Raw genomic sequence first — 71,801 nt, forward strand, 5'->3', positions numbered from 1 at the left:
TGACACCGGCAAAAACACATATACACACACACACACACACTGACACTGGCAAAAACACACACCCGAACCACTTACAGTCAGTCACAACTATCACCCCGTCGCATGATGCTAGACTCACTTGTCCTTACACCTCTCATATCGTGTGTCTCCACAAGATTAAACCGTCACTCTTTGAAGAGGTCATTTTCATAATAAGAAACGCTAGCATTTTAAGGAGGACATCATCTCGGCACAGTCATATGACTTGGCATTTCAAAATAGCAAATCGACCTATCGGTCCAACCACCCGCCAAGTCGGAGTCTCCTCCAAATTGAGAAACCAGACTCTGAGCTGAGACCTCCAGACAGGCCTCTCTGTGACCACCGCCACCGTCAAGGTGCAGAAATATTTATCTCCAGGTTCCAAGGGGACACGTTGCAGCAACGTGACATGGGTGCACGAGCACTAGGGATGCATCTGCACTTGCAACCCCCAATGCTGATCCGGGGTGGGGGGGGGGGGGCGGGGGTTTGGGGATAGCACATGGGCTCTCATCTAAACTCTTGTTGGTCCTGAAAGGTGTACAGTTGACCCAGCGAACCAGCCCTGGATGCTGCTAACAGGGGCCTCCTCCTCCTCCTTGTCCTCCTCCTCCTTGTCCTCCTCCTTTTCCTCCCCCTCCTCCTTCTCCACCTCCACCAATCCCCAACCTCCTTGCCATCAATTAAATTTGACTGCAACGCTGCTCGCTCCTCTCCTTTCCCTGGTTTGCGGTTTATTGAAGTGCCGTCATACCCAGGTCCCAGATACCAACAGCTGCTCTTAAAATGATCAGCGTAAATATTTATTCACGTTACCCCTGTGGGAAAGAGCTGGGTAATTGTTCTGAAGGAAGAAGAGACTGCCACTCCATTTGATTAAGGGCGTAGGAGCTCAATGGAGGATAATGCATGTGTCTACAATAGTAATAGAATGGAAAATAACACATTCTAGTTCTGTGGTTCCAACACCCCTAGATCCATTAGATCAGATACTTAAAGCTGGAATCCTTAATAGTGAAACGGCCACGTACGTTTGCGATATGACAACAACAAAGAAGGTACTGCAAACAACCAACACTGTTCTTCCCCCCCCCCCCCTCTGTTTCATTTAGCCAGTCAGTCCACCTGTTGTGTGTGTGTATGTGTATGCACGTGTTCACCCACCACCCTTGTACTTTTTCTAAGGATGTTTACTGATTTCGCTCTCTCTCACTCTCTCACACACACACACACACATTGATTGCATGTGACCCTCGAGTCTAACCGGCACAAACACACATCACAGCACCACACAATTAAGCTCCACCATAGCTCCCACTGTACTGACGTCTGGGAACTGGGCCCTACTCGGGGACCTCAGCCTGTAATGGAACTGGGCCCTACTCGGGGACCTCAGCCTGTAATGGAACTGGGCCCTACTCGGGGACCTCAGCCTGTAATGGAACTGGGCCCTACTCGGGGACCTCAGCCTGTAATGGAACTGGGCCCTACTCGGGGACCTCAGCCTGTAATAGAACTGGGCCCTACTCGGGGACCTCCGCCTGTAATGGAACTGGGCCCTACTCGGGGACCTCAGCCTGTAATGGAACTGGGCCCTACTCGGGGACCTCAGCCTGTAATGGAACTGGGCCCTACTCGGGGACCTCCGCCTGTAATGGAACTGGGCCCTACTCGGGGACCTCAGCCTGTAATGGAACTGGGCCCTACTCGGGGACCTCAGCCTGTAATGGAACTGGGCCCTACTCGGGGACCTCAGCCTGTAATGGAACTGGGCTCTACTCGGGGACCTCAGCCTGTAATGGAACTGGGCCCTACTCGGGGACCTCAGCCTGTAATGGAACTGGGCCCTACTCGGGGACCTCCGCCTGTAATGGAACTGGGCCCTACTCGGGGACCTCAGCCTGTAATGGAACTGGGCCCTACTCGGGGACCTCAGCCTGTAATGGAACTGGGCCCTACTCGGGGACCTCCGCCTGTAATGGAACTGGGCCCTACTCGGGGACCTCAGCCTGTAATGGAACTGGGCCCTACTCGGGGACCTCAGCCTGTAATGGAACTGGGCCCTACTCGGGGACCTCCGCCTGTAATGGAACTGGGCCCTACTCGGGGACCTCAGCCTGTAATGGAACTGGGCCCTACTCGGGGACCTCCGCCTGTAATGGAACTGGGCCCTACTGGGGACCTCAGCCTGTAATGGAACTGGACCCTACTCGGGGACCTCAGCCTGTAATGGAACTGGGCCCTACTCGGGGACCTCAGCCTGTAATGGAACTGGGCCCTACTCGGGGACCTCAGCCTGTAATGGAACTGGGCCCTACTCGGGGACCTCAGCCTGTAATGGAACTGGGCCCTACTCGGGGACCTCAGCCTGTAATGGAACTGGGCCCTACTCGGGGACCTCAGCCTGTAATGGAACTGGGCCCTACTCGGGGACCTCAGCCTGTAATTGTGTGCTTCTGTTTGTTTAACTTTGCCTGTGCTACTCATCTACCCACCTAGAATCGCAGTTTGTCACTTCACTTTAAGATTATAGGTTTGGACTTCACTGTTTTTTCAAGCATGATTGTCAGGGTGGTATAGAATAGGTTTTCCATTTTACTTGTGGTTCAGTTGCTTGGGCATGCAAGACAGGTAGAGGCCAGGCCTTTCGAACTGTATGGCTAATGGTTTAGACGGGGAGCTCAGGGGAAAAAGAGAGAGCTGCTGGACAGATGAGGCATGAGCGGAGGCAATGAAAATCACAGATGGGAAAGTTAGATCACTTTACTCTCATTGTTTATTTGGAGTGCAAATGTCCAGCCAAACATGTCATGGATTTATTTGGTGGGGGACCCGACCCCTTTATTGTCTGTTTTACTGCTCCCTCCCAATGCTCTTTTTAAGGACTCAGGGTGTTTTCCCCTGGGTCCTCATGAAATGTCGGGTCAGCATTTTTCTCCAAGCAACCCAAATCCTTATGTTGCTTAATCTAGCATGGGCTGTTATATCTCCCTTCTTCAAATTTACTTTACTGGTTGTTTATTTATTTGGGTCCTACGAGGCACTTTTAATGTTTAAAATGTGACCTCTTTCAAGAATATCTCATTCACAACATGTCAAGAATTTATGTAACATTGCCACAGATATTAAGTGTTTGGGAATATAGAAGCGTTCTCCATTCGCAAATTCACTCTCTCGTAATCTCAACGAACTCGGGCGACATGAATGCGTAAAGTAGCATAATCGGTGGGGATAAATACAAGAGTTAGTAGTGGCAGACAGTTTAAGACTTTCCTGACCATGTTGATTTCTTGCTGCAAGTGAGAAACTTTTGGCGGTTTCAGCGACAGATACTGAGATGAGAACTGAATAATGGAAATGGGGTGGAATAGATAGTGGTGGGCGGCTCTCCCTCCCTCCCCGCTCGTATGAGCAGAGGAGGCTGTGTCCGCTTTGCTGTGATAGGAGCATCAGACCCGACGGAGTGGAGCTGAGTAGGCTACAGTGTGCTACGTGCCATAAATCAAGTCTGAACTATCTCAACCGAGTCAGAGAAAAGGGCATTTGGTGTCGGCTGTAGAGACTGTTTACCTCCTCTTATTCTCTTGGGAACAACAGGCTGAATTCCGAGCAGGGAGCTGCGTAAGGTAAGTGGCACAGGGAGGGGAGGGGAGAGAGCAACTAGAGAGAGATAGAGACGGGCGCATAATCTAGTTTGGTCATATACGTCTCTTCTCTCATATGACCAGTGTGCGCATTTTCGTTGAGGGTTATGTAGGGTTTATCATCGACCCTGTACAAACTGAAAGCGGTTCTGCAAGATAGCTGTTTGGTCTGTCTGTGTCGTATTCATTATTCGAGGAGCGGTCGGAAGATTCGGTGGCTGTGGACCAGAGCCATATTTATCTTAAGTATATGGCTATGATGTGGACTATTATTATGTTTTGTTCACACCGGGAGTTTTAAATCGCCGGAGTGAACAAAGGTGCGACTTTGCGGGGGTGGTGGGGGGGAGGCTACAGTAGGTCGGTCAGTATGTTATAACAGTGGTGCTTTTGATTGCACAGGTTGAATTAGATTTTTAGGTTATGAAGTTAATCTGTATGAATGTGTGTGTGTGTGTTTTGTTATCAATGCAATGTTCCATAAGGCATCACTGTAGGCTAGGCTAATGTTATATTTGAATCAGGACTAATGTGGGCAATTGTAAACAATGTTTTTCAAATGTTTTTTTTTTACACAAGACAAAATTGTAAGTGGTAGAGCAGATGATAAGCTCAGTTTTCTGTGATATTTTTTTATAATTGGCATGCTTGTTATTATGTTGAACCTTGAGAATGATTTCCAGCATATCTAATGTGGCAAATTAGTTGGGGAAATTAAAACTGACTGAAGGTGAAATGAATGCACTTGTTGCTCATTGAAACATTAGACCATTAATTGATGTTGCACATCATCAATCATAGTTTATTTACATAGTGCTAGTTGGGGGGAATGAGAGAAAGTGAGGGAAATATCATTGTGTAATCTGTTCTCCAGACAGCCCTTCATCAGGAGGCAGCCAATGGGTCTCAGATTTATCAGGTCTAACTCTATTTTCTGTCTTTCTTTGCCCCTTCCCCTTTGGCACCACACAGTTTTACACCCTTGGCACTGTGCTTTTGATGGCGTTCTTGCAGAAGACTGGAGACTACTGCCACGCTCAACATCCCAGAGCATAGGCTGATCCAGGGGAGGATGCCCACTGCTTTGCCTTCTCTACCTACTACCCTGCACTGAAGGGCTCCCTGCCTCCCAGGACTCTCCACCCCCCTAGATCTCTCACCTTAAGACCCTCTCTCAGGAACTCTAATGGGGTGATTGGACTAACTATTCCACTACTCTTCAGTGAAAGCCCCAAGACCGCGGCTACGCTCTTCCTCATCTAAACCAACCATAGTGACCCCAGAGGATCGACCAACCCGAGGACGGATCTTTTCAAAGGAGGGTAAGAACTGATAACGTCTGCAGGGTTGAAGAGGAGTTTTCGGAGGAGTTTAGCCCACCAGCTACCGTGGCGACCGTGGTCCACCAGTTTGTGTCCCCTGTGCGTCCCTGTCCGTGTTGCATTCGCCCCCCCAGCTGGGTAACGGTTGTCAACATGGCCCGTATGAACCGTCCGGCGCCGGCCGAGGTGTGCTACAAGAACATGCGGCTGCTCATCACGCACAACCCCACCAACTCCACCCTCAACAGCTTCATCGAGGTGAGGACCGCTCTATCCCTCTCTTTCTCCCTCGTTCTTTTCTCTCCTTTCTCTCTTTCACTCTCATCCTCCCTCCTATTTGTTCTCTCTCTCTCCCCGTCTCTCTCTCTCCCCGTCTCTCTCTCTCTCCCTGTCTCTCTCTCCCCGTCTCTCTCTCTCCCCGTCTCTCGCTCTCTCTCTCGCTCTCTCTCTCTCTCCCCGTCTCTCTCGCTCTCCCTGTCTCTCTCTCCCCGTCTCTCTCTCGCTCTCTCTCTCTCTCCCCGTCTCTCTCGCTCTCTCTCTCTCCCCGTCTCTCTCTCTCTCCCCGTCTCTCTCTCTCCCCGTCTCTCTCTCTCTCCCCGTCTCTCTCTCTCTCTCCCCGTCTCTCTCTCTCTCTCCCCGTCTCTCTCTCTCTCTCCCCGTCTCTCTCTCTCTCCCCGTCTCTCTCTCTCTCGCGCTCTCTCTCTCTCTCTCTCTCTCCCAGTCTGTCTCTCTCTCTCTCCCCGTCTCTCTCTCTCTCTCATGCGCTCTCTCTCTCTCTCTCCCAGTCTGTCTCTCTCTCTCCCCGTCTCTCTCTCCCCGTCTCTCTCGCTCTCTCTCTCTCTCCCCGTCTGTCTCTCTCTCTCTCCCCGTCTGTCTCTCTCTCTCTTTCCCCGTCTCTCTCTCTCTCGCTCTCTCTCTCCCCGTCTGTCTCTCTCTCTCCCCGTCTGTCTCTCCCCGTCTCTCTCTCTCTCTCTCTCTCCCAGTCTCTCTCTCTCCCCCCGTCTCTCTCTCTCGGCTTTGGTTGCACTATCACATTTTCTCGACACTGCTCCAAGCCCCCCCCCACACACACACAGTGTGAGTTACTTTTAACCTATCCCCCCCGTAGGACCTTAAGAAGTACGGAGCCACGACGGTGGTTAGAGTGTGTGAGGTGACCTATGACAAGGCTCCACTGGAGAAGGACGGCATCACCGTGGTGGTGAGTACAGACCACAGTGTCACATGTCCCTCACATTTCCCCGTGAAGAGAAGGGGAGTGTCTCAAACAGGACTTCCCTTACTGATTCCCAGAAGGACACGACGGGGGAGGGAAGGAGGGGGCAAAGTGTTATCAAACAAACTGCTCTGTGTTCAGTCGGGGATGGGGGCAAATCCCTGGAGCACGCCCGGTCCTTATATGCACGTAAACACACACACGCACACATACATGAATAAATACTGATATACCCCCAACATCCTGATAACAGCCAACATCTGTATCTGAACTCGAAGACACACAGTTCCTGATTACCCATACGTCAACGTTCCGCCGTTGCCATGGCAGCTGCAGAGCCTGGTTATTCCGCACAGCCTCCACATCTCTCGTTTTTTTTCTCTCGCTCTCTCGTTACGTAAGCACTAATCTTGTTGCCAGACACTTCTACCCAAATGCGTGAAGAGTCTGGTTGACCAACGTGTCAACTTGGCCTTCGTTAGCCAATGCAGAAAGGCATTGACTTCATCTCCCACAACACACAATGATGACAAATACTTTACTCAGTAGGTCACCCCCATAGAATTCTATGGTCACTCCCACTAAGGCCAACCTTTAATCGTTGATATCCCAGGCTTATGTGCGCAATTGCCTGGGGACGAGGTTACGTAAACACAAGACCCTGGATTGCTGTTTATGTGAAGGCCATACTTAGCTTTCTGCCAGAGCGCTGGAAAACATTGAGGATCATGGCAATTGCCAATAGCGTGCCAGCATCCAGAAGTGAGTGACTGGGAGGGAGTAGCCTTTCTCTCGGGGGCGACATGCACCCCAACAATCTGAGGGGGCACAAAGTACGTGAGGATGGCTGGGGGGTGGTCCGGAGAAGGGCTAGGCCCCTGTCCTGAAGGTGGAGAATTTAGAATTTTTCAAACACCTGAAACCGCTTATTCCTGCAGCTCTACAGAGTGGTCACTAGCTGGCACAGCCACAAAGTCATACAATCTGATTCTAAACCTAACCTTAACCACACTGCTAACCCTAAAGCCTAACCCTAACCTTAAATTAAGATTTTAAAAAGCACATTTTTGTTGTCATTAATTTTTACGATATAGCCAGTCTTGACTTTGCAGCTGGTCCATCTAACGGAAATCGCCCAGTTCTGCCTCCACGGCAAGATTCATGACAATAAACATAAATCTGCGCAATCTAGAGCCATAATCATTACGCTTAATTCTAGGTAATTTTTTTCTGCATACCTAAGCATACCTCTTGAGTTGTCTGTATCCTCCTGACTGGTGGTTATTTTGTTTAAGAAACAAAATATGCTTCTCTGTTAAAATCTAGGTCAAAGATTGAAAGGAATTTGCCAGCTAAGATGGTTAGACAAGCTAGCTACTATAACTTGATTGATAGCCTGAAATGGCTTCTTGGTAGTTATGAGGTTGGGAGATTGGTTCCCAATCTGGGCTAGCTAAAGCCAACTTCATACAATTGCTAGGTGGCTAGTAGTATTACAGAGAAATAACCAAATTCTAAACAGGACAGATCTGAGGGGGCACTGTGCCCCCTATGGGAATGACACCTCTGCTACCTCCCACCCTCTCCTTTATCTCCATAGGGATATTGGGGAAATCTGGAGAGATTTACATTTTACATTCTTAGTCATTTAGCAGACGCTTTTATCCAGAGCGACTTACAGTTAGTATCTAGTTAAAGGGCTTGTACTCGATCAAGCAATCAGCTGTCCAGTTCCCAAAATATCGACAACAACAATGAAGCTAGGGCCAGACAGATGGATAGAGCTGTATTCTGTTATCATAGCTCTACCTGTCTGGCCTGATGGATAGAGCTGTATTCTGTTATCATAGCTCGACCTGTCTGGCCTGATGGATAGAGCTGTATTCTGTTATCATAGCTCGACCTGTCTGGCCTGATGGATAGAGCTGTATTCTGTTATCATAGCTCGACCTGTCTGGCCTGATGGATAAAGCTGTATTCTGTTATCATAGCTCTACCTGTCTGGCCTGATGGATAGAGCTGTATTCTGTTATCATAGCTCGACCTGTCTGGCCTGATGGATAGAGCTGTATTCTGTTATCATAGCTCGACCTGTCTGGCCTGATGGATAGAGCTGTATTCTGTTATCATAGCTCTACCTGTCTGGCCTGATGGATAGAGCTGTATTCTGTTATCATAGCTCGACCTGTCTGGCCTGATGGATAGAGCTGTATTCTGTTATCATAGCTCTACCTGTCTGGCATGCAGGGTGTGTTGCCTAGAACTCCACTCACATGGTGGGAGACCTGGGAGGATGGCTGTTATTCTTTAAAGGCTGCTTCAACTATTGATTAACTGTTATAATATGTAAGAAACAGGGGATGTGGCGCTTTTCAGTTGAAGTCTAAACTCCATTGGCATATCACTGTTAACTAGGAATTGATTATAGTGAATTGTATGTTTATTCAATGTATCCACTGTGAGTTGCCTTGGCTACAGGATTTCAAAGCTAGGGTCTCATTGGATAGTTAATGTGAACAGTGTGTTGATGGCATGGTATTGGAGCAGGTCATCTTGTGTCTATGACATTCTAAAAAGCATTCCGAGGTCACTTTGACCGGAACGGAACCCTGGGGCTGTGTGTGTGAGTGTGTTTGCCAGCATCCGAGGTGAGCGTGTGTGTGACCATACCTCGTTTCCGAAGTAGGCCAGTACTCCTGTTGTTCCTGCCCTGTTGAGCCCACATTACCTCAGCCAGCATCATGCAGCAGTTTACATGATGTACATGATGTGGTCCTCTGTAGCTCAGCTGGTAGAGCACGGCGCTTGTAATGCCAAGGTAGTGGGTTCGATCCCCGGGACCACCCATACATAAAAAAAATGTATGCACGCATGACTGTAAGTCGCTTTGGATAAAAGCGTCTGCTAAATGGCATATTTATTTATTTATTTATATTTATGTACCACACTGCAAATATTTAGCCTTCATGAGCTGATGCTAGAAAGCCTAGGAAAACAGTAAGACATGGCCCAAGGTAAATGAAATAACCTAACCCCTGTTTTGGTGGTGGCTGCCACCCCAGCTGCCTGCTAGGGATTATGTGTATGTGTGTGGGCTTTGTGGAGTCCAGTGGGGGTAAGAGGCTCTCGGTCTCTGCTTCCTAATCAAAGGCCAACTCCCTACTCTCTTAGGAGGTGTTACTGTGGTAATTCCACACTGTTTACTAGAAATGATAGACACCTGCTGATGCCAAATGGTGTGTTTGTGTCTCACACTGTTTTGTTCTTATACCTGTGTGTGTGTGTGTGACTGTATGTGTGTATGTAATGCTAGCCTGCATGTGTCTCTGTTTGTGGTTGCATTGTGTATTTGTTGTAGCTATGTGGGACTATTGTTAAGAGGAATGAGTCAGTGGTGCATTATAAAAGCTCCCCAGACAGCCAGCCAGGTTTGTCCCTCCCTCCCTGGAGATACTGTGTGACTGTAGATCAACAGGCCCTGGGTCCAGACTACTGTGGCTGATACTGTGACTGTAGATCAACAGGCCCTGGGTCCAGACTACTGTGGCTGATACTGTGACTGTAGATCAACAGGCCCTGGGTCCAGACTACTGTGGCTGATACTGTGACTGTAGATCAACAGGCCCTGGGTCCAGACTACTGTGGCTGATACTGTGACTGTAGATCAACAGGCCCTGGGTCCAGACTACTGTGGCTGATACTGTGACTGTAGATCAACAGGCCCTGGGTCCAGACTACTGTGGCTGATACTGTGACTGTAGATCAACAGGCCCTGGGTCCAGACTACTGTGGCTGATACTGTGACTGGAGATCAACAGGCCCTGGGTCCAGACTACTGTGGCTGATACTGTGACTGTAGATCAACAGGCCCTGGGTCCAGACTACTGTGGCTGATACTGTGACTGTAGATCAACAGGCCCTGGGTCCAGACTACTGTGGCTGATACTGTGACTAGATCAACAGGCCCTGGGTCCAGACTACTGTGGCTGATACTGTGACTAAAACAACAGGCCCTGGGTCCAGACTACTGTGGCTGATACTGTGACTAGATCAACAGGCCCTGGGTCCAGACTACTGTGGCTGATACTGTGACTAGATCAACAGGCCCTGGGTCCAGACTACTGTGGCTGATACTGTGACTAGATCAACAGGCCCTGGGTCCAGACTACTGTGGCTGATACTGTGACTAAAACAACAGGCCCTGGGTCCAGACTACTGTGGCTGATACTGTGACTAGATCAACAGGCCCTGGGTCCAGACTACTGTGGCTGATACTGTGACTAGATCAACAGGCCCTGGGTCCAGACTACTGTGGCTGATACTGTGACTAGATCAACAGGCCCTGGGTCCAGACTACTGTGGCTGATACTGTGACTAAAACAACAGGCCCTGGGTCCAGACTACTGTGGCTGATACTGTGACTAGATCAACAGGCCCTGGGTCCAGACTACTGTGGCTGATACTGTGACTAGATCAACAGGCCCTGTGTCCAGACTACTGTGGCTGATACTGTGACTGTAGATCAACAGGCCCTGGGTCCAGACTACTGTGGCTGATACTGTGACTAGATCAACAGGCCCTGGATCCAGACTACTGTGGCTGATACTGTGACTAGATCAACAGGCCCTGTGTCCAGACTACTGTGGCTGATACTGTGACTGGAGATCAACAGGCCCTGTGTCCAGACTACTGTGGCTGATACTGTGACTGGAGATCAACAGGCCCTGGATCCAGACTACTGTGGCTGATACTGTGACTAGATCAACAGGCCCTGTGTCCAGACTACTGTGGCTGATACTGTGACTAGATCAACAGGCCCTGTGTCCAGACTACTGTGGCTGATACTGTGACTGTAGATCAACAGGCCCTGGGTCCAGACTACTGTGGCTGATACTGTGACTAGATCAACAGGCCCTGTGTCCAGACTACTGTGGCTGATACTGTGACTAGATCAACAGGCCCTGTGTCCAGACTACTGTGGCTGATACTGTGACTAGATCAACAGGCCCTGTGTCCAGACTACTGTGGCTGATACTGTGACTGTAGATCAACAGGCCCTGGGTCTAGACTACTGTGGCTGATACTGTGACTAGATCAACAGGCCCTGTGTCCAGACTACTGTGGCTGATACTGTGACTGTAGATCAACAGGCCCTGGGTCCAGACTACTGTGGCTGATACTGTGACTAGATCAACAGGCCCTGTGTCCAGACTACTGTGGCTGATACTGTGACTGTAGATCAACAGGCCCTGGGGCCAGACTACTGTGGCTGATACTGTGACTGTAGATCAACAGGCCCTTGGTCCAGACTACTGTGGCTGATACTGTGACTAGATCAACAGGCCCTGGGTCCAGACTACTGTGGCTGATACTGTGACTAGATCAACAGGCCCTGTGTCCAGACTACTGTGGCTGATACTGTGACTGTAGATCAACAGGCCCTTGGTCCAGACTACTGTGGCTGATACTGTGACTAGATCAACAGGCCCTGGGTCCAGACTACTGTGGCTGATACTGTGACTGTAGATCAACAGGCCCTGGGTCCAGACTACTGTGGCTGATACTGTGACTGTAGATCAACAGGCCCTTGGTCCAGACTACTATGGCTGATACTGTGACTAGATCAACAGGCCCTGGGTCCAGACTACTGTGGCTGATACTGTGACTTTAGATCAACAGGCCCTGGGTCCAGACTACTGTGGCTGTTACTTTGACTGTAGATCAACAGGCCCTGGGTCCAGACTACTGTGGCTGATACTGTGACTGTAGATCAACAGGCCCTTGGTCCAGACTACTGTGGCTGATACTGTGACTAGATCAACAGGCCCTGGGTCCAGACTACTGTGGCTGATACTGTGACTGTAGATCAACAGGCCCTGGGTCCAGACTACTGTGGCTGATACTGTGACTGGAGATCAACAGGCCCTGGGTCCAGACTACTGTGGCTGATACTGTGACTGGAGATCAACAGGCCCTTGGTCCAGACTACTGTGGCTGATACTGTGACTGTAGATCAACAGGCCCTGGGTCCAGACTACTGTGGCTGATACTGTGACTGTAGATCATCAGGCCCTGGGTCCAGACTACTGTGGCTGATACTGTGACTTTAGATCAACAGGCCCTGGGTCCAGACTACTGTGGCTGATACTGTGACTAAAACAACAGGCCCTGGGTCCAGACTACTGTGGCTGATACTGTGACTTTAGATCAACAGGCCCTGGGTCCAGACTACTGTGGCTGATACTGTAACTGTAGATCAACAGGCCCTGGGTCCAGACTACTGTGGCTGATACTGTGAATAGATCAACAGGCCCTGGGTCCAGACTACTGTGGCTGATACTGTGACTAAAAGAACAGGCCCCTGGGTCCAGACTACTGTGGCTGATACTGTGACTTTAGATCAACAGGCTCTGGGTCCAGACTACTGTGGCTGATACTGTGACTAGATCAACAGGCCCTGGGTCCAGACTACTGTGGCTGATACTGTGACTTTAGATCAACAGGCCCTGAGTCCAGACCACTGTGGCTGATACTCATTCCATAATCATGGGCATTAAAATGGAGTTGGTCCCCCCTTTGCTGCTATAACAGCCTCCACTCTTCTGGGAAGGCTTTCCACTAGATGTTGGAACATTGCTGCGTGGACTTGCTTCCATTCAACCACAATAGCATTAGTGAGGTCGGGCACTGATGTTGGGCGATTACGCCTGGCTTGCAGTCAGCATTCCAATTCATCCCAAAGGCATTCAATGGGGTTGAGGTCAGGGCTCTGTGCATGCCAGTCAAGTTCTTCCACACCGAACTTGACAAACTATTTCTATATGGACCTCACTTTGTGCACAGGGGCATTGTCATGCTGAGACAGGAAAGGGCCTTCCCCAAACTGTTGTCACAAAGTTGGAAGCACAGAATCGTCTAGAATGTCATTGTATGCTGTAGCGTTAAGATTTCCCTTCACTGGAACTAAAGGGCCTAGCCCGAACCATGAAAAACAGCCCCAGACCATTACTCCTCGTCCACCAAACTTTACAGTTGGCACTATGTATTGGGGCAGGTAGCGTTCTCCTGGCATCCGCCAAGCTTGATTCATCACTCCAGAGAACCCGTTTCCACTGCTCCAGAATCCAATGGCGGCGAGCTTTACACCACTCCAGCTGACGCTTGGCATTGTGCATGGTGATCTTAGGCTTGTGTGCGGCTGCTCGGCCATGGAAACCCATTTCATGAAGCTCCCGACAAACATTTATTGTGCTGACGTTGCTTCCAGAGGCAGTTTGTCCTCAGTTGCAACACTCACTACCGAGTTCCAGACGAGTTTTACGCGCTTCAGCATTTGGCGGTCACTTTCTGTGAGCTTGTTTGGGCTACCACTTCGCAGCTGAGCTGTTGTTGCTCCTAGACGTTTCAACTTCACAATACCAGCACTTACAGTTGACCGGGGCAACGCTAGCAGGGCAGAAATTTGACGAACTGACCTGTTGGAATGGTGGCATCCTATGACCGTGCCACGTTGAAAGTCACTGAGCTCTTCAGCAAGGCCATTCTACTGCCAATGTTTGTCTATGGAGATTGCATGGCTGTGTGCTCGATTTTATACACCTGTCAGCAATGGGTGTGGCTGAAATAGCCAAATCCACTATTTTGAAGGAGTGTCCACATACTTTTATACAGTGCCTTCGGAAAGTATTCAGACCCCTAGACTTTTTCCACTTTTTGTTACGTTACAGCCTTATTCTAAAATGTATTAAATAAAAATGTTTCCTCATCAATCTACACAAAATACCGTATAATGACAAAACAAAAACAGTTTTTTAGACTTTTTTTTTTTATTTCCGTAAGTATTCAGACCTTTTGTTATGAGACTCAAAATTGAGCTTGGGTGCATCCTGTTTCAAATGATCATTCTTGAGATGTTTCTACAACTTGATTGGAGTCCACCTGTGGTAAATTCAATTGATTGGACATGATTTGGAAAGGCACACACCTGTCTATATAAGGTCCCACAGTTGACATTGCATGTCAGAGCAAAAAAAAGTCATGAGGTCGTAGGAATTGTCCGTAGAGCTCCGAGACAGGATTGTGTCGAGGCACAGATCTGGAGAAGGGTACCAAAAAATTTCTGCAGCATTGATGGTCCCCAAGAACACAGTGGCCTCCATTATTCTTAAATGGAAGAAGTTTGGAATCCCCAAGACTCTTCCTAGAGCTGGCCGCCCGGCCAAACTGAGCAATTGGGGGATAAGGGCCTTGGTCAGGGAGGTGACCAAGAACCCGATGGTCACTTTGACAGAGCTCCAGAGTTCCTCTGTGGCGATGGGAGAACCTTCCAGAAGGACAACCGTCTCTGCAGCACTCCACCAATCAGGCCTTTATGGTAGAGTGGCCAGACGGAAGCCACTCCTCAGTAAAAGGCACATGATGCACGCTTGGAGTTTGCCAAAAGCCACCTAAAGACTCTCAGACCATAAGAAACCAGATTCTCCGGTCTGATGAAACCAAGATTGAACGCTTTGGCCTGAATGCCAAGCAAAAAAAAAAAGAAGGGGAAAAAAGCATAATGTCTGGAGGAAACCTGGCACCATCCCTACAGTGAAGCGTGGTGGCAGCATCATGTCTGGAGGAAACCTGGCACCATCCCTACAGTGAAGCGTGGTGGCAGCATCATGTCTGGAGGAAACCTGGCACCATCCCTACAGTGAAGCATGGTGGCAGCATCATGCTGCGGGGATGGTTTACAGAGGCAGGGACTGGCAGACTAGTCAGGATCGAGGAAAAGATGAACGGAGCAAAGTACAGAAAGATCCTTGATGAAAACCTTCTCCAGAGCGCTCAGGACCTCAGACTGGTGCGAACCTACACCATCCTACAGTTCAACGACCCTAAGCACACAGCCAAGACAACACTGGAGTGGCTTCGGGACAAGTTTCAATGTCCTTGAGTGGCCCAGCCAGAACCAGATCGAACATCTCTGGAGAGACCTGAAAATAGCTGTGCAGCTATGCTACCCATCCAACCTGACAGAGCTTGAGAGGATCTGCAGAGAAGAATGGGAGAAACTCCCAAAATACAGGTGTGCCAAGCATGTAACGTCATACCCAAGCTGAAGCTGTAATCACTGCCAAAGGTGCTTAAACAAAGTACTGAGTAAAGGGTTTGAATACTTGTGTAAATATGTTATTTCAGTTCTTATTTTTTGCAACATTTTCTAAAAACCAGTTTTTGCTTTGTCATTATGGGGTATTGTGTGAATATTGATGAGGGGAAAAATCTATTTTAATCCATTTTAGAATAAGGCTGTAACGTAACAAAATGTGGAAAAAGTCAATGGGTCTGAATACTTTCCGAAGACACTGTGTATAAGTAGTTTATCTTGCTGTGTTTTGTAAATGCAGATCTAAAATGCTTCTTACTGTAATTTCTGCTCGGAATCAGACTGTGCTTCAGTTGCACTTCTGAACTCAGATGAGAATTCACGAACGGGCATTCTATCTGCAGACAGCACTCTGACTGTGTAAGTTTCTTCTCCGTGTAGCCACTAGGCAGCCTACTTTCCTCAGGTAAAATGCAAGATGAACTCTAAGCAAAACATTAGGAAATGTAGCTGGCTACATTCTTTCTATGATAGGCCTAAACTATGATGGCCATGCATAGTTTTTGCTTTTTCATTGAAAGCTCATTTACTTGTGGCTGCCAGCCAAATAGCGTTGCACTTCTGTTGTCATCTGATGAAAATGAATCTATTTTCAGCCAAACGTGTTGCAATAATCTATTTTCTGTGACGAAAACTATAGTTGCACATCCCTGATCACTCTGTTGAAGCAAAACAACACTGTTAACTTTCAATATAAAACGCGACCTCTGTCAAAACACAGCTGGACTAGCCTGCTTCAGCTTTCTCCTGTTGTGCTATTTACAAACAAACACTTGACTGGCTCAACTGTGCTGGGACACTAAGTAAGCATCATAATGTAAAATAATGTGACCGGTGAAATAAGAACCCAATCTGCTTTATCTCCGAACGCATTGCACAAGTTGACTGCAGGTATTTACTAAACAAATAGCTACAAATGTTAAAATGTATTGAAAAACTTCAAAGAAATAGTTTCGATGGTATTGAAAAACCATCCCAAATACCCCGGTATACCGTATACTAGTGTGCTTGGCAGTGCAGTGGCATGCAAACCAATGTTTCCACCACTGTGGTCGCCTGAACTTTCATTTGAAACAACTTTATTTGTATGTGAAGCTTAGATAATGAACACTTCCAGTACAGTCAACACAACATTCCAAAGTGATGTGTATAAGATTCCAAACCATACCATTTCCCAGAAGCATCGTGTCATTAATGCTCGCACACATCGCACCGACTGTAGATCTAGCATTAGTCTGCCGATCGTTCAGCGCGCTGTGTTTTAGGGACCAACCGCTGTAGACGTCTGACTGCCAACATTTTTCACAAGATTCTATATGTAAAATCGGTGCGCTAATTATGTTCAGAGGTTCTAAGTTCTACTCTCAGCCAGAAAACACTACTGGTGTGTCTGAATCTTAAGGCCTCAGTCTAACTCTCTCTCTCTCCCCAGGACTGGCAGTTTGACGACGGCGCTCCTCCTCCCTCTAAGGTGGTGGAGGACTGGCTGAGTCTGCTAAGGTCCCGTTTCCTAGAGGATCCGGGCTGCTGCGTAGCCGTGCACTGTGTGGCTGGACTGGGCAGGTGAGGGGACCAGCTCAGTTGGTAGAGCATGGCACTTGCAACGCCAGGATAGTGGGTTTGATTCCTGGGACCACCCGTATATAAAATGAATGCACGCATGACTGTAAGTCACTTTGGATAAATGCATCTGCTAAATGGCATATATTATTGATACTCTGTATTAGGGGACCAGTAGGATACTCTGAAGGGGACCAGTAGGATACTCTGAAGGGGACCAGTAGGATACTCTGAAGGGGAACAGTAGGATACTCTGAAGGGGACCAGTAGGATACTTTGAAGGGGACCAGTAGGATACTTTGAAGGGGACCAGTAGGATACTCTGAAGGGGACCAGTAGGATACTCTGAAGGGGACCAGTAGGATACTCTGAAGGGGACTAGTAGGATACTCTGTAGTGAATGGACAACAGTGTTTGAGTCGTCATGCAAATCATTGGCTATAATCAGATCAAGGAGACCTTTTTGATTAAGGTTATCAAGGTATCACGGGGAACAGGTTTCAAAGAGGTTGTGTTGACTGTCACTGAGCTTTGTACAGTGCTAATCAAGATGATCTGACAGTCAGTTGGTTAAACCTGGGTTAAGGGGGGCTCATTCTCACTGTACCGACACCTCTCCAGGTTCAAGGATAGAATAGGCACCTCTGGTTGTGTCCCAAATGGCACCCTATTCCCTGTACACTATATAGGGAATAGGGTGCCATTTGGGACACAGCATTTGTCTCCTCCTTTGTTAATCTCCAGGGAAAGGAGAGAGGCCTTCTGGATAAGACAGATAATGGCGGCGAGTATCCTCCTCACTCAGCTCTTCAGCGTGAGTTTTCCCCGTACCCACTCTCCCTCTACACAGCCACAGTGAGGGAGCCTGGTCCCAGATCTGTGTGTGCTGGTGTAACAATGACCAAAGGAGTTGGCAAGAAATCACAAACAGATCTGGGACCGGGCTAACGGTGAGGTGCCCACCCCAGCAAACTGAACCTCTTCTCTAGACCTGTGTCTGTAGACTCAGACCCCCTCCCTGTCTCCCCCTCTCTCTGAGGGATAGCTAGCTAAGCTAGCACTGGGCCAAAGTCAATACCAAAAGTCCCCTTGGTTCCCCCGTGCCGCAGTAAGGCAGTAATCCCACAGTATTTTTAGAGGCACCGGGGGGTGAAGTCTGAAGACGAAACAGGAAGGAGGCATTTGTTTTTACGGTCCCCTCTTCACTATACGTACGCTGGGCTCTTTCCGTGACCTTTTAGCTGGGATCAGGCCCGGCCCAGTTGGAGCGGAGTGGGGGCCAATACCCTATAATTGAATCTGCTGTTCCATCCCGTTCCATCTAGTGTTTATATCAGGCCCTAGCCAAACAGTCCAACTCTGAGTAAATGGTAACTAGAGATGACCCTGGATCCACCCCTCTGTCTGCAGCAGGGATAGGCTCACTTTCTCCCTTCACAGCTTCAAAAAGACGGGAGGGAAAGTGAGCCTATCCCGGCTGCAGACAGAGGGGTGGATCCATTCTAGCTAGCAACCGCCCAACTGGGAAGTTGGTGTCCCTCCCAACTGGGACATGTTTTTGAACAATAGGACAGTAAGTGTCCCTCCCAACTGGGACATGTTTTTGAACAATAGGACAGTAAATGTCCCTCCCAACTGGGACATGTTTTTGAACAATAGGACAGTAAGTGTCCCTCCCAACTGGGACATGTTTTTGAACAATAGGACAGTAAGTGTCCCTCCCAACTGGGACATGTTTTTGAACAATAGGACAGTAAGTGTCCCTCCCAACTGGGACATTTTTTTGAACAATAGGACAGTAAGTGTCCCTCCCAACTGGGACATGTTTTTGAACAATAGGACAGTAAGTGTCCCTCCCAACTGGGACATGTTTTTGAACAATAGGACAGTAAGTGTCCCTCCCAACTGGGACATGTTTTTGAACCATAGGACAGTAAGTGTCCCTCCCAACTGGGACATGTTTTTGAACAATAGGACAGTAAGTGTCCCTCCCAACTGGGACATGTTTTTGAACCATAGGACAGTAAGTGTCCCTCCCAACTGGGACATGTTTTTGAACAATAGGACAGTAAGTGTCCCTCCCAACTGGGACATGTTTTTGAACAATAGGACAGTAAGTGTCCCTCCCAACTGGGACATGTTTTTGAACAATAGGACAGTAAGTGTCCCTCCCAACTGGGACATGTTTTTGAACAATAGGACAGTAAGTGTCCCTCCCAACTGGGACATGTTTTTGAACAATAGGACAGTATTATACTGATCAGTCTTTGTGTAAACACACACTGTGTGGCTGCTGCTATTCTTATTATATGTACACGTGTACACACACACACACACGTACACATACCCAAACAGCCCAACAGACTGTAGTAGGGGTAGAGTCATAAACTGAGTGACGTGGAGGGAAGGGTCCGTATAATCCTTGCGGTCTGGTTTGGGGGCAGTATAACCCTGGCGGTCTGGTTTGGGGGCAGTATAGCCCTGGAGGTCTGGTTTGGGGGCAGTATAACCCTGGAGGTCTGGTTTGGGGGCAGTATAACCCTGGAGGTCTGGTTTGGGGGCAGTATAACCCTGGAGGTCTGGTTTGGGGGCAGTATAACCCTGGAGGTCTGGTTTGGGGGCAGTATAGCCCTGGAGGTCTGGTTTGTGGGCAGTATAGCCCTGGAGGTCTGGTTTGGGGGCAGTATAACCCTGGAGGTCTGGTTTGGGGGCAGTATAACCCTGGAGGTCTGGTTTGGGGGCAGTATAGCCCTGGAGGTCTGGTTTGGGGGCAGTATAGCCCTGGAGGTCTGGTTTGGGGGCAGTATAGCCCTGGAGGTCTGGTTTGGGGGCAGTATAACCCTGGCGGTCTGGTTTGGGGGCAGTATAACCCTGGAGGTCTGGTTTGGGGGCAGTATAACCCTGGAGGTCTGGTTTGGGGGCAGTATAACCCTGGCGGTCTGGTTTTGGGGAAGTATAGCCCTGGAGGTCTGGTTTGGGGGCAGTAGAACCCTGGCGGTCTGGTTTGGGGGCAGTAGAACCCTGGAGGTCTGGTTTGGGGGCAGTAGAACCCTGACGGTCTGGTTTGGGGGCAGTAGAACCCTGACGGTCTGGTTTGGGGGCAGTATAGCCCTGGAGGTCTGGTTTGGGGGCAGTATAACCCTGGAGGTCTGGTTTGGGGGCAGTATAACCCTGGCGGTCTGGTTTTGGGGAAGTATAGCCCTGGAGGTCTGGTTTGGGGGCAGTAGAACCCTGGCGGTCTGGTTTGGGGGCAGTAGAACCCTGGAGGTCTGGTTTGGGGGCAGTAGAACCCTGACGGTCTGGTTTGGGGGCAGTAGAACCCTGACGGTCTGGTTTGGGGGCAGTATAGCCCTGGAGGTCTGGTTTGGGGGCAGTATAACCCTGGAGGTCTGGTTTGGGGGCAGTAGAACCCTGGAGGTCTGGTTTGGGGGCAGTATAGCCCTGGAGGTCTGGTTTGGGGGCAGTATAACCCTGGAGGTCTGGTTTGGGGGCAGTATAACCCTGGAGGTCTGGTTTGGGGGCAGTATAACCCTGGAGGTCTGGTTTGGGGGCAGTATAACCCTGGAGGTCTGGTTTGGGGGCAGTATAACCCTGGAGGTCTGGTTTGGGGGCAGTATAGCCCTGGCGGTCTGGTTTGTGGGCAGTATAACCCTGGCGGTCTGGTTTGTGGGCAGTATAGCCCTGGAGGTCTGGTTTGTGGGCAGTATAGCCCTGGAGGTCTGGTTTGGGGGCAGTATAACCCTGGCGGTCTGGTTTGGGGGCAGTATAGCCCTGGAGGTCTGGTTTGGGGGCAGTATAACCCTGGCGGTCTGGTTTGTGGGCAGTATAGCCCTGGAGGTCTGGTTTGGGGGCAGTATAGCCCTGGAGGTCTGGTTTGGGGGCAGTATAGCCCTGGAGGTCTGGTTTGTGGGCAGTATAGCCCTGGAGGTCTGGTTTGGGGGCAGTATAACCCTGGCGGTCTGGTTTGGGGGCAGTATAGCCCTGGAGGTCTGGTTTGGGGGCAGTATAGCCCTGGAGGTCTGGTTTGGGGGCAGTAATGGCGGTGGTTTGGGGGCAGTATAGCCCTGGAGGTCTGGTTTGGGGGCAGTATAGCCCTGGAGGTCTGGTTTGGGGGGCAGTATAACCCTGGAGGTCTGGTTTGGGGGCAGTATAGCCCTGGAGGTCTGGTTTGGGGGCAGTATAGCCCTGGAGGTCTGGTTTGGGGGCAGTATAGCCCTGGCGGTCTGGTTTGGGGCAGTATAGCCCTGGAGGTCTGGTTTGGAGGCAGTATAGCCCTGGAGGTCTGGTTTGGGGGCAGTATAGCCCTGGAGGGTCTGGTTTGGGGCAGAAGCCCCTGAGGTCTGGTTTGGGGGGCAGTATAACCCTGGAGGTCTGGTTTGGGGGCAGTATAGCCCTGGAGGTCTGGTTTGGGGGCAGTATAACCCTGGAGGTCTGGTTTGGGGGCAGTATAACCCTGGAGGTCTGGTTTGGGGGCAGTATAGCCCTGGAGGTCTGGTTTGGGGGCAGTATAGCCCTGGAGGTCTGGTTTGGGGGCAGTATAACCCTGGAGGTCTGGTTTGGGGGCAGTAGTCTGGTTTGGGGGCAGTATAGCCCTGGAGGTCTGGTTTGGGGCAGTATAGCCCTGGAGGTCTGGTTTGGGGGCAGTATAGCCCTGGAGGTCTGGTTTGGGGGCAGTATAACCCTGGAGGTCTGGTTTGGGGGCAGTATAGCCCTGGAGGTCTGGTTTGGGGGCAGTATAGCCCTGGAGGTCTGGTTTGGGGGCAGTATAACCCTGGAGGTCTGGTTTGGGGGCAGTATAGCCCTGGAGGTCTGGTTTGGGGGCAGTATAGCCCTGGAGGTCTGGTTTGGGGGCAGTTAGACCCTGGAGGTCTGGTTTGGGGGCAGTATAGCCCTGGAGGTCTGGTTTGGGGGCAGTATAACCCTGGCGGTCTGGTTTGGGGGCAGTATAGCCCTGGAGGTCTGGTTTGGGGGCAGTATAACCCCATCTCTGACGCACGTCTCCCTTCTCCCCAAGGAGCTAGCCTCAGCTTTTGAAAGGGTGCCAATGTTTTCTTGGCCCAACTTATTTATTTTCATATGTTTCAGATGGGAAAGACTCTTTCAGCACTTGCACAATTTTTGTCTGAGCGGAGGCTCACTAAAAGGGGGTTGCAGGCTTAAGTTTAGGTTAAGTGTTTTGGATTTGTGTGTCTCTAACAGTAAAAACCTTGATGGCCCGTGATTGATTTGTTTTGAAACGTTCACAGAATATTCTTGTCCTGGTTATTCTGAGAATTGCCATGTTTTTGTGGAGACGTACACATCTTTATCCCCTCATTAAAAAAGGGTTAGGGTTAGAGTTTATGGTGGAACGAGCCCCCTTCACCCTATTAGGAAGCAGTGTTGAGATTAAGCTTTTTTAACCAGTTACTGGAAATGGAAGGTTGTCTGCTGAGAGCACATGGCTCTCTCTGTGCCTCGTGAGGCTTGAGAAGGTTGCGAAGGTTGTGAATGGGAGAGTGTATACACACAGCCAACTACATGCACATTGGGATTGTCTCAAACACTTTGCCTTTCTATGTCCCAAACACTCTGGGGTGAAGTTTTCATCTGGGTACAGTCTAAAACTAGCTTCCCCTCCCCCAATCCTAACCTTAACCATTAGTGGTGGAAATGCTAAACTGATCCCAGATCAGCATCTAGGGGCAACTTCACCCTCCACGTCCCAAGCTCTCACTGTTTCAGTAAAGGGCAACACTAACCAGCCATACTCTGGCCCACATATTCAGGAGAAGTCACTGTCCTATCCATCCACAGGTTATTCTGTTCTGTACAGGAAGGTATAGCACAGTGTGTCCCCTACCATTGTATAGATGGCCTGAGCCCCCTATCTATACCCCCTCTATTGCACCCTGCCTAAGATAATTTGGTTTCAATAGACCATTTTCTTTTATTATTATTTTTATTGTGCCGGGGAGGCTGAATGAAGCTTTGGGACCCTTTGCATCCCATCTGGAAAGTAATCTAAGAAAGAAAGTAATCTTTCTATATCAGTTAGTGTAGTGTGATGTAGCTAGTGGTTGTTTCTGACTGGGCTGCTGTGGGTGTTCTGTCTTGGCAGAGCCCCGGTGCTGGTGGCGTTGGCACTGATCGAGAGTGGTATGAAATATGAGGACGCCATCCAGTTCATCAGACAGTGAGTATCCTTCCATCCCTCCTTCCATCGCTCTGTTCTTCTCTTCTTTATTCTGCCAAGCTCTCTTGATCATCATCTACTGTGGTCATGTTATGAAACTTGTTGCTCTTGAGTAATATTACGTTCATTGTCATGGCTGTCAGACACACGTTTTCTTACTCTGATTAAATGAGTGTTATGTATGTGTTTTGTATGAATAAGTGGCCCTATTATTAGAGAGGATATTAACCTTTTCAGATGAGGTCTGTTGAGTTCAGATCTCTCACTGTAGCTACTTGTTCTTGAATATCAATGTGTTTTTTGTTTTCCAGGAAGCGTCGAGGGGCGATCAACAGCAAGCAGCTGACCTACCTGGAGAAGTACCGACCCAAACAGAGACTTCGCTACAAAGACCCACACATCTTCAAGAACAAGTGCTGCATCATGTGACCCCCCATTCCCCTCCTCCTCCACCTCAGCCAATCAACTGCCTGCCACCGACCGATCTGACCCGAATGGATACCGACGACGACGGACGAGTCCACAGCCGATGCACTTTGACTGAACTTTGAGATTTATAAATCATGAACTGAGCTGAGCAGCTCCACCAAGGGAAGGGTGTGATACGTCTCCCTGGTGCCTAAAGACAGCGCTTACTGAGGGGGTCGATGGATCCAGCCCTCCTTGAATCTGACTTTTTATCCAAGACAAGGTGGAGGTAGCTTGGAGTGGATGTGGCATAGGACGTTGACTCTCGCCACATTGAACTCCATCATAACCATTGGGTGGTGCCTCGCTGCGAAATGACTTGACTTGTAGTTGAGTTGGTAATTGTACCTCCAACGCCCCTTGCTACCAAACGGTGGTAGCGCTTCAACTCATGGTCTGAAAGACAGCCAGCTGTAGCCGTATGAATATAAAAACAATGTGAATCATGGGATTTTTTTAGTGTGCCTGGTTACCCTTTCTCTCCCTGCCTACAGTGGGGACTGGGCTGTTGTCTGTTCACTCCTTGTTCCAATGACCTGAATGTTTACTGTAATATATTTTTGTCATAATGCCCCCTTCTAGCTTGAATATTCAGTGGGCTTGCAGATGAGAACAGAGGGGTTGGGATGGTTATAGGAATAGGGTGGGGTGCACTTGGATGATAACCTACAGGTTTATTTGTACTGGATCTCCACTTTGTAACTGATGTTAGGCTAGGTAGGACTGTTATGCACTTACACTGGCTCACAGGGCTAATGGGTGTATGGGAGGAAGTAGGGTCAAATTGCCCCTGGACTCTGATCTTGGGTCAGTTTAGCATTTCCCCCACTAATGGTTAAGGTTAAGATTTGGGGAGGGGAAGCTGATCCTAGATCTGTACCGAAGGGAAACTACCTAAGGGACATAGACTGTGAGTGGAGCACTGGGTGGCTCTATGGTCATATCCTGTACTGAATACATGTCCCTTTCTTTCGCTCTCTGCACCAAACTCTTTGTTACACGGCAGCTGTTTGCTGAGTCTATTCACATGGAGTAAAAAGCTGTTGCTGAATTCAAGGGTCACCATGGCCTGTCGAAGCACTTTTGATTTGGTTTATCCCACCCGCCCCCATCGGCATAGTTGGTTAGGCCTACCAGAATGAATGGACGTTCTGCGTTGTTTTCTAGTCACTAGCCCAGTTTCTCTGATATATCAGGTCAACTCTTGTACAGGGTGTAGTCAGTTTACACCTCACCAGACACACACAGCCTTGTCTCTGTTCTCCACATTGAAGTCGCCTTCTTCTGTCTGCCTTTTGAAGAAACCACCTTCAGCTGTATAGAAATAAAGTATGTTTGTCATCATGTCTCATTCCTGGTGCTGTCTGGTGTAAGAGCTGAGTGGGAGTAGTGTGTGACATTGGATTATGTAAGAGCGTGGTAGCAGTCATCCACTTTGTTTTGATTGACTCACTACTTTAATTACTCTTGAAGAAATGATGCCACCTGCTGGACGCAATGAGTAACTACAACCGGTTAATGGCTGAGCGATTTCTGCATAGTACAGTCTTGGTCAAAAGTTTTGAGAATGACATATATTAATTTTCAAAAAGTCTGCTGCCTCAGTTTTTATGATGGAAATTTGCATATACTCCAGAATGTTATGAAGAGTGATCAGATGAATTGCAAAATCCCTCTTTGCCATGAAAATGAAACTTAATCCCCCCCAAAAATGTCCACTGCATTTCAGCCCTGCCACAAAAGGACCAGCTGACATGTCAGTGATTCTCTTATTAACACAGGTGAGAGTGTTGATGAGGACAAGGCTGGAGATCACTCTGTCATGCTGATTGAGTTAGAATAACAGACTGGAAGCTTTAAAAGGAGGGTGGTGCTTGAAATCATTGTTCTTCCTCTGTTAACCATGGTTACCTGCAAGGAAACACGTACCGTCATCATTGCTGCTAGTAAGATTGCACCTAAATCAACCATTTATCAGATCATCAAGAACTTTGAGAGAGATTCAATTGTTGTGAAGATGGCTTCAGGGCGCCCAAGAAAGTCCAGCATGCGCCAGGACTGTCTCCTAAAGTTGATTCAGCTGCGGGATCGGGGCACCACCAGTGCAGAGCTTGCTCAGGAATGGCAGCAGGCAGGTGTGAGTGCATCTGCATGCACAGTGAGGCGAAGACCTTTGGAGGATGGCCTGGTGTCAAGAAGGGCAGCGAGGAAGCCACTTCTCTCCAGGAAAAACATCAGGGACAGACTGATATTCTGCAAAGGGTACAGGGATTGGACTGCTGAGGACTGGGGTAAAGTCATTTTCTCTGATGAATCCCCTTTCAGATTGTTTGGGGTATCCGGAAAAAAGCTTGTCCGGAGAAGACAAGGTGAGCGCTACCATCAGTCCTGTGTCATGCCAACAGTAAAGCATCCTGAGACCATTCATGTGTGGGGTTGCTTCTCAGCCAAGGGAGTGGGCTCACTCACAATTTTGCCTAAAAACACAGCCATGAATAAAGAATGGTACCAACACATCCTCCGAGAGCAACTTCTCCCAACCATCCAAAAACAGTTTGGTGACGAACAATGCCCTTTTCCAGCATGATGGAGCACCTTGCCAGAAGGCAAAAGTGATTAAGTGGCTCGGGGAACAAAACATTGACATTTTGGGTCCATGGCCAGGAAACTCCCCAGACCTTAATCCCATTGAGAACTTGTGGTCAATCCTCAAGAGGCGGGTGGACAAACACAAAACCCACAAATTCTGACAAACTCCAAGCATTGATTATGCAAGAATGGGCTGCCATCAGTCAGGATGTGGCCCAGAAGTTAATTGACAGCATGCCAGGGCGGATTGCAGAGGTCTTGAAAAAGAAGGGTCAACACTGCAAATATTGACTCTTTGCATAAACTTAATGTAATTGTCAATAAAAGCCTTTGACACTTATGGAATGCTTGTAATTATACTTCAGTATACCATAGTAACATCTGACAAAAAGATCTAAAAACACTGAAGCAGCAAACTTTGTGAAGACCAATACTTGTGTCATTCTGAAAACTTCTGACCACGACTGTAGATTACCAAATCTACAGGTCATCATACCGGGCCACCTGGGTAATGTTCAGTAGCGCACACCGAAGTGAAATGTTTTGCAAAAAAATAATAAAAGTCATCTCTTATTGGACAAGTTCAGGTTGTAGCTCCCAGTAGTAATAAAACAAATATTTTAAAGAAATCATTCTGAACACAATCCTCAATTTCCCCACCTGACAGATACTGAACCCTAGACCTACCTTACATGTGTAATTTAACAGACACTCTTATCCAGAGAGACTTACAGTAGTGAGTGCATACTTTTTCACACTGGTCCGCCGTGGGAATCGAACCCACAACCCTGGCACTGCAAGCGCCATGCTTTATCAACTGAGCCACACAGGACCTGACATACTGAACCCTAGCCCTACCTGACAGACACTGAACTCTGCCTCACCCACTGTTTGAGCTGCAGCCTCTCACGACATCGCTTTCAGTAACTCACTCGGTTAACCAAATTGAATCTCAGAATTGGAACTCGTGATAACCCTTTAGCTACGGAGTGAGCGATTCCATTCCGGGGCTCATTGATATCTACTTACATGGTGGTCCTCTGTAGCTCAGCTGGTAGAGCATGGCGCTTGTAACGCCAAGGTAGTGGGTTCAATCCCCGGGACCACCCATACACAAAAAATGTATGCATGCATGACTGTAAGTCGCTTTGGATGAAAGCGTCTGCTAAATGGCATATTATTGTTTAATTGTACAAAAAAGGAGATTCAATAATTTATCTGGGTGCTTTTCCAGAAGGTAAGAAACTGTAGCAGACCTAGAGAAACCTAAGTGTATGATCTTTTATCAAGCCAACTGGACTTTTTCCACGGTCTCCATTTTCCATCTCAGCTTCAAACATGTCAACAACTCATTTAGTAAAAATGGGTCAGTGAAGTCTCAACTAGCCAGTAAACTACACTGTGCATAGTAAAAAACAACATGGGCTTATTGAATACATTTTATAAACACAAAGTCAGATGTCACCTTAACTCTTGTACAAAATGGGTGTTCAATGAGCCTCAAATAGCCACAACTAAATAACAAGCATAATCTTTGTGAAACTGCCTCGTGATAAACACATTACGGATGACACTGAAAATAACTACCGGGGTGCCGTTCTATCGAGAGAAATTCAATGTTGAAACCATATGACCAACAGAATAAATGTATTTAACAAACAAAGTATGACAAGCAGCCCATGAATAATTTCATGTGACCACTAACGGTTGATTAAAAAACAAAAACACACTAGAAAATCAAGACAAACAACCAAAACCATTTATTTTTATTTGTTTTAAACTGACCCATAAAATAAAACTCAAACAAAAGTACTTTAGGGACATATAAAATAAATTTTATTATCCATTTTGCTTAATTTCTACATTGTAGTTGCATTTCTAGACACTGTCATCAGGAAAGAATGCAGCTACAGTTTTTATCCGGACACAGACGCAAGTAATGTTTATTTTTTCTTCTTTTCCCTCTCATTGTGCGCCCGGATCTCAATATATCATTATGGAAAAGAAAAGGGGGACCTAATATCTTCTTTTTTCTCTCTCTCTTTGTTATACTCAACATAAAAATGATTGTTGCCTGGCCCTGCTGAGGGCTTGGTAGTCCGGGCCAGACAGGGGCAGCGGGTCCATCCCGGGCCCCAGGCTGAGAGCACCGTTCAGGGCTGGGCCCCGGCGGCTGGGACCTGCGTGGCCAGAGCACTGGGGGAGGAGATCACAGGAGAGCCCGCCACGTTAGCCAGGGGCTGCGACGAGGATATGGAGGTGATGCCTGGTGAAGAGGGGGGGAAACAGGGTCAGCGGAAGAGTCTGGGGACTTCCCTATGAAGAAAATGATCACATAAGAACTGATACTATTTTATATAATGAATGGTCCTCCTTGGCCAGCTGTAGAATCATCTCTTCAGAAGAGCAACATACTGTTATGACCCCTGCAGACACCTGATATCATCAGACCCTGTGTGTTACCTGTCATCATACTGGAGGAGCTGACTGGGGTAGAACCAGTCGACAGCCCTGATATAGAGCCCATCCTCGCCTGGTCTTTCACAATGGGGTCTGACACAGACACACAGACAGAAAAGCCCATCAATGATAAGCAAACAAGCTAAGGCCACAGAGATGCAGCAGATATTTCATACAAACGCAGCTATGCATCACAACCGTGACCTCAGAGTTCAATACATTCCTGTGCACCATGGAAAGAAACATATACACTGCTCAAAAAAATAAAGGGAACACTAAAACAACACATCCTAGATCTGAATGAATGAAATAATCTTATTAAATACTTTTTTCTTTACATAGTTGAATGTGCTGACAACAAAATCACACAAAAATTATCAATGGAAATCAAATTTATCAACCCATGGTCTGGATTTGGAGTCACCCTCAAAATTAAAGTGGAAAACCACAGTACAGGCTGATCCAACTTTGATGTAATGTCCTTAAAACAAGTCAAAATGAGGCTCAGTAGTGTGTGTGGCCTCCACGTGCCTGTATGACCTCCCTACAACGCCTGGGCATGCTCCTGATGAGGTGGCGGATGGTCTCCTGAGGGATCTCCTCCCAGACCTGGACTAAAGCATCCGCCAAGTCCTGGACAGTCTGTGGTGCAACGTGGCGTTGGTGGATGGAGCGAGACATGATGTCCCAGATGTGCTCAATTGGATTCAGGTCTGGGGAACGGGCGGGCCAGTCCATAGCATCAATGCCTTCCTCTTGCAGGAACTGCTGACACACTCCAGCCACATGAGGTCTAGCATTGTCTTGCATTAGGAGGAACCCAGGGCCAACCGCACCAGCATATGGTCTCACAAGGGGTCTGAGGATCTCATCTCGGTACCTAATGGCAGTCAGGCTACCTCTGGCGAGCACATGGAGGGCTGTGCGGCCCCCCAAAGAAATGCCATCCCACACCATGACTGACCCACCGCCAAACTGGTCATGCTGGAGGATGTGGCAGGCAGCAGAACGTTCTCCACGGCGTCTCCAGACTCTGTCACGTCTGTCACATGTGCTCAGTGTGAACCTGCTTTCATCTGTGAAGAGCACAGGGCGCCAGTGGCGAATTTGCCAATCTTGGTGTTCTCTGGCAAATGCCAAACGTCCCTGCACGGTGTTAGCTGTAAGCACAACCCCCCACCTGTGGACGCCGGGCCCTCATACCACCCTCATGGAGTCTGTTTCTGACCGTTTGAGCAGAAACATGCACATTTGTGGCCTGCTAGAGGTCATTTTGCAGGGCTCTGGCAGTGCTCCTCCTGCTCCTCCTTGCAAAGGCAGAGGTAGCAGTCCTGCTGCTGGGTTGTTGCCCTCCTACGGCCTCCTCCACGTCTCCTGATGTACTGGCCTGTCTCCTGGTAGCGCCTCCATGCTCTGGACAGACACAGCAAATCTTCTTGCCACAGCTCGCATTGATGTGCCATCCTGGATGAGCTGCACTACCTAAGCAACTTGTGTGGGTTGTAGATGCCGTCTCATGCTACCACTAGAGTGAAAGCACCGCCAGCATTCAAAAGTGACCAAAACATCAGCCAGGAAGCATAGGAACTGAGAAGTGGTCTGTGGTCACCACCTGCAAAACCAGTCCTTTATTGGGGGTGTCTTGCTAATTGCCTATAATTTCCACCTGTTGTCTATTCCATTTGCACAACAGCATGTGAAATGTATTGTCAATCAGTGTTGCTTCCTAAGTGGACAGTTTGATTTCACAGAAGTGTGATTGACTTGGAGTTACATTGTGTTGTTTAAGTGTTCCCTTTATTTTTTTGAGCAGTGTATATAGTAAGGTACGAATGACTTGCAGCTCACAGAAGTAGGAGGAATCAATGGCCTCCACTCTAACCATGCATGTTAAGTATGTATGCTATTTAAGAGGTGCAGCTCACAGAAGTAGGGGTGTTCCATGGCCTCCCGGGCGGTGAGGCGGGCGTGATGGTCGTAGCGCAGCAGCTTGTCCAGGAAGTCCAGTGCCTCGGTGCTCACCAGGTGCTGGTTCTCACTGTGGACAAACCTCTCCCACCGCTTACGGGAATGCCTGGGAAACAGACTCAGCGGTCATAGACAGAATACAACATGGACACAGCCTCTCCTCATGGTCATAGACAGAATACAACATGGACACAGCCTCTCCTCATGGTCATAGACAGAATACAACATGGACACAGCCTCTCCTCATGGTCATAGACAGAATACAACATGGACACAGCCTCTCCTCATGGTCATAGACAGAATACAACATGGACACAGCCTCAACTCATGGTCATAGACAGAATACAACATGGACACAGCCTCTCCTCACGGTCATAGACAGAATTCAACATGGACACAGCCTCTCCTCATGGTCATAGACAGAATACAACATGGACACAGCCTCTCCTCATGGTCATAGACAGAATTCAACATGGACACAGCCTCTCCTCATGGTCATAGACAGAATACAACATGGACACAGCCTCTCCTCATGGTCATAGACAGAATACAACATGGACACAGCCTCTCCTCATGGTCATAGACAGAATACAACATGGACACAGCCTCTCCTCATGGTCATAGACAGAATACAACATGGACACAGCCTCTCCCCTCAAACCTCTCCCACCGCTTACGGGAAAGACAGACCATAAATGGTCACAGTGCGTGTTTAAGATTGACTATCGCAGTCGGAATGCGCAGAATCGCTGCTCTACAAATCACATTGCATCCCAAATAACTACTCATTGTGATTCTATGCCTCGTCTTGCTCAAACTGACACACTGACAGACGCAACACTAACATAACTTCGGCGATTTGAGACCAACCTACCTGCCCAGAATGTCATTGAACCGTGGGTCTAGCTCGATGTTGTATTTGTCGATGTAGTCGTACAGGTCTTCTGTGCCTAGGACTTTTGCGATCCGTACAAGCTGCAAAACAAATAGGACATGACATGCATTAAACACTGGAGGGCAGCCCCTGCTGTCTGAATATCACTAGGACCACTACTACTAGTTGTGTTTCAGAGGGGATAAAGCAGCAGACACGCCATTGGACAATAAAGTCATATTCTAATCAAATCAAATTTTATTTGTCAAATGCGCCGAATACAACAGGTGTACCGTAACGTAAAATGCTTACTTACAAGCCCTTAACCAACAATGCAGTTTTAAGAAAAATAAGAGTTAAGAAAATATTTACTAAATAAACTAAAGTGTCTTCTCTTTGGGGGTTAAGGCCGGGGTTACTATTAAAACAATTTGTGACAAATATTTTTGTTAAAAGCACTATAAACAAATACAATACAATTGATTGATGCATAGTTTGGTTGATTTGATAGGGTGGCTGAGCTCACCTGGTCGTAGTTGTCGTGTCCATGGAAGAAAGGCTCCTTCCTGAAGATCATACTGGCCAGCATGCATCCCAAGCTCCACATGTCTAAACTGTAGTCGTACATCTATACAGGGACACAGTCAACAGGGAACGGTATCAGGACACAACGTTAAAAAACGTACATCAACACATCACCGAATATGTCAAGGAAAAGGAGACAGTAGAATGAAATTAGATGTGGGTTATTGAGGTTAAGTTTTACTAGAAAAAGAAACCCCCTTTTATTTTTAAAAACGTGATTTTAGGGACGGTGTTCTGGGCGAGTTGTGAAATGACATCTGCTCTGACTGTACAATTTATTTCCTGGATAAACCTGTTGTACAGAACAGATGCATCTAATTCAATCTCCTGAGGATGAAAGTAACCAAAGAAGAACCATAGCTATATACGACTGAGTCAACCGTTCCCCAGCTCACGCAGTAGGAAGATCACAGGGGAATATAGTCTCTAGGAGAAAGCTGAGAAAATAGGGCACTGACTGACCTGGTAGTCGACCAGCAGCTCAGGACCCTTGAAGTATCGGGATGCCACACGTACGTTGTACTCCTGAGCAGGATGGTAGAACTCTGCCAAACCCCAGTCTATAAGGCGAAGCTAGGAAACAGAAGAAGAAATACAGTTAGTTTGAAAACATCATTAGAATCCAACAGCCAGGACTAACATTCATCTAGATGGTTTAAATCAACACACAGGAGTTTGTTTAAAATTTAGCAGATGTGGGGGGTGATGAATTGTCATTTGTGTATACAGAATCAGATAAATTATCAATTAATGAACGAGATTTCTACGTTTTCTAGTCACAATGGGGGACCGAACCTTAGTAAATAAATATGATTAATGTTTTATACCATATTAGAAAAATATACCAAAGACTATCTCTGGAATTTGTCTTACCTCATGAGGCAACATGAATTATCCTACCAAGTGAATGAAAAGGTCCCATTAGACCCCTCAGAGGGGTTGTGCTGAGTAGTTCTCTATTGGGGAAAGATTCATGTTGAGCTTTCTACTGTGGTGGTTAAACACTCACACGCTAGTCAACAATTGGCTAAATGCCTTGTATGGCACAATTGGACCAATCACAGATGAGACAGGGTGCTTTGTGGACCTACTAAACCCAACGGCAGCAGACTGTCGGGCAACACTCCGCCCATAAGTTGGTCTCTGTGACCATACGTACATTAGCCAATCAGAGCAGAGAAAGGAGGGAGGGAAAAGAGACTAATAGGCCAGTACCTTTCTGTGTTCGTGGTCGATCATGACGTTGTGTGGCTTGACGTCTCTGTGCATGATTCCCATACTGTGACAGTAGTCCAGGGCCTGTGGGTGGGAACAGAGAGGAGAAACAGCTGACAACTGGCTCATGTTCACTACGGCACACCGTGACAAAAACAAGCATTTCTCATTGGCCATGTTCAGATAGTACCTCCCAGTTTGTGAGCGTTTCCTTCAGTTTTGTGCTTACTGAACTCACCCCGGAACATAGCCACGGTGCTCACAGGTCCCGCTCACGTATTCCAGCCAATTAAGTGGGGAGAAAGGCCTTGCCAGTCATCTTTATGGCTGCATTAAGTCCCACTGACATAAACATAATGGAAAACACTTGGCTAACACACCTATTGTGCAGATGAAACATGAACATTATAGGCCAGTGATCCTCATCAACCCTGCTCCTGGAGAGCTGCAGGCAGCAGTACTGTCCCGTGATTGGGAACCACTACTAATACTACTATAGGTCAACAACCATGGATCCTGGCTCCTATCCTGACCTCTGACAGCTACGTTAGCTGATCTTTCATCAGTGAGGCCAGGGAGAGAGAGCGCTAGATATGCGAGAAGGCCAAGTCAGTGGGATAAGGATGGGAGCAGATGCTTTTCCGTGCTTGTGGGCTGGGGAGAGCTTTCAGTGATCCAGCTTTAGCACACACCAGCTTGGCAGCAGGAATAAACAAGGCTGCTACCACTGTCTAGACAGAGCTGTCGTAGAGCAGCAAACCTTCGTGAACCCTGTCCATAGTACTGTAATCCACCGGCAGCCATTTTTAGAGCCAGTTACCTTTTTTTTTTTTTATGTCAGGTGTCTTCACGAGAAAGATGCTGAGGACAAACAAAATTCCAATATCTTCCCATTGTCCTCAGAGATCCAGTCAACGGGTAAATGCTTAAAAATGCTATTAAAATAAATATAAAACCTGCAGGTTTTGATCCATCCATAAAGGCTACAGTGTAAACAACTGAATAATTATAACAAACTCATGAAGACTCAGACATAGTCGTTAGTTAGTTCAAAAGCAGCAGCGTATGTGATCTGGCTGAGCAGGGGCTGGAGATGGGTTTGGCTGAGGCTGGGGTTGAGGCTGGGAGCAGAGAGAGAGAGGCGACGTGTCAGGCCGGTCCACTCAGATAAATCCTCTTGTCTTTAACACGACTCCTCCACATGGCTCGCCTCTCCCTCGCCTGCCCTGCTCAGGGTTCGCTTATCGCCACGGTGAAGAGCGAGAGGCCCTCAGCGACAGCAGGGGTGGGGAGGGATTAGGCTTTAGGCAAAATGTGGCTTTTAAAATAATTAGACACCGGAGTGACCGCTATAAAAAAAAATCTTAGCTCTGTCTACATTGTTCTCTTGCATTCTGTAAATAGTTTCTACCATATTTATTGAAATAGGTTATGCAGGCTATAACAAAGGAATAGGCCACTTGACATGGCCCTGCTGCTGGCTGCCCGGTCAGCTCTGTACTGTGTGGTGCCAGTCAAGTTGAAATAGGCTACATAGTCTGTCACATCACGATGACGTCACTATCGACAATGGCCGTCAATCATCTTCTATATCCTATAATATCGTCAAACCCTACAGTGCTGTGACTTACAGCATAACACTTCAACACCTCAGGCTATTTTAAATCGGGGGGGAATTGAAGCTCCTGTCTCGTTCACCCAGACTGTGTACCTAATTGCACCATATTCTATTATAGTTCACTATAGAGAGAATATGGTGTCATTTGGGAGGCACAACCAGTTATAGGGTACAATAATGAGGTCTTACCTTTAAGATCTCGTACATGTAGAACCGTATGTCGTAGTCGGATAGCGTTTGATACAATTGCTGCAAAAAGAGAAGAAAAATTCAACACATTTCACCAGAATGCCACTGTGAGAGATGTAATAGAGGCATGTGGTCAAAGCTTCGGCTTCCATTTTGACTGGATAAAAAGGACAGTGATTCTTCTTACCTTGAAGTCTGTGTTGTTGACGTGTTCAAAGACCAGAGCTGGAGTCCGAGACTGCAATGAAAAACACAAAAACAAAAAGTTATTAAAAATAATAATAAATGAGACCAAATATGTTCAGTATAAACTATCATTAAATAGCGGATGCATACCAGATTCAGCTGGATTTTCAGCGAGAGTGGTAGCCAAAATTTCATATGATATGTACCGAGCAGCATGATGGCATGTATTATTGGTAGGTTGATGAAACTGACCACTGGATCCTTGACGATGTCTAGAAGTGAGATGATGTTGGGGCCGCCTCGCAGATTTTCTAGAATCTTGATTTCTCGCTTGATTTTCTTCTTCTTTACTGGCTGTTGGGCACAAGAGAAGAACAGAGCGAGAGATTGGCGCAAAGAGAATGTTTGACAGAGCTTCTGTGAAATACCATGCTGTGAGCAGTACAGAGAAAAACTACAGGGCAGGGGTCCTCGATTATATTCAGCCGCGGGCTGATTTTTTTATTGATTACATTGGGATATGATCACATATGCCTCCATTTATGCGTGGGAATACTTGGGAACAGATTTCCACAAATTACTTTGAGCTGATTTCCTGGTGATTTTACAGTCGTTAATGTCCAACAATGAAAATGTGGTTTTAAAAAAAAGGTTGTTGTTTTTCTCAGAAAATTTGAGGGGCCAAATAGGCCGCCTTTGGGGAACCCTGCTATAGGGCCCATATAGAAAGCATCACTCAGTAAATATGGTCTATAGGCCAAATAACAGGTAAAAGACTAGCCCGTCCACAGCTTCAGTAACTTTGGGTCAGAGCCTGTGGTCTAGCGGTAAAAAATCCTGACCCCAGCCACATACATGTCTCTCCCCAATTGAGACACATTCCATCCCCACGTCCACCCTTCCTACTGTTACTCCTACAAGCCTGTCTCCCCCTCTGTTTCCAACGGTCTTAATAAACGGGTCAAAAACACATTCAAAATATATATTTGAAAGAATAACACACTGGGTCTCAATGGAGTGAAGTCCAGCACCAGTACCTTGAGTATTTTGACGACTACTTTCTCGTTGTTTGTGATGTTGATTGCTTCAAACACTTCGCTGTATTTGCCCCGGCCGAGCTTTCGCACCAGCTGGTAGTCATCTTGATTCCTGAGGGACAGACAGAGACAGATAACAATGAGTAATATTCACAACAATGTTAACACAGATAAACCCTGATTCCACCAACTGATAGTTAACACTGTGATACATGTTGATAAAGCTGGCACATTCCACGTTTAAAATCAGACCTGCAACGCCCCAGGGCCATGTTCAGTAGGCAAACATTGTGGAATGTTGCAGATAGAAATGTCATGAAGAGCCGACATGACACCTTACTCTACATTTCAGAGATTAATGTTTGTTCTACTTCATATATTTATATCTGAACATTCCAATTCCACACAGTTGTGCCCTGCTCTGCTGAACTTGACCCTGATAAGTCTCTGTTGTAGTGATTCCTCACGAATTATGGTGAATTATGCTTTTAGAATCAAATGTCAAATATATGTCAACAACCCTTCCTCCAAAGGACCATTCTATGCATTACATTTTGTGAAAATCATGGTATATTTTTTGGTCCTGGTTTCGTGAGGAATCACTCTGCTGCTGTATCTGACACTGAATGGGGTAAGGGTGTGGTGCTGCCACCGACCAATCAGATGGCTAGCTCAGCTCACCCCCATTCCACAACGTGTGACTCGTAGTCCCAGTACTCCCGGGGTCTCTGTGTGTTCACGTCGGGGTAAACCCGGGATCGGCTGGTGACCGGGCCGGACATCTTCAGGTGGACGCAAAGGCTCTCTCCTCAGGACCTGCGGGTCGGGGGAGAACAGAAGACCATAGAAATGTATCAAACAGACAGAAACACACGCGCTAACATGGATGGACCAGTGCGGCGACACCGCCAAACTTCCATGATTCACATTTTTCAAGCTAAGGTCTTTGGGGAGTAGGATATGCGAGCGCATACGTTTGTTTCGCCTAGCTGAGTTCTGCTAGAAGCAAACTGAACTGATGTATGCTGCAGGGTTTTCGTTAGGAAAACGTGGCGCAGGACAACGTGACCAGGAAAATTTTAATTTACCGGCCATTTGAGAAATTTACCGGACCCATATGTATTGGGTGCGTAATCCACTAGGGCAGGGTTCTTCAATTCCGGTCCTGGAGGGCCGAAACACTTCTGTTTTTTATTCCTACCTGGTAGTTAATTGCACTCACCTGGTGTCCCAGGTCTGAATTAGCCCCTGATTAGAAGGAGAGGATGAAAAACAGAGGTGTTTCGGCCCTCCAGGACCGGAATTGAAGAACCCTGCACTAGGGTGTCCACCCACAGTGTGCTAAGAATTACAAAAATCACATTTAGATTATGGTAATGCATGTTAACAGAACATGCAACTCGTGTAATGAAGCAGCCAATAAAACATTATTTTCTAACATTTGCCAAAATGCAATTCATGAGAAAACATTCTAAACAGCGCACCTGGGAAAATTCCATTCTAAACAGTGCACCTTATAGCGGTTCCATATGTGACAAGAGATGAAAATCTCTGTTAGAAACTTAGAAAGAGGGGGAATGTAAAGATGCAACAACTCGAATGGGTTGCTAATATGACTAGGATTGTGACTTTGGCTTCTGGACAAAAATGTAAATGTAAAAGAAAGTTGATATGAAAACGAATAGAACAGGAGAGAAATGTCATAGTGGTGGGTCCAATTGGGAAGTCAATGGAAATAATGTACCAGAATGATATAATTACTTCTGTCTATACAGAAATAAATCAAATAATTCAAAATACTTCACCAGAAAGCATGACATAGCCAAAGAGGAATTGAAAATGTAGCTTCTTTTAAAAAATAGCTGTGGATTGTTTCAAATCACAAGCTTTTAGGCCTTTGCCTATTTGAGAAGCCTGTAATTTGGGCAGCGTGCGTGGCAATAGGCCTAGCTGATTATTGAGTTTCGCTGTCAGTGAAAACCATCTAAAATATGTGTGAGTATAATTTTTTATGTTGAGACAAGAAGAAGGGGAGGGGTGTGTGGTGAAGATATAGGCCAGTCTCTCTGCAGAATGGCTCAGCTGTCTCCCGGCAATTCTTGTGCATTCATTGTTTACATTGTTTCATTGTGTGAATTATTTGCCCTTAGATCTTTTGCAATTCCCCATTACATATGTCACCAGTAGTAAATGTATCGTTAATCCCTGTCATTTGGTTAAATTTTTTCTGTTAATGAATGTATTACAGTGATTTACCGTTGTCATTCACAGAGTGGAAACGGTTGTTTGCAGAGTTCACAACCTGCTACACTTGTGAGAAACAAGTTTTGGTTGATTTCATAGCCATCATTTACGAGATTTAATTGTTTTATTGTCTTTTGTTTGGAGTGGTCCATGTGAGCAATGAGCATGTGTCTGGTTTCTCTGTCCTGATGTGGAGGGAGCGTGCACGGCTGAGCACGCATAGAAGTACCTGGATTGCTGTGCGGAAATGTAGGAAAGTGTTTTTTTTTATCATCCATTGTGAATGATAATATATTAAAACTATTGTTCAGGGATCATCAACTAGATTCAGCCGCAGCCAATTTTTTATTGAGCAGATGGTCGGGGGCCGGAACATAACTACAAATCATTTGTAGACCGCAAATTGACCGCAAGAAGCCCAAACAGATATATTTGACTAAAACATCATTTCAAACCTTGCTTACATTTGTATATGATCACGTGTCTCTCTATGATGCGTGGAAATACTTGGGAAAAGAGTTCCCAAATTAAAATCACAGAGCTGAGTTCCTGGTGTTTTTACAGTTTTTTTTTTTTATGTCCAACAACAACAACAAAAAATGTAATGTTTTTTTTGCTCAGAAAACTTGGGGGGTCAAATAAAACTACCCGCGGGCCAAATTCAGCATGCGGGCCGCCAGTTGGGAAACCCTGATATATTTCCTCATAGTAAGCTATTTGAAAAATCTTTCCAACAATCTCCCCCTCGCATTAGTTTACTTTTAACTTTTCTATTTTTATCACTTTAATTCAAATTTTTATGATTAACCACGTGACAATGATTTTGAGAAACAAAAACTTTATTATTTAAAATAATCTGTTCCACGAAAATCATCACTGGCACGCAGAACGGTAGAAATGGTAGGATCAATTGTAAGCGTCTCCAAACTTGAAACGCACGTACCGCCTAAGAAGTCTTTATAAAATAATTGCCTCCACGTTTCCATGATTTTGCCTATAGGCTACTTTGAAGCAAGGTAAAACATGCCTCATAATATGTAATAAAACATTCAGGTTTCAAACACTTAAGCATGTTTTCAAAATGCATACTGCCTCCAGCTCACATTGTAAAGTGGTGGGTGACTCGCTGATAGCCTGTTGCCTGCACTTGAATGGTGAATGGGAGGCGCGCTTCAATTACCAGTTGAGAAATAAAAATAGTAGCTATTTTTTTTTAATTGTGCACCAACTTTCATACCCTCGATTGCATTTAGAATTGTTGCGCAATGAACGGACTTATAAAAGCATGTTTTACTCCAGCCGCAACCAGCTGAGGAGCAGCAGGAGAAATCCCGCTCAAAATAGGCTCTGTATGCTGTGCGTGTGATAGTTGTGTTGGATAAATAAGATACATGATGACAAATGTTCCCTCTAAAAAATGTTCCACCACTGAGCAAATCTGTTGAGCGCAAACTTGAATGTTGTGAACATTCTGTGTAACTTCCGGCAGGCGTCTACTGTGAACACCGAGGCTGTACCTGCTTTAAGTTACAGTTTTAACAGTGGTCAAGTAGGCTACTGTGGCTATTTGATCATAATGTAGGCCTGTGGAACCCTGACCTGTTCACCGGACGTGCTACCTTGTCCCAGACCTGCTGTTTTCAACTCTCTCTCTACCGCACCTGCTATTTCAACCTCTAAATGCCCGGCTATGAAAAGCCAAGTGACATTTACTCCTGATGTACTGACCTGTTGCAACCTCTACAACCACTGTGATTATTATTTGACCCTGCTGGTCATCTATGAACGTTTGAACATCTTGGAGAAAAATCTGGCCTTAATGGCCTTGTACTGTTATAATCTCCACCCGGCACAGCCAAAAGGGCCACCCCTCAGAGCCTGGTTCATCTCTAGGTTTCTGCCTTTCTAGGGAGTTTTTCCTAGCCACCGTGCTTCTCCATCTGCATTGCATGCTGATTGGAGTTTTAGGCTGGGTTTCTGTATAGCACTTTGTAACATCTGTTGATGTAAAAATGGCTTTATAAATAAAATGTGATTGATTGATTGAGAAAACACTTTACAAAATAAAATGTATTATTCCCATACCATTAATACAGAGAATCAGACAAATTATGCTACACTCTGCCTATTGGCTACTTCGCTTATTCAAGACCGTCTCAAAATACACTGCCCCTTTAAGAGTCTACCTGACTCGCTTTTCAAAGATGGCTAGAAATGCACACATTTTGTGCTCGTTAGAAGCCACCACTCCCCCATTGTTGACTAGAAATTAGCTGTAACTGGGCTAATAACTCACTAACTAGTAAAGAATATGAACAAATGTGCACAGGTGGCTACATGCAGCTCTCACTTTGATCTCAAAACAAGCGCATCTACTCACGACCGCTTATCCTGTAGCCTAAACATCGTCCAGTTCAAATTGAAAGGCACAGATCCATTTATGGCAATTGTTATTTGCATATAGGCCTACTGCAGCTCTGATTGGTTATGGCGCACCGGTCTGTTTAGAGTACGGGCCTGAGTCCTGCCTGTCAACGCAATTGAATCCTACTCCAACGCGCTCTGCCTACAAGAAAATCTCTTGCACAGTTAGTTTTGCATACTAAATCTTGCAAAGTTTGTTTTGTATCAATATATTACATTGAAAGTGGCTAATATTGCATTGATTCGATTACAATTCCCATAGTAGAGTGAAATGTTAATAGTGTTAACTAAAGGGGAAAACTGTAGAAAGTTCAATCTCGTGCTCATCTGCACAGGCTTATTTTTCTTCTGCGTGGCAGTCTGGCAGCTTAGAGGGAACGTTGATGATGACTAATGAAAATACACACAGACCAATTTAATTCCACTAAATTATGCAAATTTACCTATAGACCGATGAGCATTGACGGTCAAATGCATTTCCATCGACTGGTATTCCATCACTGAATAAAAGTATTATTTTGCAATTGGATTTATTATCCTTTATTTCAATCATTTTGGCTGGAAACAGTTTTATTTATCAGCAATAGCCGGCTAACAGAAACCCTGGTATATGGGCGCATTAACTGTTGCCAGAAGAACTCTTATTTCTGAGACTGTGATGCATGCAGTGTGCTGCAGACCTAATGGTATAATAATTGCAGCCCACTATAAGAACACAGAACAGGTCCTTGTGTCCTTCCTCTGGTGAATGTTGTTGACCCTTATTTAACCCGGTATACGAGCTAAAGATGATGACTATGGTTTTAGACCAATGAAGCAATATATATATATATGAACTTGGAAGTACACTGGTACAGTAGCACTTCTGTACTTTGTATGGTTTCTTTAATGATCTCGAGAATGATGTGTTCATGATGGTGTTTAATGTCTGTTTTTTTATATGGTGAGGTCAAGTTTTTCAAATGTTTTAATCATTGATAACCACGATGATAACATAAAAGGTCAGTAGTATGCTACAGAAATCATTTCAAAGGAAATGTAGGCAAGGCTAGTTCATGGAAGATGCTTTCCACTTATATGCAACAAAAGGCTAGATGGCAATATGTTGATGAATTCTAGGAAATAAGGAATCATATCCCCTACCCCACATTAATAAATAAATTAGACCTAGGCCAAATTGAAGTCATTCAATTTTCTATAATAATATAATGCATCTTCGGTGTGTCCAAAGGTCAGTGGGACAACCCCCGGTGAAGCATCATCATGCATTATTTGCATATTATTTATATCATATTCATAACTTTCCGATTGGCATTAGGGTTGGGTGATGTTAACCTTTCTCCTATCGTGACTAAGTAGCAATAAAACATTGTGATATACGATGGTATCGCCCCTTACTGGTCAACCCCCCCCAAAAAAAAAGTTACATAATAACACAAAAAGACAGCTGGTACGAGCTCGCATGCTACAGGAGGGAAGAGAAGATTGACAAAAAATATTTTGGAGCCAAATCTTTTTTAGTTGCCTATTTCTCTCCGTTGTCATGAAAGAGGTGTGCGTGGGTTGTAAATCATGTATGTGTGATGGGTTGTAAATCATGAAAGGCCCGGCTGCAGAGCACACAACTCTACTGTCCCCAGAACTGGATAATTATTCAAATGATTCGCATTTTTTTGCCTAATCTTCCTCTCTTTTTAGGTTCTATACATTGCTAATAATACGAAATAGGCCTAATTTACACAGTTTCTTTTATAAGCTTTGTTTAGCTGCAAGTTCTTCTGACTTCTCATTCGATTTTTACATCTTGATATTGTTTGCTCAATTTGACTAATATTTGTAATTCAAAATAAAGCTGTGATAGAGAATCGTCTATAGACTGACTTTTACAATTGTTCCCATTTGAATACTGCAACGTTAGGACATTAAACATTTGACTAGAATAACCTATTTGGAAAATACTCTTCATAACTTTAACTGTCTTAATGCTTTTGATATAATTAATTCGTAGGATTTGGCTTTTGGCCGTTTGGTTCACAACGGCAAGTAGGAGGGATGCATGTATCATTTATTTTATAATAGACTAATCTTTGCTCAACTGTAAGGTTTGCTCAAACTATCTTGCTGTTGTTTGTTCTACCACTCATTAACTTAGGCCCATCATGTTTTTGGGTTATTCAAAAACAACTTAAAACGTTGAGAACGCCGTTAGATAAATTCATTGTTTGATCATTTTACATTTTAGTCATTTTAGCAGACGCTCTTATCCAGAGCGATTTACAATTAGTGAGTGCATACATTTTCATACTGGTCCCCCGTGGGAATTGAACCCACAACCCTAGCGTTGCAAGCGCCACGCTCTACCATCTGAGCCACACGGGATCATGAAGTACCGCGGTGGGATGAGGCGGGAGAAAGCCAACATTTATAAAAACTGACGTCATATTCATATCAAATGGAGAGAAAATACAACATTTAAATAATTAGACACTGGAGTGTCCGCTATAAAAAAAATTCTAGACTTCGGCTATATGGCCAAGAACATCCGACATTAAGAGAGAAAAAACCAAACATTTTCTGACATTTTGCGCAACTTTATTGAAAATCTTAGCTCTGTCTACATTGTTCTCTTGCATTCTGTAAATAGTTTCTACCATATTTATTGAAATAGGTTATGCAGGCTATAACAAAGGACTAGGCCACTTGGCATGGCCCTGCTGCTGGCTGCCCGGTCAGCTCTGTACTGTGTGGTGCCAGTCAAGTTGAAATAGGCTACATAGTCTGTCACATCACAATGACGTCACTATCGACAATGGCCGTCAATCATCTTCTATATCCTATAATATCCTAATAATCGCCCAACCCTAATTGGCATTGAACCTGTCATTACTGCAACAAAGGGAAACACAACCCCATATTACCTCACACTATGACAATGCACACAGTCTCACAATGGCTTCACCTACCAAATTTGAAACAAGTAGACATTCCACTCAAACTCTCTGAAGCTGGAGACTCTTATCTCCCTCACTAACTTTAAGCGTCAGTTGTCAGAGCACCTTACCCATCACTGCACCTGTACACAGCCATTCTGTAATTAGCCCACCCAACTACCTCATCCCCATATTGTTATTTATTTTGCTAATTTGCACCCCAGTATCTCTATTTGCACATCATCTTTTGCACATCTATCATTCCAGTGTTAATAAGAAATTGTAACTATTTTGCACTATGGCCTATTTATTGCCTTACCTACATAACTTACTACATTCGCACACACTATATATTTATTTTCTGTTGTATTTTTGACTATAATAATAATAATAATAATATAATATGCCATTTAGCAGACGCTTTTATCCAAAGCGACTTACAGTCATGTGTGCATACATTTTTGTGTATGGGTGGTCCCGGGGATCGAACCCACTACCCTGGCGTTACAAGCGCCGTGCTCTACCAGCTGAGCTACAGAGGACCATGTTTTGTTTTACCCCATATGTAACTCTGTGTTGTATTTATCGCACTGCTTTGCTTTATCTTGGCCAGGTCGCAGTTGTAAATGAGAACTTGTTCTCAACTGGCTTACCTGGTTAAATAAAGGTTAAATACAAATAAATAAAAAACTAAAAACGCCAAAGCCACCGCAAAACAGAAAAATGTAACAGAGACGTGTGCATTATACCAGGTGAACCAGAAACAACAGATACTGTGTTTTGCAGCATCACTTTTTGGATTGAATACCATTCCAGAGATTCCAAAGCCCCCCTTCCAACAAGCACACTTGCTTCCACACTACCTTAAAGTCAGCAGTCTTGTTCAACAGTAAGTACCATGGCTAAACAAACTTCAGATCACATGATTCTGTCAAAATGAGAGCCAGTCACAAGGCATGTGCCAGCCCCTCAATGGCAGATCTTTGTTGACCTCGTAGATTAAAAAGGGAAAATATAAAGCTAGGGAGTCAAATCTAAAATACCCAAGAAATTCAAAGGAAAAACCAATGAGACCTAGGCTTGATCAAAACATAGGCTACATTCAGATTTTCTTTCTCACAGATAGCACGGTAAAACAACTGGGTTTAATCAATAGAAGGACAGAGGGGCATTAGCCTAATGATCATGGCAGACATGATCCGTGAGAGTACACCTAGCCTACATAGCAGCTGACAAATATCTCCGTCCAGGTAACATGGTTTCACCTTGAATGGTAGTTATAGGAGCTACTCAGCACGAGAAGGGTATATTGGCAGGAGGGGTTTGGTATCAAATCAAATGGCTTTTCAGTTGGAGGTTGAACTGTAAGGGGGCGATACGGAAAATGTAGGCTAGGCCTAGTTACCATTACAGTTACCATTGCAAACCAAGAAGTGAAGCACAAAAATGTGATCTGGAACATTGACCTTCTAGAATTGGGCTACATGAGTAATAACTAACATATTAGCTACATTGTGGACCTTGGTTCCATTGCCTTAATTTTCCTATCAGAAGTTACTCTGTATAGTGTTAGACCTAATTGAACTCAGAAAGAGATCAATTGCAAGAGATGTGGCGGCAGGTAGCCTAGCGGTTAAGAGCTTTGGGCAAGTAACAAAAAGTCGCTGGTTCAAATCCCAGAACCGACTAGGTTAAAAATCTGTCGATGTGCCCTTGAGCAAGGCACTTAACCCTAATTGCACCTGTATGTCGCTCTGGATAAGAGCGTCTGCTAAATGACTAAAATATAAATGTTAAAATGAGATATCTAACGTTAGCTACTTACCTTGCTATAAATCCCCTGTAATACAATTAGCTACAAGATGTAGCCAGAGCATGCACCAAGCTTGTGGTCATTCAATAAATTAATGAGTTGTTAATCATTTCATTTAATGGCTTCTAGAAGCAAACATTTGCATTATTTTAATTGAACAGTAGTAAGTAGTAAGACAAGAGACATTGCATAAATTAGGTAGCTACATCAGCTATTGAACAAAATGTCCTCTTTACTTTAGCTTCAGACTGACTCAACATTTATCAGAAAGTCAGCTGTGAAAATGTAAACCCAACTAGCTAGCTAGATGAGTTGGTCATTCGCCTGTACAAGGCACTAAATGAATACAACAATAAAGTTAATCAATAGATCCCTAAATATATAATTCTAACCAAGATTAGTTGGTACTAGTAGTTAGCTACCTATTTCATAGCAGCAGCATCAACTAGTTAGCCGGCTAGCTAGATATTCACCAATGCTTTGCTAGTTCCTGGTAGTAGCTATAGCTTAAAAATGGAAACATCTTTAAAAGGTTCAAACACATTTAAGGACATCATTTCCCATCACAGTGGTCTTCTTGTTGGCGTTAACAAAAAGCACATTTCATTGATTGATAACCGCACGGTCACAAGGCCGCACAAGCCTCGGGTTTTCCTAGCTAAATCAAGTCTGGGTCTGGGATTAGTTAATGAGCCTAGCATAGCATAGCCAAGCCAACGGGAACCAGTGGTTCCCCATAGTAAAATTCCCACATATACGGATTTCAGTAATGTTAAAGCTAGTGTGTGTGTTATGTTCTTAACTACGTGAGTAGGATATTTCATAGCTATTTCGATCCTGGTGCCTTGGTTTACGCCTTGCCACAACGATAAGAGATAGCTAACTGGCTAAAGTTAGCCGCTCACAAGCAAGCCGTGGTCGGGGAAAAACTCACTTCACAGTGAGTTAGCTAGCAAGCTACCACATCCATTCCACGAGACGATAATGTATGCCCGACAGAACAAGTGTTGAAAGCTACACTCGACTCTAACCATTCATATGTTTTCTAGGTGAAAAGGGACAATTAAACTCGGGTAAAATCGATTAAAATATACAGTATATTACCTCTCAGAGCTTCGGGATGACAATATGGCGACACTGTACTCCAGCAACCAGTTTGAGATAAAGAAGGGCAGTTACTCAAGACCTCCACTCCTCGGGGTGGCGCATGTCTGCACTCATTTGATAGGTACTACATAGTTTGACAAGTAGGCTAGTAGTAAAAGCAGGTCAGAGCCAAGGGCAAAGCAACAATGTTAGTAAACCGCACACTGAAATTGGAGGCAGTGAACAACATGTTACCACAATAATGTGTTAGCTCGCCAAGCCAAAGCATTCACTCGCAGAGCTATTGCAAGTCTTCAGATATCAGGCAAGGACATACTGTATCACATCATTCAAGCATGGTTCACCGAACCACCTGCAACTTCACACCCCTTTGACCCCCTCTTCTTCGCATAGAACAATCCAAGTCACGGTACCAACCAGCGGGGAATCGAACCTGGATCTCCTGCGCCACAAGACCAAACCAAACACCACCATTACATATAGTAGTTTATACAATTAAATCGTGAAATGAATTAAGTGTATGCCTATGTAGGCCTACATTCAACTGTTAGAAGTGTTCAGTCTGTCCATTGGTCAGGACAATGAAGGACTATCTGACGAGACAGTTCACAGACTGTAGTAGTCTGGAATATGGTTGCATTGCACAATGTTCTTGTTACACTGACCTTGATATATGTAAAAAGTTTAATCCAGTGCTGTTGCGCAATACAATTTCCCCCAAAACAAAGTGCTCTCTGTCTGTACCATAAAGGGAACAGGAGTACTTTTTAGATAATCAATAGGCCTATTGATAGAAAATCTTGACTTGTCTGCATATACAGTGAGGGAAAAAAGTATTTGATCCCCTGCTGATTTTGTACGTTTGCCCAATGACAAAGAAATGATCAGTCTATAATTTTAATGGTAGGTTTATTTGAACAGTGAGAGACAGAATAACAAAAAAAAAATCCAGAAAAATGAATGTCAAAAATGTTATATATTGATTTGCATTTTGATGAGGGAAATAAGTATGGCTCCCAGGTGTCTTTTATACAGGTAACGAGCTGAGATTAGGAGCACACTCTTAAAGGGAGTGCTCCTAATCTCAGCTTGTTACCTGTATAAAAGACACCTGTCCACAGAAGCAATCAATCAATCAGATTCCAAACTCTCCACCATGGCCAAGACCAAAGAGCTCTCCAAGGATGTCAGCGACAAGATTGTAGACCTACACAAGGCTGGAATGGGCTACAAGACCATCGCCAAGCAGCTTGGTGCGAGTTGGTGCGATTATTCGCAAATGGAAGAAACTGTCAATCTCCCTCGGCCTGGGGCTCCATGCAAGATCTCACCTCGTGGAGTTGCAATGATCATGAGAACGGTGAGGAATCAGCCCAGAACTACACGGGAGGATCTTGTCAATGATCTCAAGGCAGCTGGGACCATAGTCACCAAGAAAACAATTGGTAACACACTACGCCGTGAAGGACTGAAATCCTGCAGCGACGGCAAGGTCCCCCTGCTCAAGAAAGCACATGTACAGGCCCGTCTGAAGTTTGCCAATGAACATCTGAATGATTCAGAGGAGAACTGGGTGAAAGTGTTGTGGTCAGATGAGACCAAAATCGAGCTCTTTGGCATCAACTCAACTCGCCGTGTTTGGAGGAGGAGGAATGCTGCCTATGACCCCAAGAACACCATCCCCACCGTCAAACATGGAGGTGGAAACATTATGCTTTGGGGGTGTTTTTCTGCTAAAGGGACAAGACAACTTCACAGAATCAAAGGGACGATGGACGGGGCCATGTACCGTCAAATCTTGGGTGAGTACCTCCTTCCCTCTGCCAGGGCATTGAAAATGGGTCGTGGATGGGTATTCCAGCATGACAATGACCCAAAACACACGGCCAAGGCAACAAAGGAGTGGCTCAAGAATAAGCACATTAAGGTCCTGGAGTGGCCTAGCCAGTCTCCAGACCTTAATCCCATAGAAAATCTGTGGAGGGAGCTGAAGGTTCGAGTTGCCAAACGTCAGCCTTGAAACCTTAATGACTTGGAGAAGATCTGCAAAGAGGAGTGGGACAAAATCCCTCCTGAGATGTGTGTGCAAACCTGGTGGCCAACTACAAGAAACGTCTGACCTCTGTGATTGCCAACAAGGGTTTTGCCACCAAGTTCTAAGTCATGTTTTGCAGAGGGGTCAAATACTTATTTCCCTCATTAAAATGCAAATCAATTTATAACATTTTTGACATGCGTTTTTCTGGATTTTTTGTTGTTATTCTGTCTCTCACTGTTCAAATAAACCTACCATTAAAATTATAGATTGATAATTTCTTTGTCAATGGGCAAACGTACAAAATCAGCAGGGGATCAAATACTTTTTTCCCTCACTGTATCATATGTTATAGGTGTTCCCTTCATAAACGAGTGTTGAACATGTCACTCAGCACAACCCAAAAGATAGGTAGGCCTAAGTATCTATACTGTTCATTACAGTTGGTGAGTCCATCAATTATACAGTCCATAGATATTCCTCTGCACAATAAAGACAGTACATCATGATTCAGGTTCATTCTAGGCCTATCCGGGACACTATATATTAAAAAGACATTCAATACCCTCCCCACTTGAATAAATCCTGTCTGGTATGTGCTAGTCATAGGGTCTGATTCTTCATGGTGACGGAAAGCTCTGGAAATTGCAGCTGAATTATTTTAGGCAATTTACAATGTTGGCACCGAACGATCTTATTCAATAGTATCTGCGAGGACACTGGAGACCTGAGAGTGTTTGCTCTTGTGTCATCACATCGTATTCAAAACAGATTATTACAGTGAAAGTCGAGATGTATCAGGAGTAAATCACTATGTCTTGTCTTGAAAAATAATACTCTGATTTGTAATTAATATCAATAATAACTCAAGTATTTGTATGTTGTTTAATAAACAGTAAATCAAAAATAGTTACGTCAATGAGTTATATGAGGTATAATGTGTTTACAGTCATGAACTTTCCCTAAGAGGGTTCACTGCCACTGTCATTGATATACAGTACTGTAATCTTATGTTTTCTTACTCTGTGAGGTTCCCTACTGTACAGTGAAGCGAGGACCCAGTCCTTTCAGTGCTTGGGATGGAACCCTAGTAGTCCAGTGCACTCATGGGCTTCCTCCTCCCTATGCACATGTAAATCTGACCTTATCAGCTTTCAAAGGCTTTCCAGGCCAATGTTTGTCTTGAAAAGATCTCTCCAAACGGCCTGATCAGCCGCTCCATAATGAGAGAGAGAGAGAGAGAGCGAGAGAGAGAGAGAGAGAGAAACGGCTAATTATCCTTTTACACTTAAAGAGAGAAATCCTTTTAGTGAGAGCAGACAGAGGATTCCTTTGATACCTGGGCCGGAGCAAGCCTAAATACCAAAGCAAGGGGACGTGTGAGATGTAACTGTACTACAGGGGGAGTCCTTCCTCCCATTGTCAACGCTCTAACCTCTGTTCTGTTCTGGAGAGGAGCCTTCCTTTTTGCGTCGGCTCCCCATAGAAAGCCAGGAAAGGTAAAACCCAGATGGATAGACTTCCTGTCTTGTCTGAGGACGGCCAATTCATTTCCATTGGCATTTGTTCCTTCTGATAAAAAGCAAATAACCCAGCAGATCGGATGACGGCGGTGGACAAGATGCGAATGGGAGGGTGGGACTTACAAGGGCATTAGTCTTAGCGGCATGAGCTTGTGAAATCGACCATGTCTGGTAGTGCGGAACTTCTTTTTCCAGGTGATTTTGGGACAAACTTTACCGCATTCTGTGGCTCAAAGTTGCCTTTCATTCTCCAGAGAGCAATACCAGTGTTGCCATTGTATTCAGACTGGGGCAATGAGTTCACATGGCAACTGCACTCTAATGACTATTACTCTATACTTAACCTATTCACTGAAATTGCTATCTGTATTGTGCTGGAGTCGGTTTTCATTCATTAAAAGCTGGTTTTGTTGAAAAAGGGCCATAACATTTTCACACAACATCAGACATGCAATTGGATGTATTACTAAGTTAAAATGCTAACTGTACTTTACGATTGTATCTGCTGCTGAAAATGATAACTGTTATTTGATTTTGTTTCGTATGTAATGTATTTTGTGTGTGACTCTCTTTATAATTGTTATAAAAAAAGTTATGTGGCATGTGTGAATCAAAAGCCTGCATATACTATCCATAGGGCAGTAAGGGCCTGAGGCCTTCTCCATAACTCTCGTGACTACATAAGCTACCCTGAGACTACAAAGTCTGCATTGCAAGATGACATCCTACTTCCACGTCCACTGCACTTAAAAAGTAGTATAAGCTATGTAGAGAGTTTGAAGAGGAGTAAGATCTGCCTGTGCCAAGCTAAGCCTGTTGTTAAGTTTGATAGAATCTTGGTTCAGTCTATCAAGCCCATCTACGGAAACTAACGCCTTAGGATTATGTTCGAATGAAACAGACCCTTGTAACCTTATTTCACCAACTTTTTGGACCAAAATCAGACAGTTTATCCTGACCTTCCCCTAGTCCGGGTTTGCGTTACTTGTTTAATTGGTTTAACATTTCAGTCCAGGATCCTTATTTGGGACCAGGGAATTCCTCCTACCGAGATGCTGCCGGCCACTAACCTAAAGTGCAGGAAAGTACACACGTTTCTCAGAAGAAGTAGTGTAGTGTAATCCTGGCCAGGTAGTCTGGTCTGGACAAGAGGCTGTTCAAAGCTTCCCATCATCAGGGTTACGTCCTAAATGGCACCCTATTCCTTATTTAGTGCACTACTTTATTGGCTCTGGTCAAAAGTAGTGCACTAAATAGGGAATAGAGTGCTATTTGGGATGCAGTTCTAACAATCATTCCACTATGACTTCGCTACTTGGCACAGGTTCCCAACACCCCCTCAGACAGCCACTGTAGCATAGAGGCTGAACTTTAAAGGGACTGTAGCGCAGCGTCTCCTTCAGATTAAAGAACACACACAGAAAAGAGAGGGGAATATGAAGTTAGAAATACCCCATGTAACAAAAGGTTTCTGTGATATTTAGGTGTGCCTTTTGGGGGAATGAGAGATTCCTTTGAGAGAAAGTATGTAGTTAGGAGACATATGAATCCTTACATTAAGTCACACAATGAAATCCAATAGGTATGACACCGTTTTTTCTTCTTTCACAGGTTGTCCACAGTAAGCAGGCCACTCCTCCTTCCATCCCCAATGGGCTTTGGGAAAGGTATAAAGGCACCACCACCACCTTCTGCGTCAGGACCAGTGGAAGTGTAATACTGACACCTTTACGGTACAATTCAGGATCCAGACTCTATCCTCAAGGCATGTTGACCAGGTAAGTCTATTATCAGTATTATGACCATGTTTGAGGGTTATTAAGCGTATTTGATTATTTTTTTAACGCGTTGTACTTCTTTTTGATGCCACTAAACCTTTATAATGATTTTAAAATTAAAAAAAAAAAATGTTTTAAGGTCCCAGGGTTTTTCAATAGAAAGTGGATTGAAAATGCAACATTAAGATGATTAAATGCCACATTAAGATGATACATTGATTAAAGAAACAGGTCTGCTCTCAGGTCAATGGGAAAAGGTTGTGGACAATTTCAGAAGTCCTTCGGGTGGAACTTCAACTGAAATATTCCTAAAACAGCCAGCTGACTAGAAGGATTTGGAGTCTGATTGGAAATTGGAATTCAGAATAACAGATGATCTTGAAATAACAGAGACAGGCATGCAGTATCAAAGTGACAGTCTAAAACAGAGAAGGTGGCTGTGTCAAGGCCAGTGCTCTGCACTTAACCCTCATTTGCTCCAGGGGCGACGTACCACTATAGCTGGCCCTGTAAATCAACACATTTCACTGCACCATTCGGGTGTATGTAACAATAAAAAAACATTTAAATTACTATCTAGTCTGCAATTAGCAGAGCACATTGGTTTTAAATTCCTCTTTTGAATTTCTGTTTCCAGGAATTTTCTCATCCTCTGCTCTCTGGCAGCTGTGCTAGTACAAGCTGACCTCGATACTAATAGCAGTAAGTGTTGGCACTATGACTGAATACAGAAACACAGCTGCTGAATCAAACAGTATGTACAGTAACATTAGCAGAAAGTAGTTATTAACTTTTATTAAGTAGCAATTTACAGTATCTTGTGTGTGTCTCTGTGTGATACTTTCAGATCATGCTGCCCAAGGCATGTTCACAGGTAATCCCAGAAGTCTGAGAGACGTTCTGCTTTTGCTGAACTCCTATGTTGACCTTCATGCAACTTTAAAATCATTCCATTAATAGCCCATATAAAGAAAGAGCCATTGCTATCTGATTCTGAACCAGCCTTTTCTCACAAACAGATAAGGACTCAACCTCGGACGAAGCACCAACTGGTGAGAGCAGCATCACCTCATTGGCTGAATCTTTACAACCAATGCTCAATAAGCCTATAGTTTTACCTATAATCTGTGGTCCTATACACCCATTCATAATGGTAATCTCTGCTTCTTCCACAGAGAGCATGAATGCCATCTCCTCGGACCAGCCTAACAGTGAGCACGGTAGGGAGGGGAGGGGTGTGTTGCCCTACCTATGGGAGAGGGGAAGCTCTAGGCATGATTCTGACCATGGCAGGGAGTGTGCAAGTACACACTTCGGGAAGAGAGTGGATGATTGGGATGCAGCCTATCATCCTCACTAAATATGGGTGGGTCTTGTAGTCTTGACTAGCCCAGGTCAGATGGTTGTTTGTCGGCTGAGTCACAGACCCCACACCTTGTGACACGAGACTGGGCATACTTGCTTGTAAACCCAGGAAGGTTGAGATTGGTCAAATAAATCAATTTTCTCAAGAGAGCGGAAGTACAATAGTGGTGTAACTATGTCGACTTGTGTGTCAGGCATAAACAGGTAAACCATGCCTTCTGAAAGTTACGTTTTTCTTTATTTGTTGTTGTTAAAATTAGCTGAAATAACATGTTTTATCTACGCCAAAGACATACATACGTCATTTAGCAGACGCTCTTATCCAGAGCGACTTACAGGAGCAATTAGGGTTAAGTGCCTTGCTCAAGGGCACATCGACAGATTTTTCACCTAGTCAGCTCGGGGATTAGAACCAGCGACCTTTCGGTTACTGGCACAACGCTCTTAACCACTAAGCTACCTGCCACCCAAAGACATGATGGTTAAATGACTAGTTCTATAACATGCTGCCTGTCACCTTTGTGATAGCCTGCTCTTGGGATAAAGTGAGGTTTTGTTCTGTGCATGGATGTTGTGGAGTGTTCCTGAGAAGAACAGAGAGATATCACTGCCTCTCAGTGTAGATCACAGGCACAAATATTTTTTACAACTGGAAGTGACCCATGGGAAGGGCTATACAGACCGACTAGCCAAAATCAAAAACGGATTCTTAACCCTAACCAACCCCTCAACCCTGTCCCTAACCCTAACCTTAACCAATTCGGAAATTACATGTCGGTTTGAATGTCAGGAAAGTCTGTCTAGCCCTTTCAGTGACTCAGAACCAACCAAAGCAGAGGAGAAATACTGGAACCTTTAGTCTTACACCGCCATCTAGTGGTAATTCTTGTATCCTGCAACATTTCCTCAGTATAGTGAAGCTTGCTGGCAGACAGTAACATTTGTTACATAAATGTTGAAGCAAAGCAATATAGTTATACTGTTTTTTGATTATGCAATTTTTTTGCAATTTCTTTATAGATAAGCCACAGTATTACAATGGAGGGACTGCTGGTAAGGGCTTTTAATTATCTGGTGTAGTATAATTGCAGATTAGCAAATACCACAACATTAAACACAATGAAATGTGATGTCTTTGAAATGAACAAAACATTATTTAGACCGAAAACGTATGCCTTGCTCTGTAACATGTCAACATGTCTCATCTTAGATGTAAGCAGCACAAGTGTGGAGGTTGGACAAGATGGTGAGTTTACGTCATTCTGTATTCACAATAAAACTACTGAATGAATACTGGTAAACAAAAATTATCAATGAAGGAATAAACCTAACTGTGTGGATATCTAAAGTATCTGTTTATAATTTGTTTCCCAACAGCTTCTAAACCTAACGGGATGACTGGACCTGGTAGGTGTCCCTTTGTTATGTGTAGGAATATAACCCGTATATCGGATCCATTTAGTCACAAATGTATGGCTATGAGAAAATAATAATAATATGAATGTGTTTCAATTCCTTAATGTGATTGCTTCTTTTTCCAATAGGTGGCGCAGCAAACAGTGTTGAGGACCGGGATGGTAAAATACTATAATCAAACACAAACGCACACGCACACACCTTGTCAACACAAAGCGCAAATATCTCAGTCGTAACATTCTAGATATTAAAAGTGGATTAAAAAAAATGCATGACAAAACCAGTCAAATGTGTGTAAAGTTCCACAATTAAGTTTCACATTGCCTAATTTTCAGAGGATGAGAGCTCAGATGAAGGTGTGAAAAAAAGAATTCCTCCTCCTCCTCCTCCTCCTCCTGCTCCACAGCAAAAGTCACGAAAGTTAGTTGGGCCAGCAGGTGGTAACAGGAGAAAGGTAGCACCACCAAAGCAGAAGAGGAGATCACCGCCCTCTCGTCGTCAACCCTGAAATGTCACAAAGACACACAGAGGCAAACATTTACTTTTAGTTGATTACCTAGAAAACCCCCATATCGTATCATATTACTGTGTATGCCATAACATGGACGTGTACAGAACCATTCGCACATGATGAAGCTGTTTTGATGTATCTTGGGTAGTAAAACAAAGTCAGCATGACATGGCATATTGTTTACTGTAAAACCTGTGGAACAACTCAGTGGTAGGTTCAACACAAACTCAAGGGCCTTTCTCTGTGAATAAAATGTAGCATTGCATTGACCATTTAATGTTATGACATGACAACAGGCCCAAAAACCCCAGTCTGAGACTAGTTCAGCCTCCATTAAAATCCAGGGTGAGGCATGCTTTTTGCAGCATCGTGACTTGACACTGACCTTAAGAGCCAATGAAACTGCTCTAAATTCACCAACCTTTTTCAAAATAGCAAGGACCTCACTCCCATGAAAACAGTGGTGGAAAAAGTACCCAATTGTCATACTTGAGTAAAAGTATAGATACCTTAATAGAAAGCTACTCAAGTAAAAGTGAAAGTCACCCAGTAAAATACTACTTGAGTAAAAGTCTAAAAGTATTTGGTTCAAAATATACTTAAGTATCAAAAGTAAATGTAATTGCTAAAATATACTTAAGTATCAGAAGTATAAATTATTTCAAATTCCTTATATTAAGCAAACCAGACAGCACCATTTTCTTGTTTTTAAAATGTACAGATAGTCAGGGGTAAACTCCAACACTCAGACATCATTTACAGACAATGCATTTATATTTATTGAGTCTGCCAGATCATAGGTAGTAGGGATGACCACGTGTTCGCTTGATAAGTGCGTGAATTGGACCATTTTCCTGTCCTGCTAAGCATTCATCATGTAACAAGTACTTTAGCGTGTCAGGGAAAATGTATGGAGTAAAACGTATATTATTTTGTTTAGGAATGTAGTGGAGTAAAAGTAAAAGTTGTCAAAAATATAAATAGTAAAGTAAAGTACAGATACACCAATAAGTAGTACTTTAAAGTATTTCTACTTAAGTACTTTACACCACTGCATGAAAATACCTCAATATATAAGGGAGCGCACTCACTGCACTGTATGTCGATCTGCCGTTCATCTGCTGTTTGTTCGCCGCTCGTTCGGCGCGGTGGGTTTTAGCGACCACCCTGCTGGTGGGCGTCTGACTGCCAATATTTCTACATGTAAAATCGGTTTGCAAATTACGGCTGGTGTTCAGAGGTGCTAAGTACTCTCGGCTGTCAAACTCTACCGGTGTGTCCGTGCCTTTAGAGAGACTCTTGCTATTTTGATTATTAGCCAGTTGGTGTCAATATGGAGTTACGAACTAAGACAAAAAACTGTCCTTAGCTAAGGTGAAAATACTATAAATACTTTATAAACTTTATTTTTCTTCATCCTTTACAGAAAAATGTTAAAGAAATCACAGAATCTCTCTCAGAGTTGAGGACGATACAGTACATTTGACTGTTATGTTATACTGTACTGTACTCAGTCTTGGCATAGATTTAGTGGATAGTCTAACAATAACCCTGTTCTCCAACACAAAGCCAGTGTTTCAATCAAAAGTGTTTCTTAGTTTTTTCTAATCAGCATTTTTATACACACAGTATTTAACACATTATGTATGGAACATGTTTTATGAATATACATTTCAAAACATGTTTAGTGTAAACCTCTGTCTCTTACATCTCTAAATAAACTTATTTGAGCAAAGTGATATTTCTACCTGACTGTTTTCCATCCTTGAACCATGTCTGATTGTTAAAAATGAATCAAATTGAGATTATATTCCTACATAATAAAAGGGATTAAAAAATGGTGCTTTATTTAGAGTGAATGGCCTTGATTAGCTGACATTTCATAATGCTATTCTTATTCTGGTTAACATGTAAAAACTTGATAGAACACCCATGTTCTACTTTAAATAATTTCTAACTGTTTCAAGACCGGGTATCTGGAAGTGGAAATTAGACATGCAAATATGAGGATGAAAGAAGACCCAAGTAAAAAGCTAATAATATGTTAATGTTATTACCATTTTCCATCTTAGTATATATTGTAGGCAGTCATTTTGGTACAGCCCATAAAATTAGGTGCAACCATATTGTGCATTTACAAAACACAGCTTCCTGTGTTCTGAATACCAATCCTGGAATCACGGCTCTCTGCTTCTGACCTGAAGCTTCCTGTGTTCTGAATACCAATCCTGGAGTCACTGCTCTCTGTTTCTGACCTGAAGCTTCCTGTGTTCTGAATACCAATCCTGGAGTCACTGCTCTCTGTTTCAGACCGGAAGCTTACTGTGTTCTGAATTCCAATCCTGGAGTCACTGCTCTCTGTTTCTGACCTGACGCTTCCTGTGTTCTGAATACCAATCCTGGAGTCACTGCTCTCTGTTTCTGACCCGAAGCTTACTGTGTTCTGAATACCAATCCTGGAGTCACTGCTCTCTGTTTCTGACCCAAAGCTTACTGTGTTCTGAATACCAATCCTGGAGTCACTGCTCTCTGTTTCTGACCCGAAGCTTCCTGTGTTCTGAATACCAATCCTGGAGTCACTGCTCTCTGTTTCTGACCCGAAGCTTCCTGTTTTCTGAATATCAATCCTGGAGTCACTGCTCTCTGTTTCTGACCCGAAGCTTCCTGTGTTCTGAATACCAATCCTGGAGTCACTGCTCTCTGTTTCTGACCCGAAGCTTCCTGTGTTCTGAATACCAATTCTGGAGTCTGCCAATATGAGCCTTGTGCTTCTCTCCAGCATAGTATTCCTCTAGCATGCACTTTTTTTTACATTTCCAAAACGACCTAGTGTATATATTTGACTTTAGTGACCCCATTACCTGTGTGACTGCACAGAAAGTGGGTAACACTACTTGAGGTTGCTTCTAGTGTAAAGGGATTTTTCAGCAACCTGAAATATAGTCACACTTTTAATCCCCACACTAAGCCATCAGAGTTATGAACCACCAATACAACAACAGCATTACCTGTTCTATTCCCCCCATAAAGGTCAGGCCATTCTCAGTCACACACTGAAGCTGATATCCACCCCGCTACTGGACACCCCTGACTGTTTCCCTGTGATGTTTGCAGTCCGATACATTCAACTTCTGGGGCCGGCATGAGCCCTTATCGGATGGATAAGCCCCTGGATCCGGCCCGGCCCCCGGCAGCCCTCCTCAGAGAGGCAACCAAGTTCTACTTTCTTTCTCATTCGAATCCCACACCACCATGCAAGAAGGTTTAAGGGGTCAAGCCTCCAAGCCTATCTTATGAGGCATTAAGGCTACCTCCACTCCCCATCCTTCACTCCATCCTCCCAGATCTTATATTTTCTTTGAGGGGTTTGACTTCTAAAGTGACACACACACACACCGGCAGGACAAAATAACACTCAGCCCGGTTCCTCTGGATTCTGTTGACCTTTTATGGTTCACTGGTCTCCGGTGTCACCTTCCTTTGCTGGGTCCCCCCCCCCGCTTCCCTGCGACCACAAAACGGCCTGTGTTGCAGGTATAACTCAGTGAGGAGAAAGCGCTGTGTTTATCTCTCTGTATTACCTCAGTGTGTTTCTTTGTTGTGTTTGAATGATTCATGAACGGTTGAAAAGGTTTGCAATATTTGAAAGATGTTAACGACAAACCTAGCATATCCTGCCTTATACACTCCCTTAGAGATGAGTAGAGTTGTGCAAAGGAGCCCTAGAAAATGTAGCATAACAGCAGCCTAATGTAGTTCTGAGGCCCGCCTGTGTGTGATTTAGTGGTAAAAAATAATTGGTGGGTAAACTCTAATCGCCAGTCTCTGTAAATAAAGTAACGCTTCCTATACTTTCAATGCATTTTTCTGCAAAAGGTGGGTAAGCTGTTGGGCAAAACAAAAAGTGGGTAAACTGTGTTTACTTGCATTTACCCTCCACTAAACCCCTGCCTGAGTGCCCTGTGTGCCCATTGACAAGCCCCTCACATGGGCCGTTTAGATTGGCGGTCCTTCAAAGAATCCCTTCCTCTGTACCTATATGTGACGGAAGGCGATCTGAGAGCAGTTCCCAAGTCAATATAGGGAACAATCCAACTTTCTATCTTTGCTATGACTTACAGGTTACATCCTAAAACGGCTTTAAATGTGAACTGACTAGCTAAAGTTACAGCAGCATCACTTAAACTCAGCACAGACTTTGAACACAACCACTTTAAAGCAGTTTAAAGCTCCATCTCTCCTCTCTGATGTGCTGTGTCATTTAAAAACCTCCCACACAGGCACTAGGTGCCAGAAAGACAAAGATTATCTTTTGCTCTAAGCAACAGTCTTTCATTTCACTCACATGAAAAAGGATCAAGTGAAAAAGGATATGTTGAACAGGATCATGCTCTCTGAAGTATCACATGTCAAACTGACACAGGATCATAGAAAGATCTCCTGCATGTTTGTATTTTGTCCAGGTTTTTGTAGGGACCCAATTCTGAACTGAAATCAGAAAAGGATGTGGCTACTATAAAGTTCAGCTAGTTACCTCCCTTATGAAGTTTGAGTAAGCCCGTGCACAATTCATCAGGTGGTGGAATCACTGCTGCCCCCTGCTGCTCTTGGGAAGTATTGCAGACCAGTGATACTATACTACCAGTGAATCTTTCCTCTCACTTTAGTAAGACGGCATTTGTTGTCCTAACTTTTCACAAGACAAACCACAGTGAATAGAAATGAAACAAGGATGAAGAACTAAAATCAGAATCACACACATAATAAATCAAATGAAGAAGTGTTGTTTTTATATTTGTATTAGGCCTGATAGCCTTCTTAGAGACCAGGCCAAACACAAACTTCAGAAAAGTATATTGTTCACTGAGGGCTGTAAAATATAAAAAGGCAAGCCAGTTGCTCTCTGCGTGACTTCACCATCATTAAACACAGACACTGAGGTAGTTACGATTAGTGCCTGGGGGGGTTAGTCAGAACTAACTGGTAACTTATTTTCTCTAAGGCTGGAGGCATACTTCAACCCCCCAACATAGTTGCTATGGACACCCAACAACAAGGACAGGGGTAAGGTGTAGTAGAGTAGTGGGATTTCTACCATGTCCCAGTCAGTTAGGCCTATAGAGAAAGAGGTGGGACTCTTGTTAACCATTACCATATATTATGGTAACTCTTCTACGGGATCTGGGGGTTTCCAAGTCCTGATTAATCTCTCTCTCTCTCTCTCTCTCTCTCTCTCTCTCTCTCTCTCTCTCTCTCTCTCTCTCTCTCTCTCTCTCTCTCTCTCTCTCTCTCTCTCTCTCTCTCTCTCTCTCTCTCTCTCTCTCTCTCTCTCTCTCTCTCTCTCTCTCTCTCTCTCTCTCTCTCTCTCTCTCTCTCTCTCTCTCTCTCTCTCTCTCTCTCTCTCTCTCTCTCTCTCTCTCTCTCTCTCTCTCTCTCTCTCTCTCTCTCTAAATTCAATTTAAGGGCTTTATTGGCATGGGAAACATATGTTAACATTGCCAAAGCAAGTGAAGTAGATAGTGAACAAAAGTGAAATAAACAATAAATATTAACAGTAAACATTACACTCAGAAGTTCCAAAAGAATAAAGACATTTCAAATGTCTTTATTCCATCTTTCTCATTAAGAGCAGTTTGCATGCATACCACTGGCTTCCAACTGTGAAGAAAACAGTTGAGGAAACACAGTGCAATGGAAAGAGTTTGGTTGGCTACCTTGCTTGTGCTTTCACTGAATGTTCTCCATCTTTTAACAGAGGTGTCTGTCTTCAAGATTTACCTTTCTATTTTTTAGTGGATCCCTCATTTACAGTTTTTCTCAATTGCTAAAACACTAAACCCTATTGTCTGAACCAAATGCTCAGTTGCCTGAACCCACTGATTGAATCAATCACTCTTTTGGCAAAACCATAAGCACTTTTCACCTGTTTAGACACAACTTGCCAACACATTTTCATTGTGATGCACCCGTGCTGCATAATGGTGAGCACATGTGACAAAAGTCAAACACAATTAGAGCACAGGTATCACCACTTGAACACAACAACTCAAAATTGATCACACTTGTGGCTAATGATGTGAGGGAACATATACAGTAAGCCAGTTCAGAGAGCACTTGTTTGTGAGGCCCCTACAATGGATAGAAATCTGAGAGGAAGAGTTCGTGGTGAGAGGAGGTCGAGGTGGTCGAGGTGGTCAGTGAAGACAAAGAACAGTAATATCTGATGAAATCAGAGCTACTGTGATTGACCATGTTCTTGTCCATGGTATGAGCATGAGGGAGGCTGGACAAAAGGGTACAACCAAACATCAGTAGATTCACTGTGTCCACCATAATCCGAAGATTTAGAGAAGAGAACAGGTAATTACCTTTTTTTGACATTATAGTACAGTATGTAAATGTTGACAGCAATTACTGTATGACATACTATATACTGTACCACAGTATACTGTAAGTGAATATATGTTTCAGTACATCACTGTACCAATGTACTGTAGTATTGTAATGGAGGGTTGGTCTAACTGTTTGTAGGCCTAGTATTCCATGTATATTTTTTTGTAACTCCATGTTCTCTTTTTGTAGAATTGAAAGACTGCCACATGGGGGTGGGAGGACAGGTATGTTCTCCCCACACCAAGAGACCCTAATTGTTGATATGGTCCGTAAGAAAAATGCCATTAAACTGAGCGAAATTCAGCAGAAGATCATTGAGGACCATTTACATTTTGAGGGTATCAACAGTGTCAGCCTCTCTACTGTTGATCGTGTCCTCAAGCGCAACAGACTGCGCATGAAACAGCTATACAGAGTGCCCTTTGATCGCAACTCAGACAGAGTCAAAGAGCAAAGATTCCAGTATGTACAGGTTGGCATATATCCAGACACATTCAATGTTGATTACTCTAAGTAGTGATTTACTGTAGTGGCCTAAATCACTTTTTTCCGTATCACTTACAAAACTATATCTATTTCTACAGAGGGGTTTTTCAACTGGATGCAATGGAAAGACCCCATCAATACATCTACATGGATGAAGCTGGGTTTAATCTCACCAAAAGGAGAAGGAGAGGCCGTAATGTGATTGGCCATCGGGCCATTGTTGGTGTTCCTGGGCAGCGTGGTGGCAATGTCACATTATGTGCTGCCATCAGCAATCATGGGGGTTGTCCACCATCATGCCAACCTGGGGCCCTACAACACTCACCAGCTCCTCATTTTCCTCAATCACATGCGAGATGCTTTGTTAGGGCAGCAGGATGAGCATCCCATCTATGTTGTTGTTTGGGACAATGTGAGTTTTCACAGAGCCCTCCAGGTTAGAGAGTGGTACAATATGAACCAAGGTTTTATCAATCTTTGCCTTCCACCGTACTCCCCTCCTAAACCCCATTGAGGAATGATTCTCCTCATGGCGGTGGAAGGTATATGAACGCCAACCTTACACCAGGGTAAATCTCCTGCAAGCCATGGGACTTGCCTGTGGTGACATAGGTGTGAGGCATGCCAAGCCTGGATACGGCATGCCAGGGGTTTTTTCCCCGTTGCCTGGCCAGACAAAATGTGGCCTGTGATGTGGATGAAGTCCTGTGGCCTGACCCAGTACGGAGACATGATGCTGTGGCTGAGTAATGCACTTATTTGTATATTTTTGTACTTTCTTTTTTACATGGGCTTACTGTACACAAGTGGCAAACGCATAAGATTTCTGTTTGTTTTTACAAGTGCTACATGTAAATGCACAATATTTCTGTTTTGTCTTTTTGTACAAGTGCTAAATGCACAGGTTTTTTTTGTTTTGCAACATGCATTTAGCCTACAGTGAACAATAAACATTTATTTCTCCAGCTTCATGTCCTGAGCATTGTGTTTTCTATTTTTCTACGTAGTGTTTAGTGACTGTTCAGTAGTGTTTTTTATTTTGATTGACTCGGGGCACGATTTGACAACATAGTTCAGTTTTGAGCACAGATTGAACTGTTTTGAGGTGAAAGTTTGGTTTTGCAAGAAGAGTCTGAGGTTTTGTGAATGTAGCTTGAAAATTGGGTTTTGTGTTCACAGTTAAGAGAAAAGGAGAGCAGCTTTCAAGAAATGTGTCTTAGCAATCGAGAAAAACTGTAACCTCACTTTGTTGCCGTCTGTTTTCTGGGATTTCTGTCCAGGCCTGTGACTGTAGCTTTATAAGGCATGGCTACTGCAGGTCATGGCAAGCAAGCAGTCAGCTAAAGGAACAAGCCTTTCCTTATGACGCTGCACATTCACAGGCAAGCAGTCAGCTAAAGGAACAAGCCTTTCCTTATGACGCTGCACATTCACAGGCAAGCAGTCAGCTAAAGGAACAAGCCTTTCCTTATGACGCTGCACATTCACAGGCAAGCAGTCTGTTTCCAAAGAGGGATTAGCTATACAGGACTGGTTTTCAAAGAGGGATTTCTACAGCCCACATATACGCACATTTATCATTTGTTCCTAATCTCAGCCATGATCACAGAGAGAACCATGACAATACTCCATAGGCCACAATGTTATTTTTAAATGTGATAACAAATGCGGTATTGCCCTTCCCAGTGGGCACAAACAATGTTCTTTCCACGTCTTTTCAACAAAGAAAAAATCTATGTTTTTCATTCTGAGGACGTTGAATCAATGTGGAAAACTGACTGGATTTGCAAAAAGTCATAATTATCGCAAAGGAATTTTGAGCATTTTTGCATTTTATTCACTCAACTTTTAACCTAAATCCAATGACATGGTTCAAATGTTTGTTGATTTCACTTTGAATTTACTTTAGTTGACAACTCAATCAAATGTACGTCTGTCAATACATTGTTAATACAAAGTCAATAGTTTGCATTCAATGCAAATAGGTATGAGTCAACAGTATTGATGCATAAGTCAATATCCTGCATTCATTGCAAAGAGCTATGTGTCAAGAGTGTTGACTCAAGTCAATACTTTGTATTCAGTGCAACATAGTTGGTGATAAAGCTGCAATGGGTGAATTGGTTTCCTTCTCTTTTTTTATTTTGATGACATTACAACATTCACAAAAGCTCCCTTTGGAAAAGAAGATATAAAATCTGGAATGTTCCCCTCCATTTTCATTCAACATTTGCCTAACCAGGAAGTCCCTTGACGACATAGGAAATTATTTTCTGACAGAGACGTGGCAAACACATCAGCCTACAGTAAATGCATTTCCTTAGCATGGTCTTTTGAAAGATGGCACAGTTGAGGAATTAAGTCTATCGCATTTCACAATGTACATTACAGTATAGGTTGGGATCGACCTAGAAAACAGGTGCTTGCTTCTAAATAAAGATTAGGCCACTAAAAGCAGGCCTCTCATTTTGTTTTACAGAGCTAACATCCAGGTAAAATGGGAAGATAACAGACACCCTATCAAAAGCTCTCGTCAGAGCGATGAGGAAGTGTCGTGTGGCATCCCTGTCAATGCTGAGTGGGTGTACAAGTGGGTATAGGTGCGCTAGATAAAGCCCCACTGATGCCTTGACTATCAAAGCGTTGATATGACTGATCAATTGTACTACTACAACCATTAGGATACAAAACACTACCTGGGTTGGGAAGTAACTTACCACAAGGAATCAGTTACATGTAATCTGATTACAAAAAAACAGTAACTGTAATCAATTACGTTACCAGAAAACTATTGTAATGAGATAACAGATACTTACGAAAAACTAGATGATTACTTCTTGGACTACTTTTAAATTCAGAAAGGTTGTTTGTGAAAATATACCTTATGACACCTTTCTATTTTCTCAATGACATTGAATTCAGCATTGAAAAAAAGGGCAAGTTTAAGTTTATCCAACCTGAGCGAGTCTGACCACAAGTCAGAGACCACTATGATGACACACCTAATGATGACCACCAATCAGAGACCACTATGATGACACACCTAATGATGACCACCAATCAGAGACCACTATGATGACACACCTTATGCATTTGATGGATCCTTTTAGTCTTCTTCTAACGCCTCTTAAGGGGAAAGTAATTCAAAAGTAATCAGATTACTTTACTGAGTTTGGGTAAACCAAAGTTACGTTACTGATTACAATTTTGGACAGGTAACTACTGTAGTAACTGAAACTGATTACATTTAGATTACATCACTCTTTTTTTAATGAGAATTTTCCTGCACGGCAGGAAATGCTAACTTGTAGTGTATTCAAGGTTTTAAAAAAGCTTCTAAAGTTTATAATTTCCACTTTAAAATGTCAGACTTAATTTGCCCTAACGTAAAATTGATCAACCCCTACAAAAAATGTCAATTAATTAGAATCCACATAATAATTGTAATGTCCTGTTGATGCTGGAATTAAGATCCTACATCTGCACCCAACCCTGAAAACGACCCAACTCGGAATAAAGGTAGACGAAGAGAGATAATTCCATCATCATTTCAGGCAATTCAGTAATAACACTGGACAGATAGATTTGGAATCTTCTCAGTTGGCTGCAGATGTGATGGAATTGACCTCAATGGAAGTGTTTAGTGTGCCCAGGACCAGAAACATTGATCTAGAGCAGGCAATGAGAGTGATATGTGGTCCTCTGTAGCTCAATTGGTAGAGCATGGCGCTTGTAACGCCAGGGTAGTGGGTTCGATCCCCGGAACCACCCATACGTAAAAATGTATGCACACATGACTGTAAGTCGCTTTGGATAAAAGCGTCTGCTAAATGGCATATTATATTATTATATGGTTGGTGTGGAGAGAGCTAGATAGATAACTATAGGACTGACTATAGCAGGGGGAAAGATCAAGCACTGACCTCTATCTCTCTAGCCAAGTTGAAAACATTGGATCTTGAATCTGCATGAACAAATTTGTCAGTAGGTTTAAATTGTCAGGTTGTTGATAACTTGTAAGGTCATACCTCACAATTGATAGTCCACACCCATGTTTGGAAGTTAACTGTTATTTAAAATTGTATTGTTGAGGCCCTTCCAAAAGCCAACTAGTGAACCACTGAATATGGAAAAATATGTCATTTGAGACCATTGACACTGAAACCCAACTTACCACACTATCTTCATTACTCAGTTTTTTTCCAATCACAAGACTCCAACAGAATCTATGTCATCATTACACAACAGCATCCCTCCTCAACAGATCAGCTTTCAGGAACTATTTTCTATAAAAAACTGAACATTAAACAAAGGCGTTTCATTGGTGGTCAGATTTGAGTCTGACACCTCCCTTATTTACAGTTCAGCCTTTTTCCTAGAGATTTCAAAAGATTGAAATTTAATACGATGCAATTAGTTTGAAAATGCCAAGCAAGCAACCTGGTAAGCAGAAACCTGAGTTCACTCCCATGTTAATTTACTGAAATGTTGTGTGACTGAAAAAGAACAAGGAATGACTATCAAATTATTCTGAGAAATCTAAAGCAGCTTACAGTAAATGAATTTCCTTACCATGCTCTTTTGAAAGATGACACAGTTGAGGAATTAAGTCTATCGCATTTGGAAATGTATATTACAGAATAGAGCGGGTTAGGATCAACCTAGAAAACAGGTGCTTGCTTCTAAATAAGGATTAGGCCACTAAAAGCAGGCCTCTCATGTCGTGTTACAGAGCTAATATCCAGGTAAAATGTAACTGATGACATGTAATCAGTTACATGCAATCAGATGACAAAAAATAATTAGTAACCTTAATGACCCAAAACACACGGCCAAGGCAACAAAGGAGTGGCTCAAGAAGAAGCACATTAAGGTCCTGGAGTGGCCTAGCCAGTCTCCAGACCTTAATCCCATAAAAAATCTGTGGAGGGAGCTGAAGGTTTGTGTTGCCAAACGTCAGCCTCGAAACCTTCATGACTTGGAGAAGATCTGCAAAGAGGAGTGGGAACAAAATCCCTCCTGAGATGTGTGCAAACCTGGTGGCCAACTACAAGAAACGTCTGACCTCTGTGATTGCCAACAAGGGTTTTGCCACCAAGTACTAAGTCATGTTTTGCAGAGGGGTCAAATACTTATTTCCCTCATTAAAATGCAAATCAATTTATAACATTTTTTACATGCGTTTTTCTGGATTTTTTTGTTGTTATTCTGTCTCTCACTGTTCAAATAAACCTACCATTAAAATTATAGACTGATCATGTCTTTGTCAGTGGGCAAACGTACAAAATCAGCAGGGGATCAAATACTTTTTTCCCTCACTGTATAAGAAAGCTAAGGAAATATATATATATATATATACACTGCTCAAAAAAATAAAGGGAACACTTAAACAACACAATGTAACTCCAAGTCAATCACACTTCTGTGAAATCAAACTGTCCACTTAGGAAGCAACACTGATTGACAATAAATTTCACATGCTGTTGTGCAAATGGAATAGACAACAGGTGGAAATTATAGGCAATTAGCAAGACACCCCCAATAAAGGACTGGTTTTGCAGGTGGTGACCACAGACCTCTTCTCAGTTCCTATGCTTCCTGGCTGATGTTTTGGTCACTTTTGAATGCTGGCGGTGCTTTCACTCTAGTGGTAGCATGAGACGGAGTCTACAACCCACACAAGTGGCTTAGGTAGTGCAGCTCATCCAGGATGGCACATCAATGCGAGCTGTGGCAAGAAGGTTTGCTGTGTCTGTCAGCGTAGTGTCCAGAGCATGGAGGCGCTACCAGGAGACAGGCTAGTACATCAGGAGACGTGGAGGAGGCCGTAGGAGGGCAACAACCAAGCAGCAGGACTGCTACCTCCGCCTTTGTGCAAGGAGGAGCAGGAGGAGCACTGCCAGAGCCCTGCAAAATGACCTCTAGCAGGCCACAAATGTGCATGTGTCTGCTCAAATGGTCAGAAACAGACTCCATTAGGGTGGTATGAGGGCCCGACGTCCACAGGTGGGGGTTGTGCTTACAGCCCAACACCGTGCAGGACGTTTGGCATTTGCCAGAGAACACCAAGATTGGCAAATTTGCCACTGGCGCCCTGTGCTCTTCACAGCAGGTTCACACTGAGCACATGTGACAGACGTGACAGAGTCTAGAGACGCCGTGGAGAACGTTCTGCTGCCTGCAACATCCTCCAGCATGACCGGTTTGGAGGTGTGTCAGTCATGGTGTGGGGTGGCATTTCTTTGGGGGGCTGCACAGCCCTCCATGTGCTCGCCAGAGGTAGCCTGACTGCCATTAGGTACCGAGATGAGATCCTCAGACCCCTTGTGAGATCATATGCTGGTGCGGTTGGCCCTGGGTTCCTCCTAATGCAAGACAATGCTAGACCTCATGTGGCTGGAGTGTGTCAGCAGTTCCTGCAGGAGGAAGGCATTGATGCTATGGACTGGCCCGCCCGTTCCCCAGACCTGAATCCAATTGAGCACATCTGGGACATCATGTCTCGCTCCATCCACCAACGTCACGTTGCACCACAGACTGTCCAGGAGTTGGCGGATGCTTTAGTCCAGGTCTGGGAGGAGAAACCCTCAGGAGACCATCCGCCACCTCATCAGGAGCATGCCCAGGCGTTGTAGGGAGGTCATGCAGGCACGTGGAGGCCACACACACTACTGAGCCTCATTTTGACTTGTTTTAAGGACATTACATCAAAGTTGGATCAGCCTGTAGTGTGATTTTGTTGTCAGCAACTATGTAAAGAAAAAAGTATTTAATACGATTATTTCATTCATTCAGATCTAGGATGTGTTATTTTAGTGTTCCCTTTATTTTTTTGAGCAGTGTATATATATATACAGTACCAGTCAAAAGTTTGGACACACCTACTCATTCCAGGGTTTCTCTTTATTTTTACTATTTTCTACATTGTATAATAATAGTGAAGATGTCAAACTATGAAATAACACATATGGAATCATGTAGTAACCCAAAAAGTGTTAAACATATCAAAATATATTTTATATTTGAGATTCTTCAATGTAGCCACCCTTTGTCTTGATGACAGCTTTGCACACGCTTGGCATTCTCTCAACCAGCTTCATGAGGTAGTCACCTGGAATGCATTTCAATTAACAGGTGTGCTTTGTTAAACGTTAATTTGTGGAATTTCTTTCCTTCTTAATGTGTTTGAGCCAACCAGTTGTGTTGTGACAAGGTAGGGTTGGTATACAGAAGATAGCCCTATTTGGTAAAAGACCAAGTCCATATTATGGCAAGAACAGCTCAAATAAGCAAAGAGAAACAACAGTCTATCATTACTTTAAGACATGAAGGTCAGTCAATCCAGAAAATGTAAAGAACTTTGAACGTTTTCAAAAACACTATCTTCACTGTTTTGTCCAATCACAAGACTCCAACATAATCTATGTAATCATTACACAACAGCATCTCTCCTCAACAGATCAGCTTCAGGAACTAAACAAAGACGTTTCATTGGTGGTGTCACGCCTTGAGAGACCGGTTTTATTTAATTGGTTTGGTCAGGGTGTGTATTTCTATGTGTACATTCTATGTTGTACAGTGAGGGAAAAAAGTATTTGATCCCCTGCTGATTTTGTACGTTTGCCCACCGACAAAGAAATGATCAGTCTATAATTTTAATGGTAGGTTTATTTGAACAGTGAGAGACAGAATAACAACAAAAAAATCCAGAAAAACGCATGTCAAAAATGTATAAATTGATTTGCATTTTAATGAGGGAAATAAGTATTTGACCCCCTCTCAATCAGAAAGATTTCTGGCTCCCAGGTGTCTTTTATACAGGTAACGAGCTGAGATTAGGGGCACACTCTTAAAGGCAGTGCTCCTAATCTCAGCTTGTTACCTGTATAAAAGACACCTGTCCACAGAAGCAATCAATCAATCAGATTCCAAACTCTCCACCATGGCCAAGACCAAAGAGCTCTCCAAGGATGTCAGGGACAAGATTGTAGACCTACACAAGGCTGGAATGGGCTACAAGACCATCGCCAAGCAGCTTGGTGAGAAGGTGACAACAGTTGGTGCGATTATTCGCAAATGGAAGAAACACAAAATAACTGTCAATCTCCCTCGGCCTGGGGCTCCATGCAAGATCTCACCTCGTGGAGTTGCAATGATCATGAGAATGGTGAGGAATCAGCTCAGAACTACACGGGAGGATCTTGTCAATGATCTCAAGGCAGCTGGGACCATAGTCACCACGGCCCGTACCTACTCCCCGCACCAAACCAGTGGTGCGTGTCGCCAGCCCGGTACGCCCCGTACCTGCTCCCCGCACCAAACCGGTGGTGCGTGTATCCAGTCCGGCACGGCCCGTGCCTGTCCCTCGCACCAAACCAGTGGTGCGTGTCTCCAGTCCGGTGCGGCCGGTGCCTGCTCCTCGTACCAGACCAGTGGTGCATGTTCCCAGCCCGGTGCGGCCCGTGCCTGTTCCTCGCACCAGACCAGTAGTGCGTGGTCCCGGTGCGGCCTGTGGCTGCTCCTCGCACCAGACCAGTGGTAAGTGTCCCCAGCCCGGTACGGCTGGTGCCAGAGCAGTCCACTCCACCGGTGCCTGGTCTAGCTCCGGTCAGCGGCTCCACTCCAGTACCAGAGCAGTCCGCTCCACCAGTCCCCAGTCCAGCTCTGGTCAGCTGCTCCAGTCCAGAGCCAGAGCAGTCCGCTCCACTGGGGTCCAGTTCAGCTCCGGTCAGCGGCTCCCCTCCAGTGCCAGAGCAGTCCACTCCACCGGTGCCTGGTCTAGCTCCGGTCAGCGGCTCCACTCCAGTACCAGAGCAGTCCGCTTCACCGGTGCCCAGTCCAGCTTCGGTCAGCTGCTCCACTCCAGTGCCAGAGCAGTCCGTTCCACCGGTGCCCAGTCCAGCTCTGTTCAGCTCCTCCAGTCCAGTGCCAGAGCAGTCCGCTCCACCAGGGTCTAGTTCAGCTCCGGTCAGCGGCTCCACTCCAGCACCCGACGTCAACCCCTCTCCAGGGTCGGGGCCTCCCACACCAGGGTCCAGACAGGGCTTGGTGCATCACGGGGGGGATTGCCGGTCCAGGCCCAGATGTCAGACCCTCTCCAGGGTCGGTGTCTCCCACACCAGGGTCCAGACAGGGCTTGGTGCTTCGTGGGAGGACTGAGAGGGGAAGCATCGCGCCGAGGTCCAGACTGGACCAGGGGTGCAACAGGGAGGCAGTAAGGGAGAGGATGTCACGCCCGGAGCCGGGGCCGCCACCGAGGCTAGATGCCCACCCAGACCCTCCCCTGTTAAGTTAGGTTTTGCGGCTGGAGTCCGTACCATTGTGGGGAGGGGTACTGTCACGCCCTGGCCTTGAGAGACCGGTTTTCTTTAGTTGGTTTGGTCAGGGTGTGAATTTCTATGTGTACATTCTATGTTTGTAGATCTATGTTGGCCGGTGTGGTTCCCAATCAGAGGCAGCTGTCGATCGTTGTCTCTGATTGGGGATCATACTTAGGCA

General features: G+C 44.8%; 3 protein-coding genes across 3 annotated transcripts; 2 read left to right on the forward strand and 1 right to left on the reverse strand.

Moving 5' to 3' along the window:
* Positions 1-4,947: 4,947 nt before the first annotated feature.
* Positions 4,948-24,908, forward strand: LOC121586761 (protein tyrosine phosphatase type IVA 3). The gene is made up of 5 exons (XM_041903725.2): positions 4,948-5,245; positions 6,096-6,188; positions 16,787-16,917; positions 23,015-23,089; positions 23,401-24,908. Exons 1-5 carry the CDS (start codon positions 5,141-5,143, stop codon positions 23,516-23,518), a joined length of 522 nt encoding a protein of 173 aa, XP_041759659.1. The 5' UTR covers positions 4,948-5,140; the 3' UTR covers positions 23,519-24,908.
* A 2,975-nt stretch (positions 24,909-27,883) lies between these two features.
* LOC121586762 (casein kinase II subunit alpha) lies at positions 27,884-46,897 on the reverse strand. The gene is made up of 13 exons (XM_041903726.2): positions 46,794-46,897; positions 36,960-37,094; positions 36,279-36,390; positions 35,494-35,595; positions 35,243-35,293; positions 35,056-35,115; positions 33,249-33,332; positions 32,496-32,606; positions 31,975-32,076; positions 31,449-31,549; positions 30,532-30,680; positions 28,610-28,699; positions 27,884-28,412 (listed from the first exon to the last, which is right to left on the reverse strand). Exons 2-13 carry the CDS (start codon positions 37,058-37,060, stop codon positions 28,300-28,302), a joined length of 1,176 nt encoding a protein of 391 aa, XP_041759660.1. The 5' UTR covers positions 37,061-37,094; positions 46,794-46,897; the 3' UTR covers positions 27,884-28,299.
* Positions 46,898-54,664: 7,767 nt separating this feature from the next.
* Positions 54,665-55,831, forward strand: LOC121585676 (serine/arginine repetitive matrix protein 1-like). The gene is made up of 4 exons (XM_041902006.2): positions 54,665-54,743; positions 54,875-54,904; positions 55,042-55,074; positions 55,249-55,831. The coding sequence occupies exons 1-4, from the start codon at positions 54,686-54,688 to the stop codon at positions 55,419-55,421; spliced, it is 294 nt and encodes a 97-aa protein (XP_041757940.1). The 5' UTR covers positions 54,665-54,685; the 3' UTR covers positions 55,422-55,831.
* Positions 55,832-71,801: the final 15,970 nt, after the last annotated feature.

This window comes from Coregonus clupeaformis, chromosome 17 (assembly GCF_020615455.1).
Source record: "Coregonus clupeaformis isolate EN_2021a chromosome 17, ASM2061545v1, whole genome shotgun sequence".
In the NCBI taxonomy this organism is placed as follows: domain Eukaryota; kingdom Metazoa; phylum Chordata; class Actinopteri; order Salmoniformes; family Salmonidae; genus Coregonus; species Coregonus clupeaformis.

Bases quoted from the DNA above. Each gene is read 5' to 3' on its own strand.
- LOC121586762 (XM_041903726.2), bottom strand. From the start codon at position 37,060: ATGTCCGGCCCGGTCACCAGCCGATCCCGGGTTTACCCCGACGTGAAC. The intron at 33,333-35,055 runs GTAAGACCTCAT...TCCCACCCACAG, and splicing joins ACATGTACGAGATCTTAAAG to GCCCTGGACTACTGTCACAG. The intron at 28,700-30,531 runs GTGAGCTGCACC...TGTCTGTGTCAG, and splicing joins CATGGAACACCCCTACTTCT to ACCCCATTGTGAAAGACCAG.
- LOC121585676 (XM_041902006.2), top strand. From the start codon at position 54,686: ATGTCAACATGTCTCATCTTAGATGTAAGCAGCACAAGTGTGGAGGTT. The intron at 54,744-54,874 runs GTGAGTTTACGT...GTTTCCCAACAG, and splicing joins TGTGGAGGTTGGACAAGATG to CTTCTAAACCTAACGGGATG. The intron at 54,905-55,041 runs GTAGGTGTCCCT...TTTTTCCAATAG, and splicing joins TAACGGGATGACTGGACCTG to GTGGCGCAGCAAACAGTGTT.
- LOC121586761 (XM_041903725.2), top strand. From the start codon at position 5,141: ATGGCCCGTATGAACCGTCCGGCGCCGGCCGAGGTGTGCTACAAGAAC. The intron at 5,246-6,095 runs GTGAGGACCGCT...TCCCCCCCGTAG, and splicing joins CCCTCAACAGCTTCATCGAG to GACCTTAAGAAGTACGGAGC. The intron at 23,090-23,400 runs GTGAGTATCCTT...TTTGTTTTCCAG, and splicing joins GCCATCCAGTTCATCAGACA to GAAGCGTCGAGGGGCGATCA.